This window comes from Pyrus communis, chromosome 7 (assembly GCF_041283825.1).
Source record: "Pyrus communis isolate YQ-2024b chromosome 7, ASM4128382v1, whole genome shotgun sequence".
NCBI lineage: Eukaryota > Viridiplantae > Streptophyta > Magnoliopsida > Rosales > Rosaceae > Pyrus > Pyrus communis.
This window is the reverse complement of record NC_142571.1, coordinates 4423137-4480335: the sequence shown is the minus strand read 5'-3', so window position 1 is coordinate 4480335 and position 57199 is coordinate 4423137. Positions and strand designations below refer to the sequence as shown.

At 38.9% G+C, this 57199-nt stretch overlaps 6 protein-coding genes and 2 pseudogenes across 13 annotated transcripts; 4 read left to right on the top strand and 4 right to left on the bottom strand.

The window, feature by feature from the left end:
• Nucleotides 1–252: 252 nt before the first annotated feature.
• On the top strand, nt 253–2323 carry LOC137734699 (cytochrome P450 77A3-like). The gene has a single exon (XM_068473960.2). The coding sequence runs from the start codon at nt 422–424 to the stop codon at nt 1964–1966; it is 1545 nt and encodes a 514-aa protein (XP_068330061.2). The 5' UTR covers nt 253–421; the 3' UTR covers nt 1967–2323.
• Nucleotides 2324–6755: 4432 nt separating this feature from the next.
• LOC137735660 (RING-H2 finger protein ATL38-like) lies at nt 6756–11942 on the bottom strand. The gene is made up of 3 exons (XM_068475106.2): nt 11183–11942; nt 10282–10379; nt 6756–7611 (listed from the first exon to the last, which is right to left on the bottom strand). The coding sequence occupies exons 1-3, from the start codon at nt 11339–11341 to the stop codon at nt 7224–7226; spliced, it is 645 nt and encodes a 214-aa protein (XP_068331207.2). The 5' UTR covers nt 11342–11942; the 3' UTR covers nt 6756–7223.
• A 3512-nt stretch (nt 11943–15454) lies between these two features.
• LOC137733617 (uncharacterized) lies at nt 15455–16468 on the bottom strand. Its single transcript, XM_068472753.2, has one exon. It carries the CDS (start codon nt 16331–16333, stop codon nt 15827–15829), a length of 507 nt encoding a protein of 168 aa, XP_068328854.2. The 5' UTR covers nt 16334–16468; the 3' UTR covers nt 15455–15826.
• Nucleotides 16469–28900: 12432 nt separating this feature from the next.
• On the top strand, nt 28901–29815 carry LOC137707760 (NADP-dependent malic enzyme pseudogene; annotated as a pseudogene).
• A 3405-nt stretch (nt 29816–33220) lies between these two features.
• Nucleotides 33221–33898, bottom strand: LOC137733613 (uncharacterized). The gene has a single exon (XM_068472746.2). The coding sequence runs from the start codon at nt 33770–33772 to the stop codon at nt 33272–33274; it is 501 nt and encodes a 166-aa protein (XP_068328847.2). The 5' UTR covers nt 33773–33898; the 3' UTR covers nt 33221–33271.
• Nucleotides 33899–36516: 2618 nt separating this feature from the next.
• LOC137735491 (zinc finger protein BRUTUS) lies at nt 36517–43685 on the top strand. Of its 4 annotated transcripts, none has more exons than XM_088698040.1 (13): nt 36517–36761; nt 37823–38032; nt 39451–39902; nt 40050–40278; nt 40398–40566; nt 40679–41626; nt 41735–41804; nt 41893–42114; nt 42198–42335; nt 42448–42682; nt 42807–42869; nt 42992–43132; nt 43218–43685. In XM_088698040.1, exons 1-13 carry the CDS (start codon nt 36561–36563, stop codon nt 43452–43454), a joined length of 3315 nt encoding a protein of 1104 aa, XP_088554166.1. In that variant the 5' UTR covers nt 36517–36560; the 3' UTR covers nt 43455–43685. The 4 variants fall into 4 exon arrangements, with proteins under 4 accessions (XP_088554166.1, XP_088554167.1, XP_088554169.1 ...); XM_088698041.1 differs by having other exon boundaries at nt 36522–36761; nt 40679–41630; nt 41739–41804; XM_088698043.1 differs by lacking the exons at nt 36517–36761; nt 37823–38032 and adding an exon at nt 38833–39151 and having other exon boundaries at nt 40679–41630; nt 41739–41804.
• A 569-nt stretch (nt 43686–44254) lies between these two features.
• Nucleotides 44255–51913, bottom strand: LOC137735058 (uncharacterized). Of its 5 annotated transcripts, none has more exons than XM_088697699.1 (6): nt 51777–51913; nt 51568–51648; nt 50772–50892; nt 50212–50642; nt 48272–48575; nt 44255–45772 (listed from the first exon to the last, which is right to left on the bottom strand). In XM_088697699.1, exons 2-6 carry the CDS (start codon nt 51600–51602, stop codon nt 44426–44428), a joined length of 2238 nt encoding a protein of 745 aa, XP_088553825.1. In that variant the 5' UTR covers nt 51603–51648; nt 51777–51913; the 3' UTR covers nt 44255–44425. The 5 variants fall into 5 exon arrangements, with proteins under 5 accessions (XP_088553825.1, XP_088553826.1, XP_068330522.2 ...); XM_088697700.1 differs by having other exon boundaries at nt 51568–51645; nt 51777–51910; XM_068474421.2 differs by having other exon boundaries at nt 51757–51891.
• A 1739-nt stretch (nt 51914–53652) lies between these two features.
• LOC137733319 (beta-D-glucosyl crocetin beta-1,6-glucosyltransferase pseudogene) lies at nt 53653–55026 on the top strand (annotated as a pseudogene).
• Nucleotides 55027–57199: the final 2173 nt, after the last annotated feature.

Genomic DNA, 57199 nt, shown 5'->3' with positions numbered 1-57199 from the left:
TTCGAAGAAAAATTTGTACTCAAGTGATAAAAATAGTTGTCCAAATTAATGGAGTAGTTGCCCGTACTTTATATCACTGTTAAATTTGAGTAATGTTATTTTTATCATAATTTTATATTATATTTTTTTACCATCTTAGAAGATAGATGAATTGGACAAGTTCTATTTCTTTTATTTAAGATTATTGAAATGTTTTAATTAATAAAAATATTAAAATTAAATGATGTTGATCGCCAGCTTGGGAGGTAGCATTTAACAATCTACACCCACCACCAACCACACTGCTCTGCCACTGAAAGTGCAAGAAACCCTTCAAAGTAGTAGGAACGAGCCTTTATTGATCCCACCTGCAATTTCAAGCTTTGCCCATTTATACGCATCTCTCTCTTCCTCACACTCAAACCCTTCCGTGTATTCATCAATGGCTGCTTTCTCCTTCTCCTCTGCTTCTCTTTCTTCTTACTACCACCTTTTTTTCACCCTCTTTGCGTTTCTCGTTTCTGGGTTGATCTTCGTGTTCACCCAGAAGTCCAAATCCAAGCACCCCAACCTCCCTCCTGGTCCGCCGGGATGGCCGATCGTCGGCAACCTCTTCCAATTTGCCCGCTCCGGAAAACAATTCTTCGAGTATGCCGACGATCTCCGGAAAAAGTACGGCCCCATTTTCACTCTCAAAATGGGTACCCGAACCATGATCATCCTCAGCGACGCCAAACTTGTCCACGAAGCCTTGATCGAGAAGGGGGTCGTCTTCGCGACCCGACCCAGAGAGAACCCCACCCGAACTATCTTTAGCTGCAATAAGTTCACCGTCAACGCCTCAATCTACGGCCCTGTGTGGCGGTCCCTGCGGCGGAACATGGTCCAGAACATGCTCAGCTCCACCCGCCTCAAGGAGTTCCGAAGTGTTCGAGAAAATGCCATGGACACACTCATCAAGCGGATTAATGACGAGGCCAAGGCCAACAACGGCGTAGTTTCGGTCCTCAAAAACGCGCGGTTTGCCGTGTTTTGTATCCTTTTGGCAATGTGTTTCGGGATCGTGATGGACGAGGAGACCGTGGAGAAAATGGATCAGATGATGAAAATGGTTTTAATCGTGCTCGACCCCAGAATCGACGATTATTTGCCGATTTTAAGCCCCTTTTTCTCCAAGCAGAGGAATAGGGCTTTGGAAGTGAGAAACAAGCAGATTCAGTACATTGTCCCGTTCATCGAACGACGTCGCCGTGCCCTCGAGAACCCAGGTTCGGATCTCAAAGCGACGTCGTTCTCCTACCTCGACACTTTGTTCGATCTCAAAGTGGAGGGACGAAAATCTTCGCCTTCGCATGCTGAATTGGTCACGCTTTGCTCGGAGTTTCTAAACGGCGGCACCGACACGACAGCCACGGCTCTTGAATGGGGAATCGCTCAGCTCATAACAAATCCGAACGTTCAAGAGAAGCTGTACCAAGAAGTTAAGGCGACTGTGGGCGACAGAAAAGTTGACGAGAAAGATGTGGAGAAGATGCCCTACTTGCAAGCTGTAGTAAAGGAGCTTTTACGAAAGCACCCTCCTACCTACTTTTCATTAACCCATGCAGTAACTGAGCCGACTACTTTGGCCGGGTACGATATACCGACGGATGTGAATGTGGAGATTTACGTGCCCGGCATATCGGAGGACTCGAAAATTTGGTCCAACCCGGAAAAGTTTGATCCCGACCGGTTTGTGTCCGGCCGGGAGGAGGCTGATATAACCGGAGTGACCGGAGTTAAAATGATGCCGTTCGGGGTCGGGAGAAGGATATGCCCGGGGTTGGGGATGGCGACGGTGCATGTTCATCTAATGCTGGCGAGGATGGTGCAGGAGTTCGAGTGGAGTGCTTACCCGGCTGGTGAGAAAATAGATTTTGCTGGGAAATTGGAGTTCACTGTGGTGATGAAGAACACTCTAAGAGCTATGATCAAGCCTAGAATCTGATTAATTAGGTGGAAAAATCTATTTGGTTTTGATGTAGTACGGATAAATCGATCGGGTTTGTTATATGTAGATCTTTGTTTTTTTTTTTTTTTTTTTTTTAATATTTGTATTATGCATTTTTTTTGTTTTTATTTTTATTTAAATTTTTTTATGTTTTGGTTATTCTTTAGTATTATGTCATGGAAATAATGGATTTTACGCTTGGGAATGGAGAGGGTAAAATCTTGATCCAAAAATTTAGATGGAAGTAAAAGAATTAGACAAATATTGGGTGTCCATGAACTCTGTATATTTCAACAGAATTTTGCTTCAAATTTTGCTTTATGCAAATATAAAATAGAAAACATGTTTTTAGCATTGATCATGATCAGTAGTAATCTACAATACATGATACGTTTTCACTTCTACTCATCGGTTCTCTACATTGGTTTCTAAGATTTCGTTACTTTAATTCAGTTTTTCTGTGATAGGTAAATCGGACCAGTATGGTTAATCATTGTTTACGAGGTAAATCAGCTCTAATTAAGAAAGAAAATTGTAAAATTCTCTCGCACTCTAGCTAAGACATTTAAATTCCTTTGTAATCTTAATTAAGTTGCTTGTGTGTCAAGTATTGTGGAAAAAGTCTTGTATATACATATGGTGTAATTCTTGTTGGCGTGAGTGCCACTCTAATTAGGATTGTAATTATTTAATTATTATGGAGGATTAGTACTAGTTAAAAGTGGTTAAATTTAACAAACTGCATGTTTGAGTCGACCTGCATTTTTAGGTACATTAAAGCAATCATGTGCCGTGGTATGGCCAGTTGCTACGTACTTTAACTTTTTGAAGAAGTAACTAACTATATATTGTGTGTTGTTTCCTCCCATTCCATAGAATTTCAGCTAGCTAGCTACCCGTTGATGAATCCCATGTGACCCCCATGAATGTTGTTCTTGCCGCAAAGTCACACTTCTCAACTGAATGCGACACTTGATATACATACATACATACATATATATATGTATATATATATCTTGCCTAAATGAGCTTTATCATAATACGTGGGACTCACTGAACTTAAGACGTAAATGAGTTCAATCACTTGAAATATGAATCGTTCACGTACTTATTAATGATCTTGTAATCAAAATATATTAGTAATAATGCAATTGTTGTACGATCATGTCGATCGAATCGTGGGACTTGGCCCGAGATCATGGCAAGATTGGCTATGGTCAAGCGTAACCTCGTTTCATGAAGACCTTAGGATACAAATACAAAAACAAAATATTTGATATTAAAACATTGAGTAGAAATTTGTTATTGTGAACTAAAACTAACGTAATTAGAAACACTAATTACTTTCTTTTTTGTACATCTACTTACTGCTCTTTACTTTTTTCTTCTCATTTACAAGAAATTTTTATGTGCTCTTAGGATACTTGTTATGTGATGTACTATTTCATGTGTGATAATATGAATGAACTTCTCATTTTTAAGTGAAATAATAATATTATATAACGGTGTTTCGAGTATACTAAAAATTCTCTGGCAATGTAATAGGATTATCGAAACCATCTATTTTAGGGACATAGCTGAAGGATTATTGCACACAAAACTAAACCAAGTTGAAAGTTTAGACATTTCATTAAATACGATGTTAGTTTAAGTGTTTAATCAAGTGAAAATACAATGGAAAATGTAGCCAGTATTCTTTGACTTACTTTGTTGCCATGGATCGAGGATTTGACGAGGGCGGAGTGATTTTACAGCAGTAGTACGAGTGGAGGTGGAATATGGGGATAATGATTGTTTGTTCTTTCATTTTCGGTGTCTTTTCATATCATTTTGTTTTGTGTGATCACGGTTAAACCACGGTAATATTTTATATTATTTTTTATAAAGATGATAAGACAAAAATAAATAGTAATATAAAATATTAACGTGATTTAATCGTAAACAGAAATGCATGGGTGAACACCGAAAATAAGAAGGTAGACAATCTTTATCCGGAATATGTACCACCATCATGCCAATATGTCTGCATTATGGCATTCAAAAGCCGAAGAATTTGGGTGGCTTTTTATGTGGATATGTGTCGATATTGCATCTTGGAAAATCTGCCGTGAGTCATCATTTGTACTTCGTATCTTAAGAGATTTAATGTAAGAGTTTTAACGAAAAACTCATAATACTGTTTATTTTAACGAAAAATCATATTTTTACACTAAAAAATCAAACTTGGTACTATTCACTTTACCTTTTATTTTTTCTTTATTATTAAAACTTAAAGTTTTCAAATTATTTTCATTAATTTTCTTTTTAATGTATCCAATTTTACTATTATAACAGTAGGTGTGAAAGTTTGAAATTATTAAAATAATTAGAGGATGTGCGAGCTTCAAATCCATAATACAAGAGAGAAACTCAACATTTTATTTACTAGAAAATTAAACCACATGTAACATTCTTGTTCTATTTATATTATAGCTTGTTATGTACGAAATGTTTCGAAAAAACTGAAAAATTATGTAGGGATTCGCTTCGCAAGTAACACTTGCCGCAGTCTTTATATGTAATGAAATTGTTGCATTCTTATTTATTGAGAATTGGTGCTTTCTTCTGATTTATTTGTATAATTCTATAAATAATAGTGAACTGTCGTCTGACCTTAAAAAATAACCTTGAACTCATCTTTAGAAGAAATTTTTTTTGTAAATGAGTTGTTTGAAATACTAAAAACAGTTCTCTTATATGTATTTTATGTATATTAAATTTTGGTATCATGACAATTGAATAATCCTGGGTCTCTTTTGAGTTTTCGAAGATAATGTGAAAAAAAGTGTTTTCTTTAAAATTGTTTCACTTCATCTTCACTTAAGAATGAGACGTCAGATTTTTAACTACTGTGACTAGTGAGTTCAATATTGAATTATTATGAATAGCCTATTGTGTAGGATAGCTTCATAACTCCCCTTAAGAGCCTCTCACAAAACTTTCCAAATTTCCTAATATCCCCGTTAATTCTTAAAATTGACAATGTTTTCTTAAAAAAATAGTTGGAGCCTTTCATATAAAGAAAATCGTAGCAATGATCTTTCAATTGGAGCGTTGGTCCCTCAACTAAAAATCTGAGATCATTGGTCCCTTAACTCATTTAAACGTGCAACTATGATCCTCTTTGTCAACTTATAAGAACTTCCGTAAAAAATGAATCATGGTGGAAGTACCATTGCTACAATTAGGTTAAAGTTAAGGAATTATTGCTTAAATTGGGTTAAAGTTGAGGGATTATTGCTACAAGTTTCTCATTTTGGTTTTTCATAATTGCCCCTTGATTCAGCTTTACGTGTATGGCACGTTACTTATTTTGACAAAAGTTCTAACAGAGTTGACGAAAAAGAATATAGATGCACGTTTTGATGAATTAAGGGACCAACGGTCACAAATTTTTAGTTGAAAAGATTATTACTCCAATTCAATTAAGATTGAAGGACCATTACTACAATTTTCTCAATCATAAAACTCAACCAACATTGCTGGCTGACACAAAACTTAAATTTTCTTTTTTCCAAAATTCAATGTTATCCATTTACACGCACAAACATTTACAGCATTAGTTTACTCTCTGCCAATGCGTGACAAAGATTGTTTGCTCTCCCATTTCCGATGCCCTCTCGTTGCCAATGCGTGACAAAGATTGTTTGCCCTCCCATTTCTGATGCCCTCCCGTGCTTTCCTCTGTGTGTGGTAACGGTTAAACCACGTCAATATTTTATATTACTATTCATTTTTGTCTTCTTATCTTTATAAAAAATAATATAAAATGTTGACGTGGCTTAATCGTGACCACACAAAATAAGAAAGTACGAAAGGGCACCAGAAGTGAAAGGGCACCAAAAGTGAAAGGGCAGACAATCTTTGTCCTTTGCTAACTACTAACGAACTCTGTGTACTTGCACCAGCAGCAGGAAGCAGTGCATTCAAAAGCCTCTGCTTATGAATATGTTTTCTGAAACAAAAATGTCAACTCCTGGTTAGGTTTACATTTATGAGCAAATTTAAATCTTTCGATGTGGCACGAAGGTGCAAAAGCTAAATTGGATTGATATCAAATTTTTTGCACCCAAAAATATAAGTGTGGTTTCTCTGTGGTCTAATTATTGACAAACACGTGTTTATAAGCTTAATTTTTATTAACTTTGTTGTCATAAATTTAATGTGTGTCAATCAATGACTGATGGTCATAAAGAGGCCACATCTATATTTGGGTGCAAAGATTTGAGATATATTGGATTTAGGTTGAAGAAAATCAATATAGTGATTTCCACGATCCCATCTTCTTCTTCTTCTGCAATTTTCCATTTGTCCTTTGATTCTTCTGGGATGTACTTAGTCCACAACAACAACGAAATTATCTCACTAAGCGGGAACGACTGTATGATTCCTAAAACGTCACTGTGCTTAGTTTTACACCAAGTCTTCCATCAGTCCCAAGTACTCCATGTCATTACTTAAACTCTACGTTCAAGTCTTTCTAATTCTTACTCTAATTTTTTTTACCCTTTTTACTCTGAGTTTATGTCTCATAATCTCATTTTCTTACCGAAATATTTGTTCCTTGATTCTTCTTTGTGTACTCAACCCGATGGAAAGAAAAAAAAACAGAAACATCTCATAAAAAGAAGCTGGGCAAGTGAGTGATTAAAAGTGTTTATCTGTGCATCTGAGATTCTACGTTCCAATCCACCTCACTTAATATCGCTTGTATTAAAAAGAGCGTAAAGTTGAAATTGAGATCAAATTTTGGCTCTAAATCATTATCTTAATCCCATGTTACCGCTTAGACCCTTCTCAAGCTTCATTAAGTCCCAAGATAAAAGGGGAGAGTGCTCAAACACATCCCTTCTCTCCATTTACATGGCAAAGAGTTGACGGTAAGGGGCATACAAGTTAAATACATAACCTCCCGCACCTTTATCTCCTTCTACTTTTACAACTGATCTAACAAAACTGCCCAACACCAGCCACCCTAAAATCGAAAAAAGAAAAAGAAAAAAAGACGATTAAATCAAAACGATTTTATACACAGCAAGCAGAAGACCCAACAACCAACTTCCTAAGAGAAGGTAACAATGGCATTTACTTACAAACTTTTACGACATACGCATTCCCCGTCGCTGCCCAATCAGACGTATTAAGCGGATGTATCTTGAATTCAAAGGCACCAATGTGTCTGCGGGTTTGATGGGCTTTCTAAATGCTTATTTCCCTAGTCCTTAGAGATCTGATTACTCTCAGTTAAGGGGGAGCTATTCTCCCTGGCATCTGTTACATCACCCTCTGATGCTGCATGATCTTTTTGAATGGGGTCCATACCATGGTTTTCATGAGTTCTTGATGCGCGACTATTCAAGAGATAGCGATAAGAAAGGGTATTGAAGGACTCTGTACCATAATGAGATTGAATAGCCGAACAGGACAAGGGTTGCATGAGGCGTTTTATCTCAGGAAACTCGCGCAATGATATTCTACAAACAGGACATGTGGAATGCTGCTGAAGCCATATGTCTATACAGGTCACATGGAAGGAGTGTTCACAGTAGGGGAGGATCCGCAATACATCATCACCATGGTATTCCGCAAGGCAAACAGTGCATCTACAAAATAAAAGAAAAATCAAATTTCATAAGAAAAATGCAAGGATTACGAGATAACATGTTTGAAATTGTTGTAAAGTGCCAAGATTATAGGAGAATATGACAAAATTATTCATTTGATTCTTATTGCTTTTCTCTTTTCTTTTAACCACTAAAGCAACAGAGTTGACCTCATTAAAGAAATAAACAGCAGGCTTGACTCGGCCGAAAAGAGAATCCTTACATATCAGCGGAACATTGAAATGAAAGGATTAACTTAATCTGATTAAGGAATCAACAGAGTACAAAAAATGGGAAGAGAACTTATTCAGGATAGCAGGATACTGCCTTGGACTCAAAGAACTATTATTTTGGTCGATTTACATTGTTAGGCATTAACAAGGATACTTTTACTGCAGGAGCAGTGCATTTTCCAGATTGTTTAAAACTTACAAAATAAGAGAGTTCCAAAAGAACTGGGAAATGTTATATAGCCCTCTAAATATGCCTACATTGCATCAGAACGAAAACACTGCACTACTTAAGAACAACAACAAAGCCTTATCCTACTAAGTGGGGTCGGTTGTATGAATCCTAGAATGCCATTGTGCTCGGATATGTGTCACGTCTTCTGTTAGATCCAATTACTCCAAGTTTTTTCTTAAAGTCTCTTTCCAAGTCTTCCTAGTTCTTCCTTTGCCCCATCGGCCCTGAACCTCTGTCTCGTAATCGCATCTTCTAACTGGAGCGTCAGTAGGCCTTCGTTTCACATGTCCAAACTACCTTAACCGATTTTCTCTCATCTTTCCTTCAATCTCGGCCACTCCTACTTTACCTCGGATATCCTCATTCCTAATCCTATCCTTTCTCATGTGCCCACACATCCAACGAAGCATTCTCATCTCTTCTACACTCATTTTATGTATGTGTTAGATGCTTCACCGCACTACTTAAGAGTATATACATGAAGTAAGTTTGATATCAGAAATCACGAGGGCAATAGCTGTAAGTGGACGTGAAGATAGAAACAATTACATTGATCAATTACTTCATAAAATACTTTTTGGAATACTAAATAAGTAACCACTGGCTTTTAGAAACATAAGAAAATGATCTATGACCAAACACTGAATACAGCCCAGGATGAATCAGAGGCTATGGAAGATTGAAGTGGACAAGTACCTAGCATAAACTTCATTCTTATATATTCACTGACCCTGCAAGCTTGAGGACATATTAACCTCTCTCTCAAAAAAAAAAAAAAAAAAAAAAAAAAAAGTCTTTTTACGAGAAAATTACCCATCACAGACATAGAAATTCTCATTAGATGTTGAACTCATGTATCCCACAGTCCAGAACAAATCTAAATTTCTCCAGGAGAAAAACAGGATATGTGGCATCTATGCTAAGACTTAACCAGCCGCGTTGGAAAAGAATTAACACCTAGTAGCTCCAACCTTTTGAATTAGAACTAGGAGCAACCAAGATCCTGGTACTTCTTTCTCAATGGACAAAAGACAAATGACCAGAGAAAATGAAAGAGCCAACTTCCATCATCAAATTACACTCTAACCAAGATCATTCCACTTGTGTCTTGTACACACACAACCGTCCATCGGTCTAACATAAAAAGCTACGGATAAAAGGAAAAATGTTTAAATTCTCTCTCATAGGACTAGACAACTAGTTAGCCAAAACTTGGCAATGGACACTTGACCACATTATTTGAATTCTCATCTATAAGGCTACTCGAAGAAAAGATTTCGAAGGGTATTACTGGATTTTGTTGCATTGTGGAAATCTATTGAAGAAGATTAAAATGGTGAATTATGTAACGGACAAAAAGAGAATAAAGGAGGCGTGCTTCTTAAAAACATTATCATCATTTAGGTATGGAAAGAGGAGATTAGCATCTCAAACTAAACACAGGATATCAGTATTATCCATAGTACTTGATATCTGCAACTCTCAAAGATCCAAACCCTTTACATCCTGGAATTGGTAGATTCTGCAGTATCTCCTAATGAGAAACTTTAGAACGACTAGTGTGGTAACCAGAACAGCATTAAATTTTATCACCATGAATATTAAAAATTTGTGATCAAAGTACAAATATAAAAGATATTTATGGCAAGGAATAGCAGTAAAACGCAGACGTACTAAAAGAGTCTCCTAAGAGTACTGGTCAAATTTCAAAGAAAAGCTGTTTGTTTTGTTTTTTTTTTGGGGGGGGGGAGGGGGAGGGGGGGGTGGTGGTGTGTGGGTTGTTGTCATTGTGTATGCCTTCATGATATGTTGTGCTTTGACTTTAAACTACAATCGTTTGAAATCTTATATTTCTTGATAATTCCTCTGTCACATGTAATACCCTTTCAAGACCCGCTAGATTATGACCCACACACACTCACCAATTACCACTGGAAATCCTTCCCTCTACCCCTTTCCCAGGTCTTTTCAAATTCCAATACTAAACAAATTATAAGACAAATATGGTTGAGAATCCAAACTCCAAATCCTCACTATTACAATTACCTATACCAAATATTATGGAAAATTGGAAATAATGAACTCAAGTTCAGAACAGTGAAAATCATATACCTCGCAAACATTTGCATATTACAATCAATCAAATGAGAAAAACTGCAAACAGAAATTAAAGTGAGGAATAGAAGAATTGAAGAAATAACATACTGAGCATCTTCTACAGCTGAAAAAAATGCTTCATTGTACTTCTTTGTTGGAAAGTTGGCTATTACTACAGGTTCAACGCCATGCAATCCCCGTTCCAGCTGTACATGAATTAAGTGAAGAACCATTTAAATTCATGGTCAAAGATACGTATCCACATAAGTTTGTTTAATAAAAAGAAAGAAAATTTGCATATGTATAGGCCTGTTTGTATATGTTTTATGTGATTCACCAGAATAAGTCAAGAGATATACAAAGACCGAAAACATATATTAAAATGTCTGAATGGTACAACACTAACTATCAATTCAAAATGATAAACTAAACTCAGGAAGTCAGGAAAAAAAAAAAGTTGAAAATAAATATTGTGCATAAAACTAAGAGAAGCTTGGAGCTTTGGTCCCTTGAACTAAAAGTCAGTGAGTATTGGTCCTGAACTTGTCACAAAGTTGAGCGATTGTCCTTTTGAGTAAGACCTTTAGAACTTCCATCCAAAATAAAGAGATTAAAGGGGAAAATTAAGAAGTTAAAGGACCATTGTTGCACTTTGTGACAAGTTCTTGACCAATGCTCGCGTACTTTTAGTTCAGGAACCAAAGCTTGAAGTAGACTAAAGCTCGGGGACCATCCCGCCAATTTTTTTTTTTAAACTAAAAGCCAAGAACCTTGTTCAATGTAGAAAACGATGAGAACTACGCATTATGAAAAAAACGCACAATAACTAAATAAGAACAGAAGTGAAACCAATAACAATGACGCCAAGAAATTTTTTATTCATTTCCAATGGAAAATCCCAGATGCTTTTATCCTAATAAGAGTAAAATCAAAGCTAATTACTGATAAACGAACAATCCATTTCAGAAAACAAATCAAAACTAAAGAACTGGAAGGGGAAGAAACATACAATATTGAGATCAGATCTGGAAGCTATGGGGAAGGAGCGTCTAGATACACTGAGGTGAATCCGAGCACAGACAAGCCTGGTACACACGAACACTATGAACATGGTGCTTACCGCGAACCCAATCACCGTCATCACCAGGTTTATCCCTGAAGATATCATCACTTTATATATGGGGTTTGTCCAATTTACCCAAATTCACAACCAGCTCAAAAATTACTCGTATAAAAAAATCAGCACCGCTTAGTCCCTCTCATATACACTGAATTGGGTAGGATATTCCACTGAGGTAGTGAAAATTGTGAGATATGGGTTTTGTACTGCTGGAGTTGCAGCAGGTACTAATGCTGCTGCTGCTTGGGTTGAGCCAATTGTCATGGACAGGACAGCTCAAAGCTCAGTTAGGGTGTGGGAGTGGAGAAAGCGGGAGAAGGGAATTGTATTGGTGTTGGAGGGAAGAGGCCAGAGGACCGGATGAGAAAGAAGTCATGGAGGGTTTGAGCAGAGCCAGGACTGAGAAAGCCCATGTGACTGGAATCACCCAAAAAAGGAGGGATATGGTGTACGGAAGGAGGGATTTGCTGCTCAGATCCAAATCAAATCCAGGTTTTGGGAGTTGGATTAAGATTTGGTACTCACTTCAGTCCCTAATCAGTAATGACTGTACAAATAGAATCTGAAGTGAACATCTTTTTGAGAACAGATCTTTTTAGATCCCTACCACCAAGACCGCCTGATCAATTGATTTAGATTTTTGAAATTTTATCAACGGTAAAAAATTATTATAACATTTAAAAGGTAAAAAAAAATGGACCGTTGAATAAAATTTCCAAAGTTTGGATCATTTGATCCGATGATTTTAGTGGAGGAGATCTGGAGAGAATCTCTTATCCATCTTCTTAAATATTATACAAATGTAGAGAGTATTTTATGGGTAAACTACTTTTTATAAAGAATAAATATCTATATACAAGTGAGTAAGAGTTTCTACTCAAAATTATTTATTGTCGATTTATATAACTTTATGTTTATGATCGGAATCGTTCATATTATAAATTACTTTATAAAAATTGTCTTTGCGAAAAATAAATTAAAACTTGTATACAAATAGATGAATGGAATTGGTAAAAACATTACAAACTGCTTATGTATTTGCTACAATAGATTGACTAAACGACCTTAATTTTAATTCATTTTTTACAAAAATAATGTTTACAAAGTGATACATAATATGAACCATTTTGATTATAAACACAATACTGTGTAATTCGAACATAAAGAATTTTAAGTAGAAGTTCTTACTCATCATTGAGTTGCCGAGCGTGTTCTTTTAAAAAACCCTTCATGTTTACGTTCAATCGTAATCTTATACATTTTTAAAACATTTCAATTCGGTACTTTTAAATATTATTTCATTTTAATTTCGTACATTTGTTACAATTTTCCTCAGTTCTTCCGTTATATGCATACGTAGACACTCGATGGCCCCACAAAATTTGTGCTACGTGAGTAAAAAAAACAAATAAACATATTTGTAATTATAAAATGGCCCCACAAGTCACACTTGCAGAATCTTTGACTTCTACAACCTATGGTTCGTATCCGAACTTGTTTTTGTCTCAAATGGGCCACCAAGAACGAATAGAGGCAAAACTGTATCTCCACCAGTTGTTGATTTTGTGAGAAAAGATGTTCTGATCTTGTTAACCAGACCATTACGGTCGTTGCCAACGGACCGACGAGATTGAGTCCAAGTGATTTTGGTGGTCTTACTGGTGAGTCAACGGAACTCAGTCTTTCAGTTTCCACTGAAGCCGAACGACGCTGTTTGAGAGACCGATTTTTGAGACGGAAAAAAGAGAAGCATAAACATGAAAGCACAGAGGTTTGTATGTGACGGAGCAATTCCTTTGCACATTGATCTCCATGAGTCCGACGGAGCAAGCCCTGGCAGTAAACCACTACACACACACACACACACACGTACACACACATATTATATCAGTATCTCTCTTTCAAATTTCCAATTAGATCCTCTGATTGGGTACCTGCCATCGTTAGCCTCGCTTCAGCCAGCGGCGCACTTCATACTCGCTCTCGCTTAGACACCGTGTAGTAGGAAAACCAAAGTCTTGTGTGAACAAACTTGGGGCCAAACCAATTCTAAAGCAAACCTAGAAAGTGTTCCGTCTCCATCACCTTCTGCCAACATCAATACCATCACCCTACCCCGCTACATGTTGCCACCATCGTTGCAACTACACCTCTTCAATTTTTTCATCGCTACAATCTCCATTGCTATACTGTTCTGCCACCGCTATTTACCATCACCACCACTAAGCAATGCCACTATTACTTCATGCCACACCTTGCTGTTACTGCAAACAGAAAAACTACGACCAATGACGCAACAGTTATCCCCATGTTCTCACAATTAATTAAACTAGACTCACAAGATGTTATTTATGTGATATGTAATGCTCTAATTTTTTTTGTCTCAGTATGGTTCTAGGGGTTATAACTTAGTTTAAACAAACTAGTTTAGCTAACATGCCTATCACGTTAATTGGTCTAAACTAGATTATAGGATTCACATGCCTTCATTTGGTTGTGTAGAGGATGTTCCTCTTTGATTGGCAATAAGATTTGATCATACAAGGTTTTAAAGCAAAGTTCTTAAGTGCTAGGTTAGAAGAGTGATCTTAGTGAAACACTTCATACCTTACATGTCATTCATCTATGTGAAGGTGCCGTGTGCATTTGTGTGATGAAGCTATGTGCAATCTCTTTGCTCGTAAGGAGGACCTGCTGAGCGCGTTGTGTTCATCCAAAAGAGAGCAAAGGAAGGACATCATGCTACAAGAACAAAAGTATAAGTAAGAACTTCAAGTGCAATAAGTGTCTGTCTTGTTGAGTCTTATCAGGCCAGAGGCACTCCAAGGCCATCATAGGCCTAGGCCTACTCTCACTAAGGATTCACTAACTAATCTTTCCAAATAATTATGTATTATATATATATATGTTTTTTTTTTTTTTTTTTGATAAACTTAATATTATACTTCTTTTATTAAAAAAATATTATACTTCTTTAGTTTACACAAATTTCTTGGTTTCTATTCACCAATAGTTAAATAAGAGGTCTCTTTTCTTTTCAATTCCAACCGCACTCATCCTAAAAATAAGTTTACAATCTTATTTTATAAACAAATCAATAACTCTTAAAATTAAAATCTAAAGTCTAGTTTAGTTTCAAAAAAATATTCTTTACATTGCCAACTGAAGAATAATAAACTTTGAGTGTTTCCTCCTCTGCTTCTTGAAATTTTATATGTTTTGTTCACCAAATTCCCAATCCATTCTTCTCATTTATTCGAAAATTCCCAATCTATTCTATATTGACTTGGGGTAATGCTAGAGATAGCGTCAACTTGAGCCATGCATATTTTGAGACCAGATGATTATGTAGCAATTAATGGTTGGACTATCTCTTTAAATCACTAAATAAGGAATCCAATCATCAATGGGGCCACATTATGTGGTCTCCAAAATATAGTCTAAAAACATAGTATCCCTAGCATTTTTCATTGACTTGATATTAAAATGTTAATTTCTCTTAATCTTCTTTAATTTTTTATTAATTACTTTCTATATTGACTTGAGAATATTGGAAGGTTGACTTCAACATAAGAAAAACATTTAGAGACTCAAAAAATTTAATTAGCTCACAGCTCCAAGGATGTATTTTTCTTTCTAAATATATAAAGTTTGGAGTACAAAATGAGAATGAGAATTTCGGAGTGCAATAACAATTCTCTTTATTTAATTCTTTTTAACATTTATGTGAGGTCTCCCCTCACCTAAAATTTTGGCTCTGCCACTAAGTCTTGTACAAGTCCTTTTTTTTTTGGGGTGTGATATCCACACACCCTATTTTACTTCTCACACACCTTTTTAATTTTCGACCGTCGGATCGGATGAATTAAAAAAGATCAACGAACATAAATTATCAAGGATGTGTGAGAAATAAACTAGAATGTGTGGATACCACATCTTTTTTTTTTTTTTTTTTTCGGTGGATTCAATAACCGGTTGTATCCCCGTGAATTTTCCTCCTTATATAGTTATATGTGGAGTTTTACCACGTAAAAAAAAATATCAGTCATTCAAACCCATTTCACTAGACAACTTGAAACCAACCATTGCATGTAAATTTATATACAACTTATATCATTATCACATACAACTTCGGAAAATCCGTATATTAAGTTATGAAGATTGAAGACTAACAACAATACATAGTATTTGTAAATTTTGAATATTCGTCTATTTGTAGAGGCGAACATACAAGATTATTACATTATTATTGTACAAGAAAAATATTTAAAAAACCTATTTACATTGTCAGGTACACAAAATCGGTAACAACTAACAAACCTCAAAAACATAAAAAAAAAAAAAAAAAAAAAAAAAAAAAAACAAATAAAAGAATATCTTATTTCCCCAGCACCCCATTATTGATCATCCTTATCTGTACAAATTAAAGAACATCCTATCAAAATGTCAAAATATTCTCCAAAAATACAAAACCATTGACAATTCCATTTTTTGGTGTCTTCCTTCCTGTTTTCCCTATTGGAAACCACCAGATCATTTGGCCGGTTTACTACCCTGCAGGCCACCTTGTTCAACACCATCGCCTGTATCAATAGTCCTCACCTTGAATCGCTCGAGCCTAAGTTCCGATTCCCCTCCTTTGAAATCCCGCGGTGAACCAACGCTCAGACTCCGTTGCATAGTTCGAGCTAGTTTGGTTTCATCCGGTTTCACTTGAGCTAATATCACATGCAATTTCTTTGGCACCTCAAGAAACTTATCTTGAACCCCCGGAAATATTTTCTTGAACAGTTCCAACCTTCGAAAATAAAGTTCTCTGAAAAACTCTACCAACGCCAACAACTTTGGATCAACAGACTTTCCAACTTGGGATTGGAATCTGTAGTAACTGTTGCCTAAGTCGCTAATATTTCTTCGAAGTAGGCCGCTTTCGAGCTGTGACATATCATTCTTGGTGCCCAAAAATGAAGTGCTCGTGCTCGATGACTCTGTATATGTAGCAATATCATCTACTTGGGGATATCCTTCCGGCCTCTCCATGGATGTAACAATCGATCTTCGAAAATATATGTAAAAGAGAATGGGGTTGAGTTGTGTATTAGGGTTTTCTGCAAATTCTTTTCAGCAAATTGATTGATCTCAATGTGCTTTCCGTGGGATTTATCTGTGGTTTTGGATGGGGTAATCATATATATAGGGTTTAGGTTTAGGAAACTAGTTCAAGATTTCAAAGCAAGCCATGACTTTGTCTCCATGCCAACTAGGCTACGCGTAGCTGATTGGGTTCTAGACATATTTTTGGATTGGGAGACACGAAATTGACCAAATCATGGCCACATATTTGGGTTTGATCAAAACCAAAGACTGCTAATCCACTTGATCATGGGGCCTAATTTGGGCTGTCGTATGATCATACGACTCTGCACAACTGTTCATGATGTAATGTATATATACGCGTTTCTTGGAAAAATGGATAACTTGCAAAATTGAGAAGAAGAACCAATCTTCAAGCTGCTCATTGGTGTGGCATCACAATTTTCTTTTGGTGTTTTATAAACTCAACTAAAACATAATTCAATTACTCCTACGGTGGATTGTGTTAGGGACTTGCTCTCTAACTATTACATCTCGGGTTCAAATTCTTTCACGGTCTCTTAATACATATTTTTGCTCATAACCCTTAAGTGATGGTGACGTTCACTACCCTATTTATCACCAGAACCTGAATACTACATATGCATATGTATTTTAAATGGACTCCACTTACTTTCTCATTCCGTGAATCCTAGTAAACGCTCGAATGCATTGGGAGGGTATGATTCCGTTTCTTCTCACTTCAATCCCGTTTGGTAAACATGCCATCAAAGTTAAATGGAGAAAGGAAACGAATAGTGATGAATCAACTAAAATATATATATATATATATATATATATATATATATATTTCACACACTAAACACACAGAAAAATAAGTGAGGAGTAGAATTAAAGGCAAACACACATAAGAAGAGTACAAGATGATCATTCAAGAGTGCAGACAACAACATTCACTACAAAAAGAAACACTCTTTCAGATAAGCATATGGATGAAATATAGAGTTGGGCTTAGTGTTTCCTCGTTGGGGGAGCTATAGATGCAAGACATTGTTCCCAGATTTGTTTACTCATAGCCAACGCTTGAGATTTGTCGACATTGGGCCTAGAAGCAATTGCCTCGTTGACGAACAGGTCGTGACATTGCTTACCCAGAGACACAAGAAGATAGCAACAACCATCACTTACAACAGCCTCTTTAAAAATACTTTTGCTCACTTCCAACTCACACTTGACGGAGAAATATTTTCTACATTCATCCAAAGTCAGCAAATTTGAAGACTCGGCAGTTGGGACTGCAAAAATAACCCCAAATGGACTCGCAAAGATCAAAATCACCAGAAGATAATTAATACTCATCTTAGCCATAATACTTGGAGCACCAATTGCATTTGACTAATTTCTTGGATTGAGTTTTGCGAGCTAGTTTATTTATACGCCAAAACTCTTATGAACTTCGTAATTAACTACGCAGGAGATTCAATCACTTTCAATATTATAGGTGAGAATTTGAAAAAACAGTTTCGTATTTAATACATTCGAAACCAGCGACCGTTCAAGAAAAACCAAAAACGAAAAGATAATGTATCATTAATAGTATAAAATTTGTAATAAGTATGGTCAAAAAAATTGTTGTAGGGATCTATATGTATCATTAACACACTAGTACCTTATCATGTTTTTTAACATACAATATTATCTACATTAAGGGAGTGGGAGAGTGGGCTAAGTCTCACAATGGGTTAAAAATAATGTGGTTCAAATTCACTTTCAGTGAAAATCGAATTTAAGATTTCTCACAATGGGCTAGCAAATAGCAATATTGTGGTTCAAATACCACTAGATCGTAGCACTAAGTGGCAATACCTTATCATTTTTTAATACCTACAATATTACATCAAAGGGTAAGAAAAAGTATCTAAAAATATCAAATTTAGATATTTGCATCCTAATATATTATATTTTGTCTTTGACGAGAATCGAATATAATATAAGAGGTATCCTACCACAGTAAACCATAATATGATAGTACTAAGTGGTTCTATGTATTTTAATTTTTGAAAAAAATCAATTTACAATTTTTTGAACATAAGGTATCCCATAACACATTAATAATGGTATAGATAGATACGACATATGAAGGATAAACTAAACTCATTAAGTTGAACTGAAACATTCCCTTGATAATCTCCAATTAATGCGTGCTATTTTTTATTTTTTTGAACAAATGATATTTTCTACATTAAGGGAGAGGCGGTGGGCTTAGCCTTATAATGTACTAACAATAATTTGGTTCAAATTCATCTATGGCAAAAATTGAACCTAAGACCTCTTACTTACAAATGAAGAGGAATACCACTAGACCGTAGTATTGAGTGGCTAATGCGTGCTATTATATAGTAAGGTGGAAAATTTAAGTGCTATTGTTTTTTTTATTTTTTATTTTTTTAGTACATTGATATTTTTATACTAAGGGAAGGAAAAGTTTAGATAAACCACACTATGTGCAACCTAATTTGGTATCAAACTCGTCATTCACGAGATTCGAACATAAAATCTCTCACTTCCAAGTAATCCAAGCGCTATTGTTAAAAAACACTTATTCTCAACTATAGGATGTAAAATGTTAGATAGACTGTCACGATATCCTTCATTCTTTTTTCACGACAAAAAAAAAAAAAAAAAAATCAGAGGTTATGGTTGATGGTTTAGCTCTATTGATTTATTTCTTTAATGATTACTTTTTCAAAGAAATGTTTCAATTAAAGAAATTAATTAATTAACAAAATTCAGTGGCGTGCGTTTAATGGTTAGATTTATTCTATCATTAAAGAAATAAATCAATCATTACAAAATATGGTTTAATTACATGTTCACCTCATTCTTTTTTGGTCAAAATGTGAACCTCATTATTCATTGTTTTTCTATACAAAAGAATAATATCCCATCAAAAGGTGAATACATTCTCCACCACCACGATCCTTCTGCAGGACATTGATCACTTGGAACCACCGGGTTTAGCAGTTTGATCAACGACATCATTGTAGACATCAAAATTTCGGTGAAATGAATGTTGACCAATAATTAAAATTTCAACGCTCACGTGTCACATAAATTTTACATGTAGCGTGTGACTCAACGAAAAATCGAAATAAATTGGAAAGGTCATCAAATAGGACACGTGTCAATACCTGGCAGAAATGATTTATTTCATCTGATTATTTAAATCCAAAAATCAAGTTTTTGAATTCTATAAATAGGAAGCCAAGGCATTCATTTTGAAAAAAAGAAAAAAAAGAGAAAAGAAAGAAAGAAGGGAATTTACATCACACCAAAACCTTGAAGCCTTGAAACTCTAAAGCTCTCAAGCAAATCCCGAAGGATCAAGAAAACACTCTTCGTTCTTCGTCAAATCCTCCTTCAAGGTCAAGCCCCAACGACCCTTGAAGAACTTTCACCGACTCAAGATCAAGCCCCGACGGCCCCTTGAAGAAAGTGTTCATCATCCATTCGTCCTAAGATCAAGCCCCAACGGCCATTTGGATCAACAACCTCAACAAACTCATACACCCATTCTTCAAGATCGAGCCCAACGCCCCTTGAAGTTCCATTCATCAACTGTTCATCCTTAGATCAAGCCCCGACGGCCCTTTGGATCAACAGCTCATCCACAAACCTACACCCTACGAAGATAGAATCAGAGGATCAAATTACAAAGAGATTGTAACTCCAAAATCATTAAACACAAAAATATATTTTGTACACGTATTCTTGTTTCTTGTTTCAGGAATTTTTTGTATTTACAAACTTGGCACGCCTAGTGGGACATCTCTACCTCTCATCTCTATCTTCCAATCATCGAAAAACGCAAATGGCATCAAGAAAGGATCAAGCTGTTCCTGCAATCAAAGCAAAGAACAAGAACATCATCGCCGCAAGTGGTGATATTTCGGGCATCATAACCCGAAGTAAGGCAAAAGCTCTTTTTTCCACGGCTTCCGCCCCTGCATTGACTCTGTCAAAGGAACAAGAGCACCTGAGGTACGAACCTGTGATTACCCTAGCCTCGCTAAGGGCATCAAGAGGGGAAAGCCCGAGGAAATACTTAGAGTCCCTACTCTCCGATGCTGATTCGAGCGGCAGTACAACCATGCAAGTCATGACCACTGGAGCAACTTCAATCGAGGAGCAGCTAGCTTAGATGAATGAAGCAATCGCAAAGCTCACACGGACTGTGGAAGAGAAGGACTTGCAGATTGCCGCACTTGTCAACCAACTAGATGCGCTGCCCGACGTGAAAGTCGACCCAAATGTTGGCCTATTAAAGAAAGAAGTCGACGAAGAAGAGGAGCCACCAGCGGAGAAAGTTGAAGAGAAGCCGAAGCTAGACCAAGCAACGGCATTCATGGGATCTCTCTCTATCCAGCAGCTACAGGAGATGATCGCAAGCACTGTCAAGACACAGTACGAAGGAAGCTCGCATGACTTCGTACTGTACTCAAAGCCTTACTCCAAGAAGATTGATGCTTTGAAGATGCCAAGGGGTTATCAGCCCCCAAAATTCATGCAGTTCGATGGAAAAGGCAACCCGAAGCAATATGTCGCTCATTTCATTGAAACCTGCAACAATGCTGGGACAGAGGGAGACTACCTCGTCAAACAATTTGTGCGTTCGCTGAAAAGTAACGCTTTTGACTGGTACACTGACCTCGAACCTGAGTCTATCAACAGTTGGGACCAGCTAGAAAGGGAATTCCTCAACCGTTTCTACAGCACTCGTTGTACTGTAAGCATGCTAGAGCTGACCAGTACGAAACAGTGGAGAGATGAACCTGTCGTCGACTACATAAATAGATGGCGCTCCTTAAGTCTGGATTGCAAAGATCGGCTTTCTGAAACCTCTGCCATTGAGATGTGCGTTCAAGGCATGCACTGGGGGTTACATTACATCCTCCAAGGCATAAAACCAAGAACATTCGAAGAGCTAGCAACTCGTTCCCACGACATGGAGCTGAGTATCGCTAATCACGGGAAAAAGGAGCCGATTACTAACTTCTATAAGGATAAAGTATTCGCCCCAAATGTAGACAAGACCGGGAAGAAGCCCGCTAAGGAAGCTTTCACCGTCAACACTACCCCCATCAAGACCTCCTCAGCGCCCATCAAGATCTCCTCCAAGAAGAAAGCGAAGGAGATAAAGACAAGTGAGCCTTCTTGCACCCAAGACAGATACAAGAGCACCTTGAGAGAGTTAGAACAGAAAACGTACCCTTTTCCTGACTCTGACATGGCTGCCATGTTAGATGACTTGCTGGAAAAAAAGGTGATTGAGCTACCCGAATGCAAGCGTCCTGAAGAAATGAATCGCACAAATGATCCTAGGTACTGCAAGTACTATCGTATTGTGAGCCATCCTGTTGGCAAGTGCTTCGTTCTCAAAGAACTCATCATGAAGCTAGCACAACAAGGGAAAATTGAGCTCGACCTTGAGGACACGGCCGCAACGCATACCACTACAATTGCGTTTGGATCGTTTAATCCTGTGCCTCTCCAAACGACACCTGACCGTTCTCGTGAATGCTCAAGTTGCACGGCACCTCCTACACAACCATCACTGGAGAGAAGGTACCAAGATGCACATGCTGATGATGAAGAAGGATGGATATTGGTAACCTACAAAAAGACAAGGAAACCAAGACCACGAGTCATACAGCCAAATGTGGAACAAAGAAGAAATCACCACGGCCGCAACAATGCGAAGCCTAAAAGAAACATAAAGCATGATAAGACAACATATGCTGGGGAACCTACGGAGCAGGAGCCACGCATTCCCGTTTCCTTGCATGAATACTTCCCGAATGACTTTTTTCAACAGTGCACTACTGTGGCCTGTCACATGGTTGAAGTAGAAATAGAAAAGCCCTCAAAAGGCAAAGCTATCGCCACTGAGGTAGAAAAGACCCTCACACCTGGAGAAGGTCTGCCAACACACTTTAGCATCAAGGAAGCGCTACCATTGCCAAAAAAGATGCGAAGAGCACTAGCAGCAGTCTTGGCAGGTCCCGGCGACCACGAAGTGCAAGAAAGTAACGACGAAGGCTCGAAGCTTCAGCCACCTGAATGTGCCACATGTTGTGCCACCCATGACGTAATTAACTTCACTGACGAAGACCTGCTGTTGGGATCAAAGCCTCACAACCGTCCTCTCTTCGTCTCCGGGTACATAAAGGAATGCAAAGTCAACCGCATGCTTGTGGATGGTGGGTCGGCCATAAACATCATGCCAAAATCAACAATGACCATAATCGGCATCAAGGTGAATGAACTATCCCTGAGCCGTCTGCTGATCCAGGGTTTTAACCAAGGAGGACAAAGGGCGATGGGCATGATCCGAGTAGAGATGACCCTTGGTGAGCTCAAATCAAGCACGATATTCCACGTGATTGATGTAAGAACTTCCTACAGCTTGCTCTTAGGAAGACCTTGGATCCACACAAATGGGGTAGTGCCGTCCACCCTTCACCAATGCCTAAAATTTTACCGAGAAGGAGTGAAGGTGATTCAAGGTGACACCAAGCCATTCACCGAAGCCGAATCACACTTTGCAGATGCCAAGTTCTACATGGATGAAGAGATGGTACCCGAAGCCCTTCCGGAAGAGATCAAATCCACGGGCAGAGCAGCACTTAAAAAGCAGGAGTGGCAAGCCATGCCTAAAAAGCAAAAAGAGCAGGCCGTGCCATCTTCAAGTAAAGACGATGACAAGTTTGCTAAACCTGCAACAACCAAAGGGAGTAGGATGCCGTCAGAAGAACCGAACGCACCCATATTTCGATATATCTCGATGTCAAGAAGAAAGAATGGTCAATCTCCATTCGAAACTGGAACAAGAAAAGCCGACACACAGTGGCACACGGATAATGTGAAGTTGCTCAAAACAAATGCAGTTTTGCCTTTGACACAGCTAGGGGGTGCTAAGGTCGCAAGACTACCACAAGGCTTCATAAAAGCTCTACCAAAGAAGGTGGAATCAAGCTTTCTTCCAACCAAGAGGACCGAGGAAGGTTTCGACCCTAACGCCTACAAACTCATGTCAAAGGCCGGGTACGACTTCGCTTCTTCTGCGGTGGCTGGAAAGAAGGTTTCAAACACTGTCACTGACGAAGAACGTAACCTCACCAAAACTCAAAAGAAGTTGAAGGAGCATGGTTACGGAGTTGACAACAACAAAGCCGGACTTGGTTTCACACCAAATGCACCAGTGATGATTTCAAACAAAGCGAAAAACACTAGCACCCAATACGTCAGCGTGAGCATTGAACAAGACCAAGAAGAGCCTAAACCCTCCCCTTGGACGTCGGTCTTCGATAGGATGAGCCATTCAAGCTCCAGAACTTCAGTGCTTAATCACATTGGTGGTCAAGACCGAACCTCTGTCTTCAAGAGGCTTAACGCGCCGACATCCCAAAGCTCTGTTTTTGAAAGGTTGTTAAAGCTTAAAAAACAAAGCAACACAGTTATCTCTCCTCTGCGACGATCAGCTTCAGAAAGATTTGAAGATAATGAGAAGCCTTTTGGAAAGAGGAAGACAACACCAAAGGAAGAAAAACTCGATGGGTTAGGAGAAAAAGACGACGTTCGAAGCTTAATTCCTTCAAGGATGAAGCGCCAAGCAATCCTAGAGGTCGACACAAAAGGACCACTGAAGGTAAGGAGGTGCATCATCGTCCACATTGGCAAATCTGCATGCCAACAAACCCAAGAGAACGGCACTGAAGATGAAATCCCAAAGAAAGATGTCACTTCTGGCTTTTTCGACTCAAAGTCTTCACCTCGACTGTTGGGGGCATGCTCCAAGTCAAGTGAAATTGAAGGATGGACTCATGTCACTCCGAAGAAACTGCACGAGAAACATATGTCTTCTCCACAAGTGCACCAATCAGAAAGGAGGGAAAGCAGCTTTCGCCAACCTCCAGAACAATGTGAAAGTGTTGGAGATAATGAAATTTCGACACAAAGATCGTCCATCCCCATCACAATGTGCGACCTCTTCCCAGAAGACTTCTTCAATTACTCGGTCAAGGCTCCTTCCTATGCAGATTGCGAGGAACGCCTCTCCCAGAACACCAGACAATCCTTATGCCAACAAGCTCGAGAAGACGGCACTGAAGAGGAGATCCAAGATGTTTTCCACATCACGGTTCAAGAAGGTAAAGAAGACGAAATCCCCGAGGAAGATGTCACTGCTGCACCACCACAACTCGAAGATGGGGGGCAAGCCACAATTGATGATCTCAAGGAACTCAACTTAGGTACAAGCAAGGAACCAAAGTCTATCTTTGTAATTGCATTATTAAGTACAGATGAGATAGAGGAGTATTATCAGCTGTTGTTAGAGTACAAAGACGTCTTTGCCTGGACCTACAAAGAAATGCCCGGCCTGGACCCTATCATCGTTGTTCATCATCTTGCGGTCAGACCTGGAACACGACCGATAAAGCAAACTCAAAGACGTTATCGATCTGAGCTTATCCCACAAATCGAGGTCGAGATCGACAAGCTAATCGAAGCAGGCTTTATTCGAGAAGTGCAATACCCTAAGTGGATCTCCAATATCGTCATTGTCCTTAAGAAATCAGGACAAATACGTGTTTGCGTAGACTTCCGGGACCTCAACGATGCTTGCCTAAAGGACGACTTCCCCTTGCCAATCATTGAAATCATGGTGGATGCAACCACTGGCCATGAAGCATTATCATTCATGGATGGCTCATCGTACAATCAAATTCGCATGGCCCTCGAAGACGAGGAACTAACAGCCTTTCGTACTCCAAAAGGTATCTACTGCTACAAGGTGATGCCCTTTGGTCTAAAGAACGCTGGAGCTACGTATCAACGCGCAATGCATAAAATCTTCAATGACATGCTACACAAAAACGTAGAATGTTACGTAGATGATATGGTGGTTAAGACGAAGAAAAGATCAGACCACTTGAAGGATCTGCGAATAGTGTTCGAAAGGCTGCGAAAATACAACCTCAAGATGAACCCGTTAAAGTGTGCGTTTGGCGTCACCTCTGGAAAATTCCTCGGCTTCATCGTCAAGCACCGTGGTATTGAAGTAGACCAATCAAAGATCAAGGCCATTCAAAGCATGCCCGAGCCAAGAAACCTGCACGAGCTGAAAAGTCTACAAGGACGGCTAGCCTTCATCAGACGCTTCATCTCCAACCTCGCAGGGCGTTGTCAACCGTTTAGTCGCCTTATGAAGAAAGATGTTCCATTCGTATGGGACAAAACATGCCATAATGCTTTTGAAAGCATAAAGAAATATTTGTCAAGTCCACCTGTCCTGGGGGCACCTGTGCCCGGGAAACCACTCATATTGTATATTGCTGCTCAGGAAAGTTCAATCGGAGCACTCTTGGCGCAAGAGAATGAATCCCAAAAAGAATGAGCACTTTACTACCTCAGTCGAACTCTCACCGACGCTGAGTTGAACTATTCCCCAATAGAAAAGATGTGCCTCGCTTTGGTGTTTGCCATTCAGAAACTCAGACATTACATGCATGCTTACACCATCCACTTGGTTGCTAAAGCCGACCCTGTCAAATACGTTATGACTAAGCTAGTCTTGACAGGGCGACTCGCTAAATGGGCTTTGCTTCTTAATCAATATGAGATCATCTATGTCCCAGCTAAAGCTGTCAAGGGACAAGCGCTAGCAGATTTCCTTGCCGATCATCCAATCCCGGCTGATTGGAAAATCTCAGACGACTTGCCTGACGGGGAGGTGTTCTACATCGACATCTTCCCGACATAGACGATGTTCTTCGACGGATCCGCACGAGCAGACGGAGCGGGGGCAGGAGTAGTATTCATGTCGCCACAAAGGCAAATACTACCTTACTCCTTCCAACTGAATGAGCTATGCTCCAACAATGTTGCTGAGTACCAAGCATTGATCATCGGGCTCCAAATGGCGATCAACATGGAAATCATAGCTCTTGAGGTATATGGCGATTCCAAGCTCATAATCAATCAACTCTTAACTGAATATGAGGTGAGGAAAGATGATCTCGTCCCATACTTCCGGCTAGCGACCAAACTACTACAAAAGTTCGAAGCTGTGACACTAGAACATGTGCCAAGAAAGGAAAATCAAATGGCAGACGCTCTCGCTAATCTAGCCTCGAGTATGACACTAAGAAAAGATGAAGTTGCAGACGTGCCAATTTGCCAAAGATGGGTGATTCCGCTCGTTAATGAAATATCACTAGATGATACAAATGTCATCTCAGTACTTCCAGTCGATGCTGAAGAGTGGAGACAGCCGCTGATCGACTACTTAGAGCACGGAAAGCTTCCAGATGATCTTAGACACCGTTCCGAAATACGTCGACGAGTACCTCGCTTCCTTTACTACAAAGGAAAACTCTACCGACGCTCTTTTAAAGGAGTGCTCCTGAGATGCCTAGGTGAGGAAGAAGTTAATCAAGCCATGGAAGAAACACATTCAGGTGTGTGTGGGGCACATTAGTCTGGACCAAAGCTACATTTCTGGCTTAAAAGAATGGGTTACTACTGGCCGAGCATGGTAAAGGACTGCCTGGAACACGCCAAAAGGTGCTAAGCCTGCCAATTCCACGCCAACTTCATACATCAACCGCCTGAACCATTACACCCTACAGTTACTTCATGGCCGTTCGACGCATGGGGATTGGACGTTGTAGGACCAATTACGCCAAAGTCATCTGCAGGGGAAGCTTACATCCTAGCTGCAACAGATTACTTCTCCAAGTGGGCTGAAGCCATACCTTTAAGGGAAGTAAAAAAGGAAACTGTTGTTCGTTTCATCAAGGAGCATATCATCCACCGATATGGGGTGCCTCGCTACATTATCACTGACAACGGAAAACAGTTCTCCAACCGACTCGTGGACGAGCTTTGCGACAAATACAAGTTCAAGCAGCACAAGTCTTCCATGTATCATGCTCCGGCCAACGGCCTCGCGGAAGCATTCAACAAGACGCTGTGCAACCTCTTGAAAAAGGTAATCGGCCGAACAAAGAGAGACTGGCATGAAAGAATAAGTGAAGCACTTTGGGCATATAGGACTACACATAGGACTCATACCCAAGCTACACCTTATTCTCTCGTATATGGCGTAGAAGCTGTTCTACCGCTCAAAAGTCAAATTCCCTCATTAAGGATGGCTATACAAGAAGGCTTGACTGATGAAGAAAATGCAAAGTTGCGCCTTCAGGAGTTGGAAGCACTGGATGAGAGAAGGCTCGAAGCTCAACAACACTTGGAATGCTACCAAGCGCGGTTATCCAAGGCATTCAATAAGAAAGTCCGCCCAAGGTCTTTCCAAGCCGGAGATCTCGTGCTGGCATTGCATATGCCTATCATTACAACTCATAAGACAAAAAGCAAGTTCACATCAAAGTGGGATGTACCCTACGTAATACAAGAGATCTACACCAATGGCGCCTACTTAATCATGGCAGAAGACGGGTTGAAGATCGGCCCCATCAACGGCAGATTTTTGAAGCGCTACTACCCCTAAAGCAAACGCACCACGCTCCTGGCCCGCAAGAGCATAAACTGTGTACGGCAAAATCATCATCAAAACCATCACTCATTTGAACTACGTTATGACTTGATCCCTTCTTTGGAAGAGTACGTAGGCAACTTGAAACTTCAAAACTTCAAGTACAGTCACATCAAAATAAATAAATAAATGTTTCATTAAAGAAAGTCAATTTTATTACAAAAGAAAAGAAAAAAAAAAAATATATATATATATATATATATATATACATATGTTACTATGTATTAGAAAAAATATATATATTCTCTATTCAAAAAAAAAAAAAAAAATTATACATGTTAGAAGGAGTCCTTCTACACTTAAGACTTGTGCCAACTCAAAGAAAACAGAAGTTGAGACCCACAAAAAGAGGAACCCAAATGCCAGGCCCATCCCTTCTCAAACACACATAATTGTTTTGAGCTTGCTGTGCAAGGAGCTCTGCTTCTTCTCCCGCCAGGCCCGGGCCCGGCTCTTAAAGCCCAATCTGCGTGTTCTCCTTCATCCGTCCCTTCGACTTGCAGTTCTCCATAACACAGGTCACGGCCCATTCTTCCAGCCCACGTTCCACCCCCTTCTCCAGAGCACTCGGGTTTGCTGGTCTCGCGTGGGGAACCATTCAGGAGTCTACCAAGAGGCTCGTTTATGGTACACCAACCTCATTAGACAAGCAATCTCCTCTTTCTCCATTTTTTGTCCCCCCAACTGCAAAGAACACTCTGAAAGAAAGTGAAAGTGAAAAAAAACCCTAGACCCTGCAAGCAAATTCCAGAAATGAAGACTCCAAAATCCACCCTCGATACGACGCAGCTTCAAATCCAAGCATCCATGGCCGAACTCCCGCCGGAGGTAATCGTCGACATAGTCTCTCGTCTGCCCGTCGCCCGCCTCCTCCGCTTCCGGTCGATTGCAAAACCATGGCGGTCGCTCATCGACAGCTCATACTTCGTCCATCTCATCTCGCCTTCAATGATGACATACAGGGGACGACATCTGTAGTTCTTGCAGGCGTTGTGGCAGCACTGAAGTTAATCGGTGGTTCCCTGTCTGAGCATAGGTTTTTGTTCCTTGGCGCTGGAGAAGCTGGTACCGGTATAGCAGAACTAATAGCTCTTGAGATCTCGAAAAGGACAAAAGTTCCTGTGGAAGAGGCCCGTAAGAAGATCTGGCTTGTTGATTCAAAGGGATTGATTGTTATCTCTCGTAAAGATTCTCTTCAACATTTTAAGCAGCCTGGGGCTCATGAGCATGAGCCTGTTGATAATCTTTTGGATGCTGTCAAGGCAATTAAACCAACAGTTCTTATTGGATCGTCTGGTGTTGGAAGAACATTTACAAAGGAAGTGATTGAAGCAGTATCGTCCTTCAATGAGAAACCTCTCATTTTGGCTCTTTCCAACCCAACATCACAATCTGAATGTACCGCTGAAGAAGCTTATACTTACAGTGAAGGTCGCGCAATTTTTGCCAGCGGAAGTCCATTTGATCCTGTTGAGTACAATGGCAAAGTTTTTGTTCCTGGCCAGTCCAACAATGCATACATTTTTCCTGGATTTGGTCTGGGTTTGGTTATCTCTAGAGCAATCCGTGTTCACGATGACATGCTTCTGGCAGCCTCGGAAGCCTTGGCGGGGCAAGTTTCCGAGGAGAATTTTGCACAGGGGCTGATCTATCCACCATTGTCGAACATCAGAAAGATCTCTGCCTCAAGATTTGGCTGCTTCTGCACCTCCGCCATGGCTGCTGCCTTTGAATGTGATCAACAAAACCAAAGTTTGTCAACTCACACCCAAAGACCTCATCCATCTTATTGCCTCTGCTGCTGCATTTGAATCGGAGAAGAACTTCAACGACCGCTGTCAAACGACTAGCCGATCGTGAAGCTCGACGCTTTGCACTACCTCCAAGCTCGACTCCAGCACTCTGTCCGTGTTCGTCTTCCTCTGCGAGCCCTCTCCTTCTACTAATCAGCTTCAGCAGCACGTACACCCCTTCCTCCTCCGTCTTCTCTCGAACTCGGCCTGGGTTTTCACCCACAAACCTAGCCTTGCAGAGCACCATACCTTAGCCTGACGCGGCGTAACCGGATCACTGCTGAGACTCAAATCTAAGCAAATGTTCGATGGGTTAGCCATTTTCAAAGGTGTTAAAAGAGAAGGGTGGATGGAGTTAAATCTCAAAGGGCCGGAGACAATTTTCACAAATGGGCAATCTTCAAAGTATGCATGTTGGAGGTGATCGATACCTCTATAAAAGGAGAGGCGACACAACCATCGATTCAAAAAAATTGAAGAGACACCACTCTTCAAATCTTAAAAGCCGGATTTTCCTGCGTAAAGTTCGGCAACGCTCTTCAGACACAATCTCGGCTTTTCAGATAACACGTGCAACTTTGTCAAAGATCTCTGACAAAGTTGAAAACGCGTGGAGATCATTATCCCAACTACCACACAATTTTTGCCTCTATAAAAAAAGAAGGAGGAATAGGGTTGTTCATTCAGAAATCGAAGAGGCGCTTGCTCAGAAATCAAAGAGGCGTTTGTTCAGAAATCGAAGAAACGCTTGCTCAAAAATCGAAGAAGCGTTTGTTCAGAAATCGACGAGACGCTTGCTCAAAAATCGAAGAGGCGTTTGTTCAGAAATCAAAGAAGTATCACCCTCCAAACCTCAAAAGTCGGGCCGCTCGTTCAAAGATCGAAGAGTCATCACTCTCTGAATTTCAAAAGCTGGGCTTTTCCAGATTTGTCATCACCCTTCATATGCAACCCCAGCTTTGCAGAAATCACGGGCAACTTTGTCAAAGATTTCTGACAAAGTTGAGAACGCGTGAATCTTACTGTTTCAATTACCCAACAGTTGTCGACAATGGTAAAGGAATAGTACCACCACTTGCTATTGGGAAATCCCTATATATGTCGACCTTCATCTTTTATGGCAAGGCAGACCTGCAAAAAAAAAAAATGCCCAACTCTTCCTCACCTCTGAGGGCGCACTCCCAGCAAAGCCTCTCGAAATACTCAATTTTTTCTTCTTCCCCAAAGAAGATACCAGATGCCTGGAGTACAGATAAGGCAGGAGGAAACGGTAGATCGAAGCATGTGGAGACAAGCACAACAAATATATGTGCTGATTCATTCGCTGCTTCTTCAAAAGCAAAAGTATCTCATATCATCAAGGGCGAAAGCAAAGGTATCTCATATCATGCTTTTTCCCTGTTTTTTCCTTTGCCCTTGTTCTCACCTGCCAAGACAAGGACAGAGAAAGCAATATGTTGGAACCTCCACTCAAACTTGCGCTGCCACCAAGAAGTGATGGTCCATTCAAATGCAAGGTTTGCATTCCACTCCTGCATCAGAGGACAAATACTACAAGAGAAGATGCTAAACCTGCATAAGGAAATACCACTTCTGCAAAGGGAGCAAGTAAGGCAAGTGAAAATGATACATCGAAGCATGTGGAGACAAACACAACAAATATATGTGCTGATTCATTCGCTGCTTTTTCGAAAGCAAAGATATCTCATATCATGCTTTTTCCCTGTCTTTTCCTTTGTCCTTGTTATTACTCGCATGGCAAAGAGAAAGAGAGCAATCAGCCGGCACTTGGAGTCAGTCTTCCGATCTGGAACCGACTACCTGGAACCTTTGCCTGGTTGCTTACCTAGCGTTGCTCTCGAGTAGTCATCTTCAACGGTTGATACACTTCCAGAGAAGGGACTACATCTGCTTGGAGAACAGCTAAGACGAGTGACAATGAAACATCAATCTTGTGGATCGTCAGCAAACGCAACAACTGCATATGCTGAGTCATCCTCTAACCCTCTTCAAATATGAATTGGAAAGATTGAACAAAGAAACAGATCATCACCTCCACCTCGTGCTTGCCTGTCATGTGTCTGAATCCTGAAACCGCTCATGGTCCTATTTTTACTCAAGATCAAGCCTCAATGGCCCTTGAAGAAATCATAAGTCCGATTCAAAATCAAGTGTTCACCACCCTTGAATCAAATTCAACTCCAGATAAAAGGAGTAAGTTCAGACCTTCGGAGGAGACCAGAAGAATCCTCCAGCCCATTTCAAGATTAAGCCTGTGGAAAATCAACGATTGGAGGAAACCAGAAAATCTTCCAGTCGAACTCAAGATCAAGCCTCGATGGCCCTTGAAGAAATTTCCAGCCCAATTCAAGATCAAGCCTCGACGGCCCTTGGGTTGACATCTACATTAAGGGACTTCAAAACGCATCTTCTACACGTGACAAGCACATGTCTACGACGCGCCTTGAAGTGGGGGCATTTGTAGACATCAAAATTTCGGTGAAATGAATGTTGACCAATAATTAAAATTTCAACGCTCACGTGTCACATAAATTTTACATGTAGCGTGTGACTCAACGAAAAATCGAAATAAATTGGAAAGGTCATCAAATAGGACATGTGTCAATACCTGGCAGAAATGATTTATTTCATCTGATTATTTAAATCCAAAAATCAAGTTTTTGAATTCTATAAATAGGAAGCCAAGGCATTCATTTTGAAAAAAAGAAAAAAAAGAGAAAAGAAAGAAAGAAGGGAATTTACATCACACCAAAACCTTGAAGCCTTGAAACTCTAAAGCTCTCAAGCAAATCCCGAAGGATCAAGAAAACACTCTTCGTTCTTCGTCAAATCCTCCTTCAAGGTCAAGCCCCAACGGCCCTTGAAGAACTTCCACCGACTCAAGATCAAGCCCCGACGGCCCCTTGAAGAAAGTGTTCATCATCCGTTCGTCCTAAGATCAAGCCCCAACGGCCATTTGGATCAACAACCTCAACAAACTCATACACCCATTCTTCAAGATCGAGCCCAACGCCCCTTGAAGTTCCATTCATCAACTGTTCATCCTTAGATCAAGCCCCGACGGCCCTTTGGATCAACAGCTCATCCACAAACCTACACCCTACGAAGATAGGCAGTGCCTGCCCGATGCGCTTTGTTGTCAACGAGCAGGAGCTCATCGCCGCCGTCATGGACACCGCATTAAAATCCTATGCGCGTGAGGGCCGCTTCCCGGTTCTCGGCTCCGATCTCAATGACTTCCTGCTCTACTGCCCCGCCGTAGGACCTGAAGGTAATTAACCCTAACCAATCCTTAATCACTTTTGAATTCATCAATCTAATCACTTAAAAAATCCGTGTTCTTGATTCATGTCAACCCAATTTTAAGAATTGAATCTTACCCTTTATTTCTTACCAATCCCATCAAAAGGTGAATACATTCTCCACCACCACGATCCTTCTGCAGGACATTGATCACTTGGAACCACCGGGTTTAGCAGTTTGATCAACGACATCATCTACAACGATAGTCCTGACCTTGAATCGCTGAAGCCTCATTTCGGATTCTCTTCTTTTGAAATCACGCGGCGAACCAATACTTAGACTCCGTTGCATTGTCCGATGTGCTTTGGTTTGATCCGATTTCATTTGAGCTAATGCCACACCCAATTTCTTAGGCACAATAGTTAATTTATCCTGAACCCCGGGAAATATTCTATTGAATAGTTCAAATCTTCGAAAGTAAAGTTCTCTAAAGAATTCCACCAGCGCTAGCAACCTTGGATCAACTGATTTGCCAATTTTTGACTGAAATCTGTAGAAAGTGTCACCTATGTCACCAACATTTCTCCGGAGTAGGCCGCTCTCGAGCAGTGACATATCGTTCTTGGTTCCGAAAAATGAAGTGGTTGCACTTGATGGCTCATTACATGTGGCAATATCGTCTACTTGTGGATATCCTTCTGGCTTCTCCATGGAACAACCGATAAATTGATATTGCTAGATACAAAGAGGGGAGATTGAGCTGTTGTGTTTAATGGTTGGCTAGCTGAACTTTTAATTTGAATAGCAAATTGATCGATCTAAATGTGTTTGAATGTGTTTATGTTTTGGATAATGTTGATGCGCGTTCGTGCACATATATATAGGTGTTGAGAATCTGTAGTTGACTAAGTTCAAGATTTCTAATTAAGCCATGACTTTGTCATGCCAATTAACTAATTAATTAAGCTACGCGTAGTTGATTAATTCATTTCTAGATAATTTTTGGATGGGGAGACACACAACGTATGAAAGTCAAATCATGGCCGCACATTTAGGTTTGATCAAACTATCAACCAGTCAACTTCTCGATCATGGGGCCTAAGAGGGGCTGTCTTGGGACCTTGGTCACCTTAGTCGTGTTCTCGAAAAAGTGAGTCGCTTGAAAAAGAGAAGCCATCGTTAGACTAGTTGTTGGTGTGATAGCTTTCTTTGGTCCCACGGCTTGGTGTGTTTGAGGAAACTGCTAAGAACTTTGTCTAAGTTAGATTTGGACCAAATTGTTAGAGGAGCGTAGTTTTGTTGTGGTGGAATTTAGTCAAAAGAAAAATGCAGCCTTTGTTTTGGTAAGAACAAAACCTCAATTACGAAGTCAAAATTGACTTAGCACATCAACATTTAACTGAATAACTTCAAAAAGTTCTCTAAATTATTTTGCATCCATAGTCTTGCCACGGCAACTTGGTCAAGATTCCTCTAGGCACTCCTAGTTGTGATTTTTTTTAGAGTGCCGCGCTAGACGTGATTTTTCTTCCACCTTTGGAGTCAATGTCTATGTGGTTGGACTAGATTTTGCACTATTCGACTTTGTGTACTAAGCCATGGGATGGTTGTTAAGATATTAAAATAAATTTCAGTTAGTATTGATAAATGGGATGCAAACCATATCCCTAATCTGAAAGCAAAACAACAGTGTCCATCTCAAATTGGTGGATAAATTCATGCGCAGCCATATTATCCCATTATGGGTAACATCATCTTGAAATTGGAAAATGTCAAGATAATTTGCTTGCATATTGGATTAAATTTTAAAAGGCCTACGTGAGAATTTTGCACGTCCATGGGATAATTTGCAAGCCATTAGCACGTCTCCATTTTGGGATTGACACTTACCCTTGCAGCGAGTTAGACATTTTCCAATCAGACTCATCGGGCTGTCAAGTTTTGGCCAATTGAAAGATCGGTGATGCAATCTCGTGGGTTTATTCTGGAGAGTATATTCCTAGGAAAAATTATTTTTGGCGAATTAGTTACTCACGGCATGGACTTTACAACGTGGTCATGAAGCGTGTTAGCATTATAAATACAGAAGCATTGGCTATAGAGGGAGGACGTTCATCCCAACACATAAATCAATGCTCCATGCGAATCCTTTTAGATTGGAATCAAATTTGCGCACTGCCATAAATGATGGAGATGCCCATACTCGTTAATTCCTTGCTAGATTAGGTTCCTGAATCTTGCGGAACAAGCACAGTCTATCTTAGAGACCGACAAACTTCGCCCATTGATTCCAAAACAGTGTGATGGTGGCATCACTGAACCGTTTAGTCAGCTAGCCATTAAACTAACAATTTAAAAGTATTAACTAACAACAAAGCATTTTATTGAAGACATAGATAACATATATTTCCTAAAAAGGAAAACATTGGCTTTCTTGTATGCTTTGAAGTCTACATAAGTTTCGGAAATATACAATATATAAAGAGAGAATCTAAAAAAAGTAGTGATTTTACTTGTACTCCATGTTACAAGAATAAAAGAGTAAGACTACAAGAGTAGTTCAACAACCAAATTTTATAAGAGTTAAGTAGGTCAATGAGAATTCCTATTCGATCCATTTCTTTTCTTCTTCAATCGGACGGAAGGAAAGAGGAGGCCTTTGCTCTATTTGCTTCTTCCTCTTCCCAAGTACAATTAGCTACACCCGCCCTTGTGCCTCGTCAACTGGTTACCTTTTTTCCATTCACTTAGCTAGTTCCGTAGCAGGTTTTTTCATACGTTTTCTAGGATCAGAAGGAACTGCTAGAATTAGTGCTCGGGGAGGAAAGCTGCTCTTGCTTTTGTTCTCTTTGCTCTTTAGAAAAAGGTTTATGTGAACAAGAAAGAAGTCACGTCTTTCCGGCTCCTTCATCTGCTGATTATGTAACTTGACTCCCCTAATCCTTCAGTTTTTTCACCTTTGTTTGATTTCCACTTCACATCCAATGTATCCAATAATACAATGTCGATTTTTTTTTTTCAAACAATAAAATAAGAAATAAAATAAAAGAGCAAAGCATGAGAAGGTTCCTTGGGCTTTCTTTGCGAATTAAGTAACAAAATATAGAAGAGCAGGAGGCATGGCAAGGATCATGCACAATTAAGACCCAAAACCTCTCTTATATTCTTGCATGCAACCAAATTTGGTTTATATTATTCATTCTTTCTATTATTTAAATTTTCATTAGTTGAACAATTTTTTCCACATGTCGACACTCCATATATAATGGCCGACAATGGCAATAATCATGCATGTGTGCCTTTGGCTCATTTGAAAGTCATTTCGTGAATACATTTTTTTATTTTTTTTTACGTGGAAAATCTACGGGGCGGACGATTTCTAATTGATATCAACATCATGTCGTTTAGTAAATCCTGCCAACTATATATGCTTCCCTCCACCAGTCCTCTACTCCGACCTGCAACTCAAATCAACCATCCAACAAAGACTAATTAAGAGATGGCGACGTTGGTAGTGCCCAAGTCACCAATTTCAGTCATCTTCTTCATTCACAAAGCTACTATATGCAATGAGCTTGGTGTGCTTCACCAATTGGCAATGGGGTATGCCATGGGCTCACATGCAGTTGTTGGGGCATTTTTGGAGCGGTGCAACTTTCTCAAATCGATTTATGAAAACTACTTAAATGTCAAAGACGAGGTATGTACAAATTGTCGCACTAAACGTGTATATATTGTATGTGCATTAGTAGCGGAACTTGGGTGGGAAGTGTCTCTGCAGTGAGGCATGCTGAGTGACAAGTACTATCAAGTTAAAACATTTCATTTATCACAAACATTTGTTAAGTAGAAAAATTAACCGAACAAAACTTGCCAATTTCATTTGTCACAAACATTAATTAAATAGAAAAATTAACATTTCAAAACTTGCCAGTAAAGATGGAAAATTAACTCATTGGGTTGTTAATGGGTACCCATTAAGATCCATTTGTTTGATTTTACCTTACACCATCATCACCACTACCAATCTCACATCTATATTATAGTGATATCAAATTAAAACGGGTCTTAATTAGTACTCATTAACAATTTAATGAGTTGATTTGCCACCTTTAATTGCCAAGTTGCACGCGTTAGTTCCCTACAAAAAGTTTGTTTTTCCCTTACATTTCAGAGTCGATGCAAATGTATTGATTGTAGTTTGGTTAGAGGTAAAAAATTATTACTAATATTAGGATTGGGTCAATCAACATTTTTTTGCTTTTAATGAGAGCATTGAAAGGTAAATGATGAAATTTTTTTAAGTGGTATTGACCTTTTTCTGGATACAATGATATATTTATATTTGGGGTGGGAGATTTAGGTTAAGTCGGATGGGTCAACCATAATGATTTGATACTGAACTCATCATTTATGAGAGTCGAACTTAAGACCTCTCAGTTGAAGAAAGTTGAGATTTTACCATAAAAATCTAATGACAATATTAGGGTAACCCAAGTACTTATCTATACTTGCGAAATCTTTTCTTTTCATGACGTGAGATTCATACTTTCAAAACCCGGTACCAGTTGAGAGGAAAAATACTAAGCGGAGGGTAAAAAGCAAGTGACGTTGACCTCAGTTTGGGAGGAATTTCTTTTTTTATTGACCTTAGTTGAAATTTCAATCAGGGGTTAGAAAATGAAATGTCTACCAATCTATGTCAAAATAAGAAATTATTTATTGATCCGAATTAAATTATTATAAATTTTGGAATTCTAGGCAATATTTGCAGCTGTTTATACACGGGAGAAAAATATGGCACCCACGTACTTACTTCAACACATTGGTGAAAGGACTGCTTTTGATTACCTGTTTAAGCTGCTAATTTCTAGCACACAAAATGGGGAAAGTTTCCCAACGGAGCTGGTGTTCTTTACAGCAGCCTTACAAACATTTGTTGCTCAGTGCATGGCCAAGGAAGAGGACCAGGTATTAGTTTTTTGTTTGCTTTTGTTTTAATTTATATTTTATTAGTTAATTTATTATAGATTGTAATTCCTGTGTTTAATAATGATTGTTGGAGGGGTTGTTGTGAGGCCGGTCACATAAATACACAATGATGACCCATGCACTTAAGAAATATGCAGATATAATTTATTTTTTTAATTTAATATTATTAAGTGAAGGAGGGAAGATTATAAATTTTTATATACGAGAAGTCCTATATGCAAATGACTGAGAAGTCATATCATTTTTATATATCGTCAATGATATGCGTTTTCATTTTTTAATTTCAATATTTTATTTTCAAAGAAAGGTAGGTATATCCCATTTTCCAATTAACAATTGCATGTCAATTAGCACGCGATTTTTCAAGAAAATAAATTGTAATGTCTGACGATGATATGCATGTACTTTGTAATAAGTGGACTATATCTATTCGCTACAAACAGAATATGAATCAAACAATGCATCTGCTATACTAAACAATTACAAAAATGAATCGGATGACAACTTCCTTAGTACATATTAGATTTGAACATCTTCGTGGAGAGTGATTGATCCGAAAGAACGAGTATAAACCAACATGTCTGTAAATGAAAAATTATTTGTCAAATCGGTTTTCTAATTAGATGACTAACCGATTTTCTATTTAATTGATTTTTTTTTTTTGCGTAGATGATTTGTAAAGGAAACCTAATTAATGATAAGTTTATTTAGCCACACTGTGAGGTTGACCGAAAGAGTGGTGTGGGATTAAGTTATACAGGAGTAGGAGAATCGTACTCCTATACAGAATCGGTGACACTGACAAATAGCTAGGGTTTTGGCTGTCCCAACTAAAGTCGATTATTACACGTCATTCCTTCGGACCTGTCCCTAAGAACATGCGTACACATCTGGGCAATGCACATATACGCATGCAGCATTGTGATTGATTGTGAATAAAGTATTTCTTTACAGGACAAGTTTCTCTCAAAAATACCTATTTGAAATTGAATTAACTATTTTACATTGGTTTTTACCTTAGTTGTTTAAAAGCATTTTACCTTTGCGTCTTGGTTCTCGAGTTCATGCTCTAACAATCGCCATAACAAGTACTTGCATGTAATTCTGCTGCTTTGGATGTTTGATGTATTCCTTTGATCTTCCATAATAATCCGAAAATCTATGCGCATCCATGAATATGAAAATATAGCTGTTCGAACCTTTTTCTGCAATAGAGTTCTGGTCCATAGTTTTTGAAAATCCTCTTATTACACTAATCATTTTCGACTGATTAATGTGTACTATACGTTTGCGTATATGTCTACGTATACATGCATAAATCTATGGCCTTTTTGCTCAATATCCTGGATTGAAATGAAAATTATTTTTAACTTCTGTCGGTGTTTTTAATGCATCAGGTCTTCCCTTTGCTTACTCAGTTCTCACATGAAGAACAAGCATCCTTAGTCTGGAAGATTTTGTGCAGCATCCCCACTAATATACTTTCAAAGTTCCTCCCCTGGTTGTCGTCCTCTATTTCCCCTGATGAATATCACTATCTTCAAAAGTATTTGAGGAATATAGTTCGAGAGGATAATCTTGTTGAACAAGTTATTTTCGCCTGGATGGAAGGGAAAGATTATTGTGCAAGCATGATATCAAATCAGACAGACGAAACAGACTTTGCATCTGAGTTCTCTGGCGAACATCCAGTAGATACTGTAATTCTTTGGCACAATGCTATTAAACGAGAGTTGCATGAGATACTCGAGGAGGCCAAGAAGATTAGTATTTCTGGTGCTGTTACTTATGATCTATTAGCTTTCCATAAGAAGCTTCAATTTGTTGCCGAAATTTGTATCTTCCACAGGTCCTCTTGAGAATTAATAAGTTTTAAATTATTTAATTAATCATCAAATATTTCTTAGTGCTGTTGCTCAATTGTTTTAATTTTCTGTTATTATTATTTTTTATATCTCTTCTTTCGTTTTAAGTTTCTACCGCGTTTCTTCTGCAGTGTTGCAGAGACAAAAGTCATGTATCCCGCAGTATATGGAGAAACCTTATCTTTTCAGCAGCGCACAAACGAAGAAAGTTTATGCAAAGAGTTTATGTGTTTGATTGAAAGTATACAGAAGGCAGGAACAATCTCTTCTTCCATTACAGAATTTAATTCAACGATAGCCTCACATGCTGATCGACTAATGGAAACTTTAAAGGGGCATTTCGACAATGAGGAAGTTCAGGTGAGCTCCACTATTTTAATTATAAATTAGTTTCTTGTGAGATATATTTCGTAGCTTTTGGAAAGTTATGAAGCATTTTACTGTCTTGGAACCATCAGCTAAGCTCTCTGTCTGTCTAGGTCCTTCCACTTGTGCGAAAGCACTTAAGCGTCAAAAGACAACGGGAACTTTTGCATCAAAGCTTGTGTGTGATGCCCTTGAAATTAATTGAGCGTGCGTTGCCATGGATGGTAAACTCATTGACTGCAAATGAAGCCAACAACTTTGTTAAAAACATGCAGCTGGCAGGTCTATTTCTGTCCTCTTTCATGGCCATGTGTCGACATAAATACTGTTCTCGTAATCTATATTTTGTTTATCTAATTTTACGTTTTTTTTGAAAATTTATTGTTTGATACAGCTCCAGCATCAGATATTGCTCTGGTCGAGATCTTTTGTGGTTGGGCTAGCAAGCCTCTCAATGACAACTCCTGCTCAAGTGCAAGCGGGCGCTGTCCTGTCAAAGGGTTTGTTAGTAGTGATGAGAAAATTGGTCAATTATCACGTGCTTGGTGTGCTTCCACATTGTCAAGCAGAGACATCTACTCCACTCCATATCAAGAGAGCAATGCTTCTCACCCTTTACAACCAATTGATGTTGTTTTTAAAGTTCATAAGGCCATACGCCGTGACTTGGAATATCTTGACAATGAATCGGAAAAGGTCAGCACTTGTGATGAGATATTTCTTCAGCAGTTCAGTGGATTTTTCCGTTTCTTATGGGACTTATCCAGAGCTCATAGTAATGCTGAGGACAATATATTGTATCCGGCACTGGAATCCCGAGATGAACTTCACAATGTGAGTCACTCACACACACTGGATCATGAGCAAGAACAACAGGCATTTGAAAATATTTCTGGTCTTCTTTTTGAGCTTTCACACCTTCACGGAAGTGCGATAGCTTTTTCTGGTACTCGTGGTGGTGAGTCAAGCGAATGCTTGAGAAAGTACCATGAATTAGCTATCAGGCTTCGTGTATCGCTCAAGTCACTAAGAATTATGGTAGACCAGCACATGACAAGGGAAGAGATTGAACTGTGGCCACTATTTGGATTGCACTTCTCTGTGGAGGATCAAAATAAAATGGTTGGTTTCATACTGGGGACTACAGGTGCTGACGTGCTACAATCTATGTTACCCTGGGTAAGTTCAGCACTTACCGAGCATGAACGGAGTGAAATGATGAATACCTTTAATCAGGTGACCAAAAATACAATGTTCAATGAATGGTTAAATGAAAGCTCTAACGGAAATTCATTCTCAAGTTCACAGACTCGGAGGCTTGAAAGTCGCTTTTCTCCAAAAGGTTTGTGCTATCTTGAAAAGCTGCATGGATACAAATATCTTATATTGATCTTGTTCTACTTTTCATGTTTCTATATTCTTTTGTTAAGATTGATTGTTATGTTTGAAGGAAGCGTGCGGCAAATTGATCGTGCCTTCAACTCTCATAAGAAGCATAACTTGAAGAATCTAATGTCTAGGTTAGTCTGATGGCAAATATCTACTTTGAGATTTCTTCATGTTCGTGGTCATATTTCTTACATTACAAGCTATTCGGTTCTATCTCAGTTACTGGATGGCTGCACAGCAGAGTTTATCCCGAGCTTCAGCAGGAAATAATTGTGAGGGTGAAGATTTAGTGGGACGGTCACCAACATTTCAAGATTCCGAAAAAGGAGTATATGGGTGTAAGCACTACAAAAGAAACTGCAAACTCCATGCCACTTGCTGCAACAAGCTGTTTACATGTAGATTTTGCCACGATATTGGCAGTGACCACAAAATGGATTGGTAATTTCTCGATGGTGAAGCTTCTTCTCAAGTTGAGAAATTCTATATATATAGGTAGCTGATATTCTAGTCTTCTGCTGCAGGAAACAAACATCGGAAATGATGTGTATGCGCTGCCTCAATATTCAGCCAGTCAAGCCAATATGCTCCACGCCTTCTTGCAACGGACTCTCAATGGCAAAATATTATTGTAATTCATGCAAACTTTTTGATGATGGCAGGTAACTAAGTTCTCATACAAAATCTGCAGTTGTGAGTTATCAACTTTTCGTATCAGTACACAAGAACTATTTTGGTGAATTACATATGTAACTGTTACTTTTCGTTCCTCAGGAATGTCTATCATTGTCCATTTTGCAATTTATGCCGTGTTGGGAAGGGCCTTGGCATCGACTATTTTCACTGCATGAAGTGCAATTGTTGCTTGAGCATAAGTATAGTGAACCACAAGTGCCGGGAGAAATGCCTCGAAGCTAACTGCCCCATCTGCAATGACTTCTTGTTCACATCAACCTCAAGCATCAGAGCTTTACCATGTGGCCATTTGATGCATGTAGTTTGCTTGGAGGTCTTTATTCATCTCACATGATTTTGATACATAATTATGCTACCTTACTTTCGTTTTCGATAACCCTTATACGAAGAGTGATGAGAAGTCATTGCACTAAATCTCACTCCTTTATTCCGACCAGGCTTTCTCTCGTAGTCACTACAGTACATGTCCCGTCTGCTGCAAATCTTCCGGAAATATGATGGTAAGAGAAATTGAGAAATCATAGGCTTAAGTAACATGTTCAGTGCCTGATTCATTTTCTTTCGTTCTTCCTACTTTCTCTACTGTGTTTGTTATTAAAAATGTGGACTAACATATGTGCAGAGGGCATCAACTCAGTCTTCCATTCTGGTTGGTGGTGATGAATCCATGGAATTTTCCGATTGTCATGAAAGAACCCAAATGAAGACTTCATGGACTAACAAAAAACTCGAAGGAATATTTTCCAGCCACACAAGTTTTTTGGTAATGCTAAATTTCCCGAGTCTAATTATGCTTTCTTCCGAAGTACATAATCTAATACGAGCTAATTTCTTTCTTTTGCCCGCAGGTAAATATGTTACATCATTCTGTGCCATGGTTTGAACCCCATACTAGCGAGCATCCTCGGGTTCTGCGCCGATTGAAGAAGGGGTTGGAGAATGCGGTTGCAGGACAAAATGGCAAGGAGAGGTTCCTGATGTGTTTTCTAGTTCTGTGCATTCTGGTGCTCTTTTGTGGTTTAAGCAGTGTGGCAATTTTACTTTGGTTCAAGGCATTGGGGAGCAACGAGTACAGTTACCTGTGACAGATCCTGCTTTCTGTTTCCATTAGGCAAATATTGCTTAATTGTTTGGGAGCCAAATTGCTGTAATATGTGTGTAAATTGCAAAGTTTGTAATAAGGCATGTTATTAGCATGTCATGCAGAATATGTTTGTCCATTAAAAGACTTCCTTCTTCAACTTGCCAAATCATGATTTTGTTCCATGTAATTTGGGTCAATTTATTGTTTATTGAAGTACAATTGTTTAATTCCATCATTTTCTTTTTCTTTTTTTTTTTTGAAATAATGAGAGTGTGCTTTGTTACCGTGTATTATGTGTGAACGTGCATCAGTATGTGTGAGAATGTGAAGTGTTGTTCTGCATTGAGAGTTACGAAACTTCGTAACGGATTTTAAGGAGTTAGATCAGTCTCTTACTACCAATTGGTTTTACGCTGAAACGTTCCTTCATGGTATCACAATCCTGATTTTAAATCTAATGACCATACGTGCTCTAACTCAAAGTGGAAGATGATTTCACCAAGTGGATCCTTCTGTTGGGTGGATGATTTTATTAATACATGAATTTAAATCACGTGAGAACTATGTTTAGTGATATTTCTCTCCACTTTAAGTGAAAGTTCTCAAGTTCAATTCAACATGAACCGAGGTTTGGCAATCTATACGCCCTCAAAATTAGGGTAAAAACACCTCAAGAACTTATGACTTTCCAGCTTTCCTTCGCATACTGGTCAGTTTCTCTTGAATGCAGGCAAAACTGGAAATTTTCCAACAAAATTAGTGTTGGATTGTCAAATCCAGAGATCCAGAGAACAAGGACCATGTTGAAATATGCTTGTTGAATGAATGAGTCATTAAAGGAAACAGAAACCAGAACAAGATGGAAGCACAAATGGTGGCAGCATTTCGGTCTCCCTCAACAAATAATTTACAAAACCACCATTCACCACTAAGCTTCACTGTGACTATCTAGCAATGGCAACCTACATGCTACTACCTGTACATACTGGGTAGAATGTGTTCGTAAAACGAATAACCATCTGTTGGTGCCCCAAATGGCCTTCTTGGTAGGGCTCTCGTTAATGTTTCACCCGAGGTTATCCAGGGCGTCGGGTCTGGAACAGAGGGATAGTTGGGATAGGGAGGATTGGTAAATCTCGACGAGGGAAGACCCGTATCAAAGTAAGGATCAAGATGTGGCAGCGGAGGAGAAACTCTTGACCCAGATTCTGCATAACGCCCACTCAGAAATCTGTTTTCAGCTGGAAATTTTGATCTAGTATCGGTGTAAGGGGTACTGGGAAATAGATCGGCAGCATTAGCAGGAAAATTTGATCTAGTCTCAACATAAGGATTGATGGCAAACCGATCACCAACACTAGTTGAAAAAGTCGGTCTGGGCTCAATGTATTGACTGGTGACGAATCGATCAGCAGCATTATTTGAAAAGGTTGGCCCGGGCTCAATGTGACTGGTGGTGAATCGATCAGCAGCATTAGTTGAAAGGGTAGGCCTGGGCTCCATGTATTGACTGGTGACGAATCGATCATCAGTGTTGGTAGAGAAGGTTGGTCTAGTTTCAACATAAGGGTTCGTGACAAAGAGATCAGGAGTTGCAGAAGCCCTAATTTGAGGAAAATGCGTTGCAGACGCTAAGCTAGAAGAACCAAAGTAGCTATTGTGAGTCGCAGCTTCTTCAACTGCAAAATCAGTTGGTAGTCTGAAAAGCCCAGCAAACCCAACAGGAGTCTCTACTCTGTCTACAGCTTTTGCAGCGGGAATAGGTGATTCTATGGACTTCTGTGGAGATGTACCATTTACTAGCGGCAATCTAGTCATTGTCTGTTGTAGTGATAGCCTTGCTTGTTGAAGTGCATCCAGCACACCACCTAACTTATCCTGCGAGTCATGAGGGACCAATGCATATAGGTCGTTTCTGCTCCCTGAAGCATTTCCTTTATGAAAACCATTGCCTGCATCAGAAGAAGAGGCATCTGATGTATGTTTGTGGGCCAACTGATGCAGAAGTAGGTCAGGGTGGGAGCCATGTGAAGTGTGCCGAGCATAATTTTCGGGGCTCTTTTGATTTTGCTTTCCATTTGCAGTAGGGAATGCAAATTCTTGAACCTGTGAGGAAGCAGCAGAGCTTCTATTCAGCTTATCCTGCAACCCTCCCGTATCTATATGTGAAGCTGGTAGAAAACCGTTTGATTGAATTTTGGCCACTGACTTTGACTCTTGAGCTTGGGCAGCAGCCACCCTTGAAGGAGATGGCTTTTGTGCCTTTATCTCATCTCTTTCCTCGGTGATATCTGAATGGTTCCCAGGGTCGCATGAATCCTATATGACGAAAAACCCACCAGTTTAGTGGATAAAGTTTCCAAACAAGAGAGAGAAAAACGAAGAGACTTTTTATGTACTAAAACACATACCATCATTAACAAATGCAACCAGTAAAGTGAATGACTGCTTAGAAACAAATGTTACTTGTGCCAAACAAAATATCACAAGGAGAAAATCACCATGGTATATGTTCATTCAAAACTGATTAATTAGTTTTGAAGCCTAGTTCGGTAAACTGATGCGTGTTTATGTTTTTTTTTAATTTTTTTTTATTTATAATCTTGAAGGCCCACAGAAAGTCCTCACTCAAATGAAAAATGCATCAAAGAAATGAAGCTAATGCTGCATCATCCATATTAATCCCCCATATACTGGGTAGAGCAAGCGTTTCAAAGCCATGAAAGACGAATTAACATCTTAGGGAAGAGGTGGCTCCTTTTTTTTTTTTGGAAAAAAGGTAATTATATTACCACAAGAAACAGACAAACTTACAACCTGAACAAACTAGGGTCCAAAAACAAAAGTACATATACAAACAAAAAGGACCAGCCCAGCAATCAAAACCTAAGCCCAACCCACAACGTGGGCCCAAAACAGAAACACCACAAGAACGCCGGAAGAACCAAGAATTCGACAGCCGCTGCCTCTGCAACAGTATTTCGAGATTCACCCAATTCCATGCCTCCAACCGCACGCCAACCCGATGATCAGAGCATCCAACCCCGAGCACCACCTGGTACGCAGCCACCACAGTAGAAATCAGGCAACCAGAAGAGGAATTCCGGCTACCAGAAGAAAGAAGCCCGTGGAGATCCACAAGCAACACTGCCAACAGAGGCAGACATCGAGAAGGTGGTGGTGTTGGGAACACCCGAGCCTGTGCATGCACCGAAGCTCTACACACCATCTCAAAGAAGCGTGACTGCAGATTGGAGTGTGGATGACCGAGAAGGAGGGACGCCAGTAGGAGAAGACGAAAAGGGCAAAATGAAATAGAAAGCAGGGGGAAAACTCTGCCGAAGGAAGGAAGAGGGGACAAAAAAAGGAAGGACAGATGGGCTAACCAACCCCAGCCGAAGCTAGGGTCGGCGCCCCCTGATCTGCACTGAAATAAGGCCCTCAGACAAACACTGAGAAAAACTCTCAAGCAGAGAGAAGGGCTCTCACAAAGGAGAGAAATAGAGGTGGCTCCTATAAGCCCAAATAATAAGACAATGCCATGCTAACATGAAACTAGCACGTACCTTCCTCCAGCATTTTATTTTTTTTCAAAAGCAGTTGATAGTTTTGTTATGATATTTGGTTTGGAATTGAAAACTTTTGACAAAGAGTTTGGTGAGAGTAAGTAAATTTTTTTTTGAAGGACAGGGATCGATACAAATTCATAGATAATGTAGATTTTGATGACACTGTTGAAGATGAGAAAAATAACCCTAAAGTCCAAAAAACCTGATGAATTACTTAGAGAAAATTGATGTGAAGTTGTCAAATATGTTGATAAATCGGTTTTGAAACTTTCAATTTGATGTTGCCAAGAGCTAATTTCTCTAGTAAATCAGATGAAAACTGATTTGAAGAAATTGTGGGTTGTGAGATTGATTAAGGAGAACAAAAGTAAATCTTCAAGAATAAATACAACTGTAGCTCCTACATATCTCTTCAAAATTTGAGGAAGAGAAAAGAAAGGGAATCTTTAATATGATAACTATTATTTTCTTCTCGTTTTTTGGGGAAGGACACAAGGAACCAAACCAAATTTACCAAACGTAAGAAATCTCAATTACAGCAGAATACACAAAGCCCAGAGGCCGAAAGGAACATTCAAGGTATGAGGTTGTAACTGGGAATTGAACTAATGGCAACATCATTGGTGGTGACCATTGGTAATGGCAGTGCTGACCAGTGATGGATGCAATTAGCAACAGTGAAGTGACGACTGTGTGAGGGAATATGTTAGTAGTGAGCCTAGTGACTACTTTTATGACAAAGGGATGATGACCCCATGATAATTTTGACCATGGTGACAGTTGAATAAGTTGAGTTGTCAGCTTCAAGTAAATAAGTTCTTTGGAACTAAATGTTTGAACTTTTACGTGGTTTTTCACTAATCAAAGTAAGCCACGGCCTATGGACTATGAAACATACTTTTAGAAATTAACTAACACAAATACTCCAAAACTAAGCTATACACTATCAGACGTAATTCAAGAAACTAACTGATTGAAAATTAAGATGTTCTAGAAATACTCTAACTAAACTCGCTGAGTTATGTTGCAGAACTTAAAATCGGTCAAGCATACCTAAAACAACGGAAAAGGAAAATTATACAATCATGGCAACAATTACAGTTTTGTAGCACTGAAGCACTATTATAGAGCATGTAAATCCGAAGGGCATTTATTCCAAGGATTAAGACTTTATGCAGCACTATAGTGGTATGCTAATTCGAAGCAAAAGCATTGGTCTATGATATGAATAGATTCATATGAAACATACCGGTGTACTGGTGTTATTTTCTCTAAACTTCTCTTCCCATTCTCTTTGAGCCTTCTCCATCTCTTCATTTTGACAAATAAGTTGCGCCTGATGTTCTAGTGCTTTTTCCATATCTTTGTCTCTTCCATGCCCGCTGAAATCCAGGTCCCTATTTCTTTGATTTTCTATGGTCCCTGAGAGTGCATCATTCCCTTCTCGGAATTCAGAACTTCCTCTCACTTTCTCATGCCCACTGTATAGGCCATTTGAAAGCCCTTCTGAAGAAGCAGAAACACCATTTTCTTGAGAATCAAACTTGTCTGATCTGAAAAATACAATAAATCATTATATTTAAAACTATTGTATTATACAGAACTCCACAGTACATAAACCAAGAACTTTTCAGGAAACTCTGCTCTCTTTTTTCTTTTTCATTTTGTCTCTGGAGTTATATTGTGTTATATTGTTGGGAGAATAACATAATTGACAGATTATGAACATTCTGAGGTAAATAGCATGGATTATGTATCAGCGCCTGTAGCATTTAACGCAATAGATATGAAAAACCAGTTTCAGTCCACAATTATCTTTGTCAGCTAGAAAACTTTGGGAGGAAGAATGGATATTCAAACACTCCTCTATATAGGGTTAGGATCCGGGGATACACGCTTTGTAGGGCCCACTTCAAAATGTATTTCAACGATCCGAACAATCTATATTTTAGTACATCATTCATAGATCATCCTTGCAAAGAAAATAGACAAATCAAAAACCCTCAAAACATTCACTTGTAGTGAAGAAAATGGACAAGAACGGTTCTACAAAGAAACAACTAAATTTATTCCAACGATCATAAGGTTTTGTATTTGGGTGATTTTTGGTAGACATGATCCTTGGGGTAAGAAAAGATAGACGGTTGGATATTTGAAATACATTACAAAGTGGGCCCCACAAAAATGGGCCCCACAAAAACGTGTCACAAAATGTGTGTCCCCGGATCCTATATATATAAGCAAGGCCAGCAGTAAATAAGATAGGCTCATGATAATTTTGACCATGGTGACAGTTGAATAAGTTGAGTTGTCAGCTTCCGAGCACAGAAGGAGACAAAGAATGAAGTGAGGCCAGAGAAGCAGTAGACATCCTTTTGCTTAGAACTGGAGTCATTGAACCCTAAACCAAACAGAAATAGTTGGGTTGGTTGGGGAGGCGATAATTCTGTTGTACCAAACGCCTCTTCTTTTCTCAAACTTCTTATCCACACTTTTCAGACCTTACAGATATAGAAAAGAGAGACGAGGACGAAGAAGGTGCACATGTGAAAGTACAATTTTACCCTGCATTTAACGAACATTTAACTAAAAATCACTTTTGGACTAAATTTGCTAATGGACTACGCCACAGGGGTTTAAATCCAAATTTTTTACCACAAGGCTATCTTCCAAATACCTTATGACCACAAGGACCATTTATCCGATTAAGCCACAGACACACACACACACACACGTTCTTTCTAAGTTTTCCATAATAGCTTTCTTCAAATATGCATATACGTTTGAAGTTAATAACTTTCTTTACATCGATAATACTAAGTTTTAAAGCAAACATAATAACAATAACAATAATGTTATTAACCAATACAACAATAACACTTAGATGTTAGAAAATTGGGCTGCTGCAGTTAATAATTGATATCAGAAGTCTTAGGTCTTCGGTTAAAGACGTGTCTCTATAGTTAGATTAGACGAGTATTTATAATGCATCTCAATGGATAAAATACTTTCAACTTCATTGAATCACCTTCAACTGGATTAGGAGAATTTATTAAAAAGGATGTATACACTATATCAAATAGCGAAGTACCTAAACCAATACATACATATATCAAATCGGCAGGCCTATGAATGTATATACTTTAATATGCACAGAAAACAGTAACGTAGTAAGCCAAACAAACCAACCTTGTTTCCTTGTGTTTTATCTGGCGGCAGGATTTTCCAAGGTGATGTCTTGGAGAACTAGAACCCATGGATGAAAAGCTACGTCTTCTTGTGGATAGATCTTTATACTTTTCCCGTGAACGTGGAGATTCAATGCGCCCTTTCCAAGACAAGCTTCTACCAGGTATTAGACAAGAATCAGCATCAGAACCCGAAAGTTCCTCCTGTTCATTTCTTCTCGCCTTTGAAATTACAAAGCTTTCTTCTTCATTTGTCAAGTTATTACCCACTTTGGATTCCTGGTGTGTTTCCTGATCAGAGCTGGAATCAAATTCCTCGGAAATGTCACTTCCCCCTTGGTTCTCCAAAATGGCAAGAACATCTGCTGTGGTTTTCTCAGCCATTTTTCTTTGAAGAGATACAATCTTAAGTTGTTCCTCCATTTCTTCTACCTAAATTGTAAAAGAAAAAAAAAAAAAAAAAAAACAAATATTGGTAAAACTAATGAAAGTGAGTGAGAGTTCTTTGAACAACAGGTCTGACATTAAAAAATCCACACATTCCCATATCCTGAAATATACCATTTTTTCCAGCTCATCAACTCTCTGTCTTGCACTTCTTGCAACAGACCTCTCGGACAGCAACCGTGCCCGAAGAAACTCAATAGTCATTGCAGTGGAATCCTCCATGCCAGAATTACTCCTGATTTACATGGCAATGATTAGGGGTTGAAGCACTATTATGCCTCAAATAAAACAAAATATCACTCTTTCGAACATTCTATAAGAACGAAACACCAACCCTCTAAATGTTTTTGTGGGATATACTAATCTCTAAAGGAAAAAAAAAAAAAAAAAAAAAGTGAATGCTGCTAGTCGTTCATAGTTGAACGGGATCATATATTTCATCTTTGAGAAGAATACAATAAGAAAAATACGCATCAGCGTCAAATAATATGGGTGGACATTAATTTGATCTTGCAAATATTGAATATCACATCCATCATGCCAAGCATCAATACTAAGCTCTGCTAATTAAATTCCTCGAAAATGGAATGGCATGCTAAAATTTCGTATTCTCCTACATTTTCTCATTAACGAGTGTGCAGACAACTGATGAATAATGAAATTCTTAGTCATACACAATTTAAACCTCAAAACCACAAAAACCTGTTGACCTTCGCATTTGTAATTTCTGATTCTCAGATTTTTTTCGGCTTAATTGAAATCGAAAAGGTAAAAAAAATGCGAAAAGAAACCGGCAGAGTGAAGGAGAAAGCATAACACAGCCCCCGTGTGACAGAACAGTACAAACATTGAGATCCTCACGAGAACGAAGCAAAAACAAAGAACTGAGAGATACCCAGATGATCCTTACCTCTGATCTTGCGAGTCCTGATTAGAATTATGCATCCTAGAGGAAGATCAAACGAAACCCCCAAACTTCAAAATGGAGCTGCTGCAACCATGACAGAGATCAAACATCAAAGAACTTGAATTGAAATTGAAGAGCATCCAGGTGAGAGATTGCGAAAAGTAAAGGGGAAAAGGGCAAAAGAGAGAGAACCAGGGTACAATTTGGCTTGCCTTAGAATGTAAGCTCCATGAATGATGAATCCACGGAGGGAATGAACAGAGGTAGCTTCTTTCTCACGACCATTTGAACAATGAGGGTGCAAAAGCAACAAGCCAATGATGCCTTTGTCCACTTGGGCCACAGTGTCATTTTCAATTAATTTTCAATAGGGTTTTATTACAAGACTCACATTAAAATGATCTCAGAAATTAAAATTCGGTTGATGTAGTTATTAAATAAGAATACCGTCAATTAATGTAATTTTTCCGTTAAAATCTCAATGGTACTTCAATTAGTGTGTTCAATTCGCAAGTTTATAGACTCATCGCAAATCTAATTAAACATTGCCACATGGATAAATTATTTAAAACTATATAAAAATAAGTATCTTAAAATTATTAAAACTGTCATTTAGTATTACAGATTAGTGGTGTTTTTCTCGCCAAAGTTGAATTTGAACTACATTATTACTAGTTTGTGAGGTTAAGTCTATCCCCTCTTCCTTAATGTATATAATATCGTTTGTTAAAAAAAATCATTAAAACTAGCCACTTATTACTACGTTCTAGTGATATTTATCTTCACTTATAAGTGACAACTCCTTTACTAATTGTGTCAACAAATTTTAACGAGGAAAAATAAAGAGATCGCCTGGGTTAGGAAGGAAGATAAAGAGTGCTTTTAGTAAGGGTAAAATTGGAATAATAATGGTAGATTTGATTCTTACCAAAAACGAATTTGAACCACATTATTATAGTAAGTTTAGTTTATAACTTAACTCACTTCTCTATCTTTTAGTGTAAATAATATCGATTGTTCAAAAAAAAAAAAATCATTAAAACTAAATTTAATAAAACTTTATTGATGAATTACTTTCACTATGAGCAATACTCAATTAGTATAAAAAAGAGAGTCATAGGGAGGGACGTCATCGTTAACCAAAGACCCATATCTGCAATTACCGAGTCGAGGACATCTTCCAAACTTGTCGTAAAACTTCTAATTTTCATTCCTAGGTTGGCTTGCTGTCTTAAAAATAGGGAAAGGTGCTGCGATGGGGACTGGCGGCTGTGGCCGGCTTAGTGTCGTTGCAGATGAGAATGAGTTGGCGGCTGGTTCGACGGAAAGTGGGTGTGGCTGGTTTGGAGTGGGTGGGTACGATCAGGGCGAGGAAAGGAGGGGTCGACGTATCGATGGTGACGGAAAAGGAGTGCTACTTGATAAAACAATATTGAGGAGTACCACTTCCTTGTAAATAAAAGTTCTTAGGTTCAAATCTTGTGAACATTTGATTCGACGAGAGATCAGCAGAATTTTTTATATTCTTGAAACTTTTTATAATTTAAAAATTGACGTGCGTTGTAAGTTATCTTAATATTAAGGTTGTTCTTGCAAATCCCGAAGGATTCATTAACAATGAATAAGAGGGGCAATTAAGATTAGAATTAGATCCTCTACAAGTTAAGGTGCAAGTATTAGTTAGTAAGGAGGACGTGAAAAGTGTGTACATTTCAGATGCTTTGCCTTTTTATTTGTTCCACCAATGCTTTTGGCTGTACTGTACATTGTGGTTGTAGTTTGTCATTTTGTTAATTTGTTGCTTTTATCTTACCAGACCAACACAAAGAAAGAATTGTAGACTTCCTTTTTATTTGCATGTCATGATATCGGCCTTTGTGGAAGAGTTTATCCGAACTACGACGCCGATTCAATCTGGAATTTACGTATGCACTGACACCAACCATGCACATGAAGCTTCCACGTTTCTCTTCTCAAGCTTTTTTCATGACTCATCTATATATATCTTGGCATTTACTCATCAGTCATCACCGTCGCTTCTGTCTCAAAAACCAACCTCTGAGAAATTAAGAATTTAGGAGTCAGAAAATGGATTCTATTCAGCAAAATAAAACTAGTATTCTTATGCTTCCATGGCTTGCTCATGGCCACATATCTCCATTCCTAGAGCTATCCAAGAAGCTGACCTCTAGGGGGAATTTTCACATCTTCTTTTGCTCCACACCTGTAAATCTCAACTCCGTCAAACCAAAACTCCCTCAAAAATACTCTCACTGCATTGAGCTTGTGGAACTCCATCTTCCATACGATGAGTTGCCTGAACTGCCACCTCACTACCACACTACCAATGGCCTCCCACCCCATCTCATGCCCACTCTCAAAAAGGCCTTTGACATGGCCAGCGAGAACTTCTCCAACATCCTCAAAACCCTAAAACTAGATTTGCTCATATATGATTTTCTTCAACCATGGGCACCCTCTAGAGCATTGTCGAAAAATATTCCAGCAGTCCAGTTCTTCCCTAGCTGTGCTGCCATGGCTTCATTTGGTAATCATCGCCGTTGTAAAAGCCCTAGTGCCAGATTTCCTTTTCCTTCAATCTATCTTCGGGACTATGAGTTAATGAAGTTCAACAATTTGGGAAAATCTCCATCAAATGGCCTCAACGATGGAGAGCGTGTACAGAAATGCATCGAACAATCTTGTAAGATCATTTTGATAAAGACTTCTAGAGAGATCGAAGCAAAATATATCGATTATCTCTGTGGTTTATTGGGGAAGGTGATTGTGCCTGTTGGTTCACTGGTTCAAGAACCTTTAGATGGAGAAGGAGAGGAAACAGAAATCATAAAATGGCTAAACACTAGAGAAAGATCTTCGGTCGTGTTTGTTTCCTTTGGGACTGAGTACATTTTGTCCAAGGAGGAAATACAAGAGATAGCTCTTGGGTTAGAGCTCAGCAACGTTTGTTTTATTTGGGTTATTAGGTTTCCTGTGGGCGAGACAACTAAAATTGAAGAGGTATTGCCAGAAGGGTTTATGGAGAGAGTGGGAGAGAGGGGATCGGTTGTGGAGGGTTGGGCTCCACAAGCAAAGATATTGCAGCATTCTAGTATTGGCGGGTTTGTGAGTCACTGTGGATGGAGCTCTGTTGTGGAGAGTATCAAGTTTTGTGTTCCAATTATAGCCATCCCTATGCATCTGGACCAGCCTCTGAACGCTAGATTGGTAGAGGAAGTCGGTGTCGGTCTGGAGGTTCGGAGAACTGGAAGTGGCAGCCTTGAACGAGAAGCGGTAGCAAAAGTGATCACAGATGTTTTGGTGGAGAAAATAGGACAGACTTTGAAAGGAAAGGCAATGGAATTGAGTGAAAACATGAAGAACAAAGAGGATGAAGAGATAGATGGGGTGGTGGAGGAGTTGAGGCAACTCTGTAGGACAGGGGAATCAAGTAGCACATAGGATAGGACTTCACTTTTCCACTTTTAAACGGTGTTAATCTCTCTTTGTATGAAATAACTATTTGATCGTTATCCGTGAATAATGTGTAATCGGGTGTAAGATTGAATACTATCGAATAAAAATGATTCAACTGGTTGTGTAAGCAAATTAAGTTCTTTTTGAACTGTTTCTGTGTCATAATGATGATCTACTTCAACATGACGGGTTTGATGAAGTAACACGCGATTACAATCAACGAGAATAGAACCATATTATAGCTTAGTATTACTGTACGAAATATTCTTTACACTTCGACTTTTACTTATTTAATTTTTTTCAACCTCAAAAGTTAAGTCCACTTGTTTTGCACTATGCGACTACTATTTATGACAATCTCTATTGAAGATGCGTTTTTTATTAGGACGATCTTTTCATTTTCAATTTTTTCTTTCATATTGAAATACGAATGGGAGGTGTTAAGCTTTTTATCATCCTGATGTCGAGATATTTTTCTGTAGGACCACCCTTTCAGTATTGCCACTACAGTAGAGTTTGATCAACAAGTTAGGGATGGATTGATGTGGCTCCTCTATGCCTAGGACACCAGAATATCGAACCATGAACGAAGAAAGGCATGAGAGAAAGCATGTTGGCTAGTGATTGTGAGGCCCAAATTCTTGACTAGAGGGGATACCAAAGGCATCTGCCCTTCCATCCCTTGGATAGATAAGGGGAGGGCAGAACTTTTGGTTTGTCATGTTATCAAAGAGTTGAACAGAAGGAGTATCATAAATGTCATAAGTCGAGGGCGGCCATAACATAAGGTTATTACTTTTGCATCTCTCTAGATATTTTTAGATAGAGAGAGAGAGAGAGATTCGTTGCGTGAGTAACCCAACTGTGCGTTACATATGCTCTACAAGCCACACTCCATCTTTCTTCCCAACGAGCCCATTTTTCCTTTGATTTGGAAGACGGGTGTTGTGTTCGGTTCTAAAGGCATGATTTTCAGTACATCTCCAGATAGGGCCCCATTAGTTCGGTTAGCTAGTGAGCAGTTCTTTCGAGCGAGAAGCGGGCCCAAAATGGGAATGGGCTAGGGTTATGAACTTATAATCTATAATTTGATGATCGAGTCCATTCCAAGATTATAAGTTCATTTCATACCAGACCAGACCGGGATAGGGTTATATACATTTTAATTATGAGAAGGGGTCATTCGAGCGTATCTAAATAGGTAATATGTTTACATATGGATCCCTACATTGTTACATTCCATTTAGGATTAGGAATAGGAGTAATTGGACTTGTTTTTTACATATCTCTTGTTATTTGGGATGGGACCATATTTGTGTCACCTCTTTGGGCTTCTATTTAAACGAGAAATCGGTTTGATTGTCCATCTTTTTATATAATAATATATATTGAGAGTTGCTAGATCCACCCAATTGTCTTATTTCCTCACCCATGTTATATTTACACCCACTATAAAAAGTTTAAAAAACTAAAATGTTATTTCCCTACCCACTATTATTCCTAAAATAACCCTTAATATATATATATATATATATATATATATATATATGTTGTAGGCATAATTAACTGAATAATTATGGAGGCTAGAAGGAGAGAGAGGGTGCGGCATAGAGTGAGATGTGTAATTGTGAGGTGTGTTCGATTCTAAGATTCTAACTATTAAACTTCAGGTCAAGGCATAAACGAGTTTTCCCAAGATCCTTCATCTCAAAATTCCATCTTCAGGTGCGAGACAGTTTTCTCAAGCTCTTCTAAAGTCTTAGTGAGATTCGTGTCAACGACATAAACTGTAACTCTAGCAATTCGGAATAAAACTTCATAGTTTAACATGCAAGGGCATAATTCATCCTTGACTGATCAAATAATCACTTAGACGGGTATACCACATCCGTCATATTTTTCCAATCCATAAGTGAACACCTCAAAACGAGTTAAGAGTGTGTTCCATGATTTGGAACTATTTGAACCAATCCATGTAATTCTTTGGGAACTTACGTATAAATCTTCGTATCTATATCCCCATGGAGAAAACACTAACCACATTTCATAATGCTGCTATCAATCACATGACGTTTGAGAAAAACCTTGTGCTGTAAGGCATGCTTCATATCTCACTATTTCATTCATCTTATAACGCTTCATTTCCCACCTGTAACAT

Excerpts from the sequence above, each read along its gene's own strand:
- LOC137734699 (XM_068473960.2), top strand. The coding sequence starts at position 422 with ATGGCTGCTTTCTCCTTCTCCTCTGCTTCTCTTTCTTCTTACTACCAC.
- LOC137735660 (XM_068475106.2), bottom strand. The coding sequence starts at position 11,341 with ATGATATCTTCAGGGATAAACCTGGTGATGACGGTGATTGGGTTCGCG. Across the intron at positions 10,380-11,182 it reads CCAGATCTGATCTCAATATT|CTGGAACGGGGATTGCATGG; the intron begins GTATGTTTCTTC and ends ATTCATGTACAG. Across the intron at positions 7,612-10,281 it reads TCAGCTGTAGAAGATGCTCA|ATGCACTGTTTGCCTTGCGG; the intron begins GTATGTTATTTC and ends TTTATTTTGTAG.
- LOC137733617 (XM_068472753.2), bottom strand. The coding sequence starts at position 16,333 with ATGGAGAGGCCGGAAGGATATCCCCAAGTAGATGATATTGCTACATAT.
- LOC137733613 (XM_068472746.2), bottom strand. The coding sequence starts at position 33,772 with ATGGAGAAGCCAGAAGGATATCCACAAGTAGACGATATTGCCACATGT.
- LOC137735491 (XM_088698040.1), top strand. The coding sequence starts at position 36,561 with ATGGCGACGTTGGTAGTGCCCAAGTCACCAATTTCAGTCATCTTCTTC. Across the intron at positions 40,279-40,397 it reads TCGACAATGAGGAAGTTCAG|GTCCTTCCACTTGTGCGAAA; the intron begins GTGAGCTCCACT and ends CTGTCTGTCTAG. Across the intron at positions 40,567-40,678 it reads TAAAAACATGCAGCTGGCAG|CTCCAGCATCAGATATTGCT; the intron begins GTCTATTTCTGT and ends TGTTTGATACAG.
- LOC137735058 (XM_088697699.1), bottom strand. The coding sequence starts at position 51,602 with ATGCATAATTCTAATCAGGACTCGCAAGATCAGAG. Across the intron at positions 50,893-51,567 it reads CAGGACTCGCAAGATCAGAG|GAGTAATTCTGGCATGGAGG; the intron begins GTAAGGATCATC and ends CATGTAAATCAG. Across the intron at positions 50,643-50,771 it reads TTGATGAGCTGGAAAAAATG|GTAGAAGAAATGGAGGAACA; the intron begins GTATATTTCAGG and ends TTTACAATTTAG.